The 72,089-nt window shown below is 43.4% G+C and overlaps 3 protein-coding genes across 4 annotated transcripts in view; 1 reads left to right on the top strand and 2 right to left on the bottom strand.

Annotated features, from left to right (window-relative positions):
• Nucleotides 1-7,054, bottom strand: part of cdc42ep3 (CDC42 effector protein (Rho GTPase binding) 3) — a 7,067-nt gene extending 13 nt beyond the window's left edge. Inside the window, exons 1-3 of one of the 2 annotated variants that reach the window (XM_080017210.1) lie at nucleotides 6,872-7,054; nucleotides 6,766-6,835; nucleotides 1-1,885 (exon numbers count right to left, since the gene is read on the bottom strand). The exon at nucleotides 1-1,885 is cut by the window's left edge and continues 13 nt beyond it. In XM_080017210.1, the coding sequence (XP_079873336.1) occupies nucleotides 558-1,646 (1,089 nt within the window). In that variant the 5' untranslated portion in view covers nucleotides 1,647-1,885; nucleotides 6,766-6,835; nucleotides 6,872-7,054 and the 3' untranslated portion in view covers nucleotides 1-557. Of the gene's footprint in view, nucleotides 1,886-6,185; nucleotides 6,304-6,765; nucleotides 6,836-6,871 lie in introns of those variants that run through there. The other variant, XM_080017211.1, reaches the window with a different exon arrangement.
• Nucleotides 7,055-27,165: 20,111 nt separating this feature from the next.
• Nucleotides 27,166-57,630, top strand: rmdn2 (regulator of microtubule dynamics 2; the record flags this gene model as incomplete). Its single annotated transcript, XM_080016618.1, has 10 exons — nucleotides 27,166-27,626; nucleotides 36,070-36,247; nucleotides 36,342-36,444; nucleotides 38,533-38,593; nucleotides 50,281-50,356; nucleotides 51,147-51,224; nucleotides 53,280-53,378; nucleotides 54,551-54,604; nucleotides 54,936-55,022; nucleotides 55,707-57,630. 10 exons carry the CDS (start codon nucleotides 27,166-27,168, stop codon nucleotides 55,758-55,760), a joined length of 1,251 nt encoding a protein of 416 aa, XP_079872744.1. The 3' UTR covers nucleotides 55,761-57,630.
• A 2,572-nt stretch (nucleotides 57,631-60,202) lies between these two features.
• cyp1b1 (cytochrome P450, family 1, subfamily B, polypeptide 1) lies at nucleotides 60,203-64,865 on the bottom strand. The gene is made up of 3 exons (XM_080017157.1): nucleotides 64,619-64,865; nucleotides 63,413-64,416; nucleotides 60,203-61,842 (listed from the first exon to the last, which is right to left on the bottom strand). The coding sequence occupies exons 2-3, from the start codon at nucleotides 64,405-64,407 to the stop codon at nucleotides 61,236-61,238; spliced, it is 1,602 nt and encodes a 533-aa protein (XP_079873283.1). The 5' UTR covers nucleotides 64,408-64,416; nucleotides 64,619-64,865; the 3' UTR covers nucleotides 60,203-61,235.
• Nucleotides 64,866-72,089: the final 7,224 nt, after the last annotated feature.

The following is a 72,089-nucleotide window of genomic DNA, read 5'->3' as shown; positions in this document are numbered from 1 at the left end:
ATTTATTTGTGCTGTAATATTAAAAACACAAATATGCATAGTGTTCTCTGAAGTAGTCACAAGGAAAACAATCATGTGACAAACTAAACAGTGCTTTGTTTAACAGAATTAAATGTCACACAGAATGCATATTTTTATGGCGAAATAAGAGTTTGTGGGAAAAAAAAAAAAGCTAAGGCTACCCGAACACTTTAAATGAATCATGTATACAGTATATGCTGCAGAAGTCATTATAAGAACACAAACCTATATTATTTGTTATTTGAGTAATTCAATTGCTAAATCAAAGGCACAGTGGCTGTGTTTAAGTTATAATTCAATAGCGCATGCACCTTAAACATGCTGCTTGCATGACTGATAAAAACAAGAAAAAGAATCAACATCCTGCAGAAGCTGGAACAGCTCTCCGTTTGGACAATAAACAATATAAGCAGCTCGGCCTAGTTATGCTCATTCCATCACAATGATATTTCCAGACACCATTCTGATTGCTTTGTGAGTCCTCATAATCATAGTCCATAAATTCCCTTTCGTCTCTCAGGATGCCTCGGCGCTGCTCATGGCCTGCTCTTGGCTGTGGGCTTGTCCATAATGTTGAGCACCTCATCCAGGATGGATGGGCCCAGATCGAGTTCAAGGGAGAGGAGAGACCCGGTGATCTGGGTGAGGGAATCCTGTGACGCGCTCTTGTTCTTGCTGAACTCAAAGTCAAAATCACAGGTGCGTCCGTCCTCCATCCCGCTATCCCTGTCCGCCCAATCTCCATTGCAATGGGACAGCTCCTTCTCGTAACCCAGAGTTATATCGTTGCTGAAGCATCCAAAACTGTTGTAGTTTCCGTTGCCAGTGAGGCTGCCATTGCCCGTGCAGATTTCGTCTCCATGCCTGTTACTCCCGCAGCTTCCTTTTCCGTCAAAGCTATCGCTGCTTGTGTCACTGCTTGTGTCACTGTTTAGGCTTCCGTTCGTTTTGTAGCTGCTTTTGCTTTTGCTGTGGCTGTTCATGTGAAAGGCCTTCTCAGACCTGTTCTCACTGTTGTTTATTTTGTTTGCGCTGGAGACCCTCTTTGATCTGGATTTCTCCAGCAAATCCAGAAGGACATCAGGTTTTGACTGGATATCTGCAGAGGGTTGTGTGGTGTCATCGCCAAAGACTTCCATGGTGCGTAACAGAGCATCCATCTGCAGGATCTGTAGCTGTTCAGCCGTGTCTTGGTTCATGGGAGTTGGTCCAACGATGTCCCCCAAAGGTTCCGGGGGCAGTGGAAAAGCGGTCGAGGAGATCATGGGCAGGGTGAGGGCCTGGCATCCGCCAATCGTTGGGAGGGAGATGGCGTTCTTGAGAACCGGAGACGGGGTCTCAACAAAGGCGGCATCAGAGGTGCTGTTTGTTCTCTGGAAGTCACCTTGCAAGCCGAACTGAGGGTGGGCCAGATTTCCCTTCCCCGGCAGGAGCTCAAAGTTCCCTTGGAGGAAGGACATGTCTCCAAAGGCATCTCTCTCGCCACCTCTCCCGATGTGGATGGTGTGACGAAAGTCCCCCAGTGGCGGACTAATCATGTCAGGGGACAAAATATCTCTCAAGCGACATTTCTTCCCCTTCTTACTGTTGGTTGGCTTTAGGTAGATGGGTGCTTTGGCTGGCATGGTTGTAGTTGCTGCGCGGGTTTTAGTGGAGTACAACAGTAGAGAGCACTCTTTACGTATTGAATGCTAGACAGTATACAGCGTGCCCTTGGGAAGACACTCGAGTTACATTCTCGGTGATACTCTGGTCATGTGCAATTCCAGAAATAACTTTAGTCGCTGTGTCATTGATCTGGAAACGAGATTCCAAGAGCCGCTGCTGAGGCTTGGGGTTGTAGAAAGGTCGACTGGCGGCTCTTCTGAAACACAGAAAAGGACAAAATATTTTTTACAATCAGAAACGCTACTTAAAAACGACTTGGCTGAGCTTGTGAAATAACTGCTTTATTGCCTGAGCATGGTGTAGACATTGGACTACACTGCATTCAAATCCCATTCAATGACAGATTTATTGAGGCGTCATTCCCTCCTGACCTTCCCCTGGAACGCTGCGCTACTGATCCACTCTACAACTGTTCTTGTGACTGCCGTCCAGATAAAGAAAATCTGGTCACCAACGCAACATAAATAAGATCCACAGCTTGCACGAAACATCATCATCATAATCCCCTTGCGTCTGGAGGGGAAGTCAGAGCCAGAGCAGCGGCGGGGTTCACGTCCCGTCCAAGCCCCAAGCCCACGGCCGCTGCCCCACTTGCATTCATATCTCTGCTCATGAGCCTTTTGGACGTGCTAATGTGGAACAGCTGGACGGCAGATTGGAAGAATAGAAGGCGAAAGGGGTCTTTCGTAGGATCAGAGTAGGGCAGCCAGGTCCTGCCTCTGAGACATGCAAGAAGATAGAGAGAGATGAAGCACAGAGGAAAAGATGCAGCGAGGATAGGAAAGAGCTTTGAGGGGGTTTAGGGGGCTTGTGTGGGGAAAGAGCGCATGAGATTACAAATGGCGGATTTTACGAGGGAAGGTGATGCAGATGGCGCCTTGGTTTGGCTTTGATATGTTGAGGACCTGCTTCCAATTTTTATCAGGGCCGGCATAGCAGCTAAATGAGAAAAAAATACACATCAGGATGTTCTGAACATTGTTAAATGTGTACGAACTTGATACACGCGGCTTCCATGCACAATAGAATATAATGACTCTTTTAGAATTATTCCTTGTCATCATGCTGACAGCCAGGCTAGCGTGGGATGAGCCCAGCGAGACAAAGGGGAGTTTGGCTGTTTGAAATCACGTAGCAACAACAGAGGAGGAAGGGAGTAGGAGACGGCTTGCCCATTTATAGACATATTTACTTATGAGAGGTCTGTTAGTAGTGACCATCTAACAGAGTGCACCGCGCTACACACGCAGAAAAGTGCCTGGGCGGTCAAGTCGACCAACGCGAAAAAAGAGAAGGTTTGTCTCAGGAAACATAGACATTCCTGCCCCATAGAGCCGTAGAGACTCAGAGCCGCAGGCTTATCAGAGCCTCTTCGTTTATACAGCAGAGAGCAGTGAGAGATACACTAGCTCTGTGCTGAGGTACAAATAGCGCATTGAAAGTCGGTTTGTCAGAAGGGCTTTTGGCCGACTCCTTCCATCCCCCAATTCTTGTGTTACAAAACCTATGATCAAGTGTAATTTGTAGGTGTCGAGACCAGACCTGGTGTCGAGACCAAAGCAACTTTGCAGAGAAAGATTTCTCTATTAGGGTAATGCTTTATTCCGAATTAACCCGTCAGTCAGCGAGCCCTATGGAGCTAAAAATAACCACGGCAAACCCGCTGAAAGGATGCAGAACATGTGTCATTTGAATGGCAAGGCAACTCTATAAGGGTCCTCGAAATGAGTGTCGTGTGAGTGTCGGTGTTTGTGCGCAGTGCTTGACTGGGCTCGTGATTGATAGCAGTTTTGAACGCACGCCATGTGTGCGGAAAGATTGCCGTGTTTGTTTGCGAACGGTGAGTGAGAGGGAGGAAGAGACAGCCGGGGAAATGGGGAGGGTGGGGAGCAGTGCTGCAGTGTGTGTGTGTGTGTGTGTGTGTGTGTGTGTGTGTGTGTGTGTGTGTGTGTGTGTGTGGTATGTGTGTTGGGGGGAGGGGGGTCACTTGTTTAGCTCTTTCCTCTCACTCGCCTTCCCTCACTCTCGCTAACTTCATTTTTCTTTTCAGTTCTTTTTCTCGCTCTCCGCCGCTCAAATCGTTGGGGAGGACTGTGAGGCTGGAAGTCAAACCAATGCGCCACTGAACAAATCCAAAAGCCTGCCTCTCTCCCGCCGTGGCTTGTGCAGTGCGGGCGGTATCTGCGCCTGCATTGCCCATCGCAGTGCTAATCCTCGAAAAAGAAGGTCGATGCACTTCCTATCTCACATACAGTAGCTATTGATTACTGGTGTGAAATGCATATACAATTTGATCCCCTGCCTCAGCACTGAGCATTGTCTGGACCCTGCATTCTTAAGTGGCATGAAGGAAAAAAATAAATATTGCGCATGTGACGCATTGTTATGGATGATAATGTTATTTTATATCAATAGCATGATTGGAATGTACAGGAAATCCTCCACCGACAGAGCAACCCAACACTCACGGGGGAGACATCTGCTGCGCATCTTACCCAAGGTCAACAGTTGTTGCCTGTGAGCAGTCAGCTGGTTCGGTGAAAGCCTGACCTTCACATCAGCCATCCTGCTGGGGCTTCAGTTTGCCTTAGACGGCAAACATGACTGGAATACCGGAGGCCGCCAGCAAAGTATGAGCAAAACAATACAAATATAAAGCAATACTAGTCCTTTGCTCTTGGACACCAAGGTCGCGTTGCTGAAGAGCAAATGCGTTCATCATACGGACACATGTGTTCGTACGGAATCGAACAGTGGTAATGATAATCCCTGCTTCAGAGATGGAGCATCTCAATGAATGAATTACCGTGGCCCAAGATAGCCCACCAGAATAAAGCCTCGTGACCCGCTGACCGAATGAATCCATTTTTGTCTCTGCAATGGTGTTAGCAGGCCGAGCAGGTGCGCTCTGGTTTGGTTCACCACCGGGGCCAGATTTGCACTCCACTATCTGGAGCTCGCCCAGAAGAAGCGCCGCCGGCACGTGTTGGCAGCCCCGTGCAGCGGGCGACGCCACTGCAGAATGCGCTCACAGTTTTAATTTTCACGTCTGCAGAAGGGGGGGGGGCTGTGGCGGCGCCGTCGGGATAAAGCCTGCGTGTCATCGGGGTCGGCTGCAGCTATCTGCGAGCAGGCGCGATGAGATGCGGGGTCATCGAGGCTCTGGACGCCCGCTCCACGAGAGAGCTTTGCCTCATCACACCGAGGGGAAGGAAGGGGTTTCACGGTGCCCACGCTATTAGAGGAGGAGCAACAGAGGGGTTCGGCATGCAGCAACCAAGAGTGTGAGGACGGACAGATATGGGGTAATGGGGCAGCGCGGCAATTATTAAAGTTAGCGCCGTCATCTTGTCTGGTGTTCTCAGACACCCCCTTCACTTATCAAGTCACGTGTGAAACTGGGTCAGTATATTCTTAGACCTGCCCAGTTTAATGATGCCATATGGCATTACTCTACACATGCTGTTGAGTAGTGGTGCTCAACTGGTGGGCCTGGGTCCAAAACAGGGTCAAGGGTCCATTTTGAGTGGACCACAGGCGTATACGTCAGTGTTACCCAATTGCAAAGCAATTCCATGGTTCACCTGTGATTTTCCTGATGTTATCATTATAGTATACTTCTTTGTATTTTATTACTGTGTGGAGCATTTTTTGGATGCTCAGAAAAGTATCATATACAGTCAATTTTATTTTATTTATTTATTTATTTTTGCATTCTTAGCTTTTTTTTGTTTGTTCTATGTTTGTAACGTACATAAAACATTGTGGGATTCTGCGCTATCCATTGTGTGAAATACATTAGAAGGGTTAAAATCTTAAACTTTGTTTGTGCCATGACTTAATGACTATGGACAAATCTGGATCCCGAAGCCAAACCAAAGTCAAACCAGTTGAGAGCTACTGCTGTGGAGAGATTAAGGATGAGGGACATATAAATGGTAGAGGGTGCAACCGCACAGCAGCAAACATTTTGACCTCCATTCTTTTTGATGTTTCAGAAACTACCACTCGATATCTGATGTGAGTATGGTAGCGACAGAGCTTTGGTTAAAACGGTGTGTTAAACGTTGTTGTCATGCATGCTGCCGGCAGCACGCTGTAGTGTTTAAGCGTCCTGGTAAGCTTCTCTGTGTTTCCCCCCCACTGCCTGAAATAGACTTAAAAATGCAAATGAAGGGGAGCTATGAGGTTCCTCAGATCCTGTCCTAACACGTAGCCCTGGCCTTGACTTCTATGGTGCCTATGAATAGCAGAACGACCCTCACTTTGGGTTGTGGCAAAGAATAGGCACATACCACAGAGGCTAATGGTAGCCCTTACAGAATAGGCAGAGCTGTTTGTTACATGAAGAAACCTCAATTATAGGCAAAGGCCTTCCTACGGGGCCCTGGTGGCTGTGCTGGGTTTCCAGGGAATAGCAGGGTGGAGTTTTTGTTCTGTCTCTCTGTCCTCTCTCTTCCCCCCCGTGCCACCCGCAAGCACCAGGCGCTGCTTACCAGAGTTATCCTTGGCCGAGACGGTAGCAGGAAACCATATCAAAGCCCGCGAGACATAAAGGCAATGTCAACACGAACGCACAGCAAAGTGGAGTGACGAGCGCCATCTCCTCTCCCAGTTTAACCTCAGCCCCGACCGACCCCACCCCCCCTCCCCATCCGAATCTTTGCTCTCGAGAGATTAAGGCACAGCCAGCTCGGCGTTTCGGAGGAACATGCCTTAAGCGTGTAGACCCACTCACAATGCCCCCGCCAGTGGAGCGGCGTGAGTATCATGTTGCTCTTAAGGGTTCAGCCCGTGTGATGCATGTATGAGAGCATTTGCTGAACAAACATTCTTGCGCCGGGGTTTAATTTACCATGCACGCTTTCAAGCGCTCCCTGTCACTACGGCAATAGGGGATTACACCGCAGACCAACCGAACCGCCGTTGAATGTCTTGTCTGAGTATAAAAAACGTAGATCACAGGAGGGAAATACAAGCAAATACTCTTACTACATTAATGCAGCGGTGGCTAATCACCCAACGCACATCCCATGACAACACAGGCAAATAAAGCACAGCCGTCCTCTCACTCACCTCAGATATATTCCACTGGTGAGACGGGGATGCTTCCCAGGCTGCTGTGGGGTTCTGCTTGTTGCTGCACCTCCAGGCTGCTGTGGGGTTCTGCTTGTTGCTGCACCTCCAGGCTGATGTGCGAGCGTGCGGTGGCTGGTGTGCGTCTGTGAGTGTGTGTGTGTGTGTGTGTGTGTGTGTGTGTGTGTGTGTGTGTGTGCGTGTGTGTGACGGCTCCCGTGCTTTCAAGTCTCTGCCTCGAGACGCACTCCCTATCTGCTGGGACGTCTGCCGGACAGCTGTTTTGGAATTCCTCTCAGGCTCCTTTTTCCCTCAGAAGCTCAGTCTCCTCCTTCTCCTCTTCACCACCCCCCCCCCTCTCTCTTGCGCTCTCTCTCTCTCTCTCTCTCTCTCTCTCTCTCCAAGCCTGACAGTAGCAGCACCTGTGCTTGTCTGTTTTCACTTCCACCTTCTCAGAATCGAGTTTTTCTGGCCAGGGATCTCACCGGCCCGCCTGTCTCCCTCTCTCGCTCTGGCGTAGCTGCTGTGTGTGTGTGTGTGTCCGTGGATGGAGGACAGCGTGGGCTGTCTCTCCCCTCTCTCTCTCGCTCTTGTCTGTCTGTGCGTGCCTTTGCGCTCTTTTCCTCACTTCCAGCCTCTTCTCCTCGCTCCGCCTCGCTACCAGACTGCCTGCAGCTGATAAGGGCTCCGGCAGACGGCAGACACTTGACTGTATTCTGCTTATGTTCAGAGGGCTGTCTCTGCATTCGCTACCCCTCCCTCGCCCCCCCAACACCCCCCGTCTCTGTAAGAAACATGTGCATCCATACTGTATATATAAGTGCACACACACACACACGCACACGCAGATCGCACACACACACACACACACACACACACACACACACACACACACACACACACACACATTGCGGTAAAACATTGTTTCAGGCTGTGAGACTCTAATTTCTGCACTGCCGCAGTGCTTGGGTCAAAACACTGTAGGATCTATTTTTTGCACGTGCTTGTGTTTTTGGCCAGCAAAAGCAGGGCTCCGAGGCTAGCTCGGCTGAAACGGACTAATTACTGCAGAGCACTGGGCCACTGCGGTGTATCAAAGGACAGTTCCAAATTTTCTAACCAACAGCACATGAGCTGCTGCTGCTGCTGCCGCTGCTACTGCGGCAATAAATAGACTTCCTTCCTGGGAACCATTGTTTTTGATTGAAAATTACGTTCCTGCCGAAAGTGCAAGCCAGGCTTAGATCTGATGCCTTTGCGTCAAGGACACAAAGAACAGCATCTCTGCACCTTTTGCAGCGATACATGGAGCCGCTCTGCTCTGGGCCAAAATCTAAAAAAAGAAAAAACAGCATCACCTTGGAAACCGTTGCCCCTCAGAGGTGATGTCAGGATTAATTCTCAGAGGTTGGGGGATCTAAGGAGAGGTACATCACATATTGATGGAGAAAGAGAGAGAGCGCGAGAGAGGGAGAGAGAGAGAGAGAGAGAGAGAGAAAGAGAGAGAGAGAGAGAGAGAGAGAGGGAGCAGATTTAGGTGGGGGAAGTGGGTTGGTGTCTTAATCACTGCACGTACGTGAGCATGTGTGCATGCTCGTGTGGGTGTGTATGTGTGTGCGTGCATTTGTGCATGCGCTTCTATTAGTGATGGCAATGAATGAATACACGTTTTCACAAGTCTGAATAGTGCTCGAACAGCAATTCCATCTTGGTCGATGTATGCTCCACCTTGGACAAACAGTACGTCCTTTTCAATCCTCCTATGGCAATTCTCTCTTCAAGGGATACTCCTGTGTCCTGTGTCAGGTTTTTGTCGAAATAGCTCTGAAATATTTATTTAAACCAACAAAGATCTCAGTTCTATGTTTTATCGCGCTCAATATAATTCGGAGACGCTGGAGGTGTAGCTCCCTACTTTCACAGGTGCTAGGATGGGTGACCCTCCCCCCTGCTGCCTGGCTGCACCGTTACCATGCAGCCCCGCCAAAATCTCCGTTCAGGAGACAGGGATGAAATTGCCATCGGCCTCGTCTGAGTCTGGGTAAGGTAGACAAAAAGCAAATTCTCAAAGGGAAAAAAACTTGAATCCGTTTTCATTCCTCACAAGGAAGTCTTGCACGTGCCAGAGGATGTAGTAACCAGCCGTGCTGTGTATTAAACCCTGCAAAGCCTCGAATTGAATCCAAAGTCGTTATGTGTCGTCTGTGTGCGGACAGCATACGTACGCTGAGGCAGCCTCTATTTAAGTAGCCCAGCCGTCGTTCGGCACCAGTTGAACAGCGGTTGTGAATGCAGGCCTTTGAGAGACGTCTTGTCGTGTCGCGGAGGGTGATGTCATCGGCGCATCCATGTGGCCAGCACATGATCCGCGAAACACACAGCCACTGTCTACTTTAACACAACGACCAGTTAACCTCGGAAACTCCGGCGCAAGAAAAAGAATATTACAAATCACTGTCTCCCGCTTGATTAACTATCGAGGGAAATAGCCTACGAGCTACGCCGAGTGAGAGAAGTTTCTCATCTTTATACACGGAGGGATTCTTTTTTCTTTGTACACACGGCTTATTTTCTGTGCTTTACCGGTCAATTACATTTTGTCAACTGTAGACCAGAGGCAACGAAAACAAGAAAATGCGATGGCAATAGCTCAGACCAGCTCTGATGATTGAAACAAAAATGGCCAGGAACATGTTCGTCATCTTATTTTTGCTTTTTTTTCCCACCAAAAGTCATGTTTTGGTTGATGCTATGGGAGAAAAACAGCCATTTTTATCCCATTGCACCCAGTACCGTTGAGTAGTCGTTTGCTTTGGCCTGTGTATTCACGCTGTTGAACAAGGGGGCTCTGTGTGTGTGTGTGTGTGTGTGTGTGTGTGTGTGTGTGTGTGTGTGTGTGTGTGTGTGTGTGTGTGTGTGTGTGTGTGTGTGTGTGTGTGTGTGTGTGTGTGTGTGTGCTTTCTCTTAGGTGTCCTTTCTCAAATGCTCCACTGAGGTCATCCCCCCACCCCCAAACCTCAATATAAAACTCCCAGGTCACGCGCTGGAGGAACAAACAGGCCCCTTCTCTGTTTATTAAACCATAAAGTCAAAATCCTATTCAAAATCCTGAAATAACACTGCTACTGCTGCTTCTGGCGTGACTTTTCTGACTTCAGCTTTAAGGCGCAGTTTGTTTGGTTTTTTTTTTTTTCTTTTGGGGGTTTTTTCCCAAGGGCGGTTGATTACTCTCACTCTCAGAGATTTCGGGTTCTAATTCCAGCTCCTTCACAGCTCATCCAATCGACACATCATGATGGATCCCCACCCTTCCTGCTCAGGCAGCAGCGACAGACGCGTTCACACCCATTATGGTGCAAGCTACATCATTATCACTTGGCATCGGAGCGAGCCGAAGAGAGTGGGAGTGAAGGAAATGAGACGGTAAAACAAAGGTTTGGAACGGAACCTTTGGAACCTTTGTCTTTGGTGCGGGATTATGCCAGGGTGCACTATGCGTTGGATCTGGGAGAACACTATAAAAAAAAACAACGCGATTTTCACACGGAATCTTCACAACAATTGAAAGCATTCTTTTTCCTATATATACTTTTTTTTTTACTCAAAAATGTTTATTGTCTTGAGAAGGTGATTCAGAGGAAGGGCGGCGTTTGATTTGAAACACGGCCATGTGAGATAGACCATGGCGCTGCTTTCGGACCAAATAAGGAGTAAAAGCAAACGTAATCTCTTCAATATAAACATATCATAAAGGAAGGAAATAACAGTTTGTCATGGCATTTTATTACCATTTCCAAAAAGGTAAACTCGTAAACCACACGGATAGCTTTTCGTTTTAATAATGAAATCCTAACAAAGATCCTCCAGTGCTCTCCCTGCACACGCTGCCCTGGTGGTGGTGGTGGTGGTGGTGGTGGGGGGCGGCATATACAAGCTCATTTATTTCGTGAAATTTGTCAACATTTTGGGAAAATAATGTTTCTCTTGTGCTCAACATAGGCTACATAGTGTACACTTGTAGCCGTGAGGCGAGATGAGGGTGGGCCGGCCCATAATGGCTCCATTTACAGTCTTGTCAACAGTTTCTCCCAGGATGCTTTTTTTTTTTTTTAGCTGCAGGTTGTCATGTGTAAATTTATGTTCCGGCCGGGTGGTAAACATTTCACAACTTTCCCAACCGTTCAGGCTGTGCACTGAGAGGGGAGCAACTTGGAGGGTATTGGCTAGTGTTCTGAAAAAGACGCCCACGGGGGCACATGCTTTATTTGGTGGTAGCACGTCGGCGTATACTATTTGAGGAAAATGAAAACACTTCACAACAAAATAAAAAAAATGCCAGGGTGCATACTGTGTGATATATTTGTGGCAAATATATCGACTGTCCTGAAGTCACAAACACAAGTCAGATCATGGGGTCTCTCAGGCAAATTGCCAACACCAATTTTGTAGGAAACTCTCGGAGGCGGCTTTGCAGACACATATTAAGCCTAAATTTAGACTAAATCACACTTTTAATGTGGACTAACTGAATTAGCCTGTCTCAGTCATGTTGTAAAATAGACTCGTAATCTCCCTCGTCCTGGTCTCAAAAAAATCTCCCGGAAGGAAGAATAGAGCTGATCTCGGTCTAAGTGAAGGCTTAAATTAAATCACTGGTCCCTTTAGTGCATCATCCTTCGTCTTAGCGATTCCTAGTCTCTAACTTATTCATCTTAAATTAAGCAACTTCTCAGAAAGGCCTTTTTTAGATCCTGGGTTAAATTAAGGTGGATGAGCTTCGTCCTAATTTTGATTTAACCCCGTCTGCGAAACTGCCGAGTGTTCGGTGAACGCGCTCATTTGAACCACCTCCGCTCAGCTGAGTGCTGTCCCTCCAAACTATGCTCCTAACTACGTGTTTATAAGATACAGTAGATACAGAGATTCCTGTGGGATTCAAACCTTCAACCCTGGTGCAACAATCAGACCACATCCACGCTACGGTCGGTCACACATCCGGGGGGTGGGGAAGGGAACAAGTGGTGTGTCAGCCGGTCCTGATGAGTGAGCCTCCTATTTGTACTTTGGCAGCTCCGCCACAGGCCAAGCCTTCCGAAACCTGCTTGTGGTCGTCCATTTTCCACCAGCCGTACATCCAGCCGCTAGACTGCTACGGCCTTGGCACTGGCAGGCTGCCCGTGACCATATAATGGGGTGGTAAGAGGTGAGGTGCACCGGCTCGAGTCAAATTAAGGCCGTTCTGAGGTCTGAAGCGCGGCTCCGTCACCTCCTTGTCACAACGGTTGGAGATGCCCCACCTCGTGCGCCTGAAGTGGTTTCGGTAGCTCCGGGGCCACAGGGTATCCATGGTGGAGCTTTGATTTATGCCCCAAAACACAAGACGTTGAGCCTAGCGCGGTCTGTTTCTCATTAGAAAAGCGCAAAAGGCTCCGGGAACATGTTTCACAGTGTAGGAATTTGGGGAATGCAGGCAGAGGTGGTTGTATAATGTTTCGCTATTTGAGATGATCCTGTGAGTCCCTACTCAAACATGTCAATGTCAGTTTGGGTCCTATCTGATCAAGTGATGCCTTCCTGTTTTTCTCCGTATCTGCTGGGAACGTCCACAGGGAACCATTGCTTTGCCCTGTCTTGCTGGTTTCGGGGAAGCCTTATCTGACATCATCAGTAAATAACATTCCTTGAGAAAAAAGTTGAAAATCACCACAACAAGGTTGATTTCTGTTGATTACAGCTTCTGTCTTTAACGCCCAAATTATCCCAAATTGTATTTATAGCATCGATTATCGACATTTTCACACAGTTTACTGCCCATTGTCAGTTTTACGGTGTTCTGCGGCTTTTGATAGGGACATATGCAGTTTCGTCCTCAGCGATAGAGGATGAAATGCGAGAAAACATCTGGTAAGATTATCTCCAGTGGCTTTGACTCGGCGGCTCATTAGCACCCGTTCGTCCCTCCATCTGCCCACTCCAAAACAACTTGATTTCATCGCCTTCACACCCGCTGAAGAACGAACTGATCCGTGTCATCTGAAGCGCACGTTCCGAATGAATTTTCAGCCGCAACCTCTCGCTACCGCCGCGGCTCCCCGCACGGGGTTCGACGGGTTGCGCGCCGAGCAATCGAGTACCGACTCAGAGCGCAGAGCGGTGGCGCGGGGTGATGGAAGTCAGTGCGTTTTTAAACGTACCAATACGCCATCTGCCGCCCTCTACATCAGCATGTTTCAATTTGAGCGCCGCACTCTTTTCGACGGGAATGTGACTCAGCCTGCAGTTTTAATCTGCGGTGAATGGGTCCAGAATCCTCTCTCATCTTCTTTGCTCAGTATACGACTTGGCTCCATCCCAACCACGTTCCAAAATGATAAAGAAATGAAGATTTGGACGGTGCACCGCAATTAGATTTATGAAATTCAACGAAATACAAATTGAATCGACTTTTAGCGAACATTGATGTCATTTCAATCATTAAAAATATTGAAAAATAATGACTTTGAAATAACGACTTTGAATTTCTGTTGCTCCACCCAAAGTATAGGCTATGAACAGCGTAGTGAGATCATAAAATACCAGAATGGCTCTTCGACCTGGAGGAGCGGTGAAGGGGTGGGCTACCGGTCCTGACTTGTTTTGAAAAAGGGAAAATACTCAAGGGACCGAGACTCGAGACAGAGTTACCCCTCCGACTAAATTAACTCCCCTGACCCTTTGCATTCCTCCCGGTCTCTGCCTCATTTAACAGTCCGACTGCACACTCATATATAACACACACGCACACGAGACACACAAAATATAACACCCTGCGTTCCTGATTCCCCCCGACATAGAAATGAGTTCAGAGACGATCTCGCAAAGGCCTATATTAAGGCCCCGTTTCCCCGGGATCTCCAGAGACACAGGGAGTCGCTGCAGGGGTCGGCGTGCATGCCGCGGATACCCCCCCCGGCCTGGACGCATTCAGGGGCCGCCGTGCGTGCGCGGACGAACAGAGGCGCCAGGCATGTGTCGATTAAACCCGGCGTGTGCGAAGGGCTCGGATGCCAGGAGGCCTTCAAAAGACCCGATCAGAGGAGAGGAAGAGCATTATCGCTCAGACACGTGTGTGCGAGGCACGAACCGCGTCAACGACCCAAGCTGACTTAATGATTATATAGTTGTTTAGATCAATTTTTTGGGGTATTTTATTTTCTACTTCTATTTTTATTGTTTATTTTCCATTTTTGTTTATTTCATTTTATTTCGTTTTTTCTTTTTATATATATATTTTCTATTTTTATTTTAGGTTGCCTCCACTGCATTTGTATACATTCTTTTTGACTGCAACATTTACAAATTTTCTTTTTTAAATTTGACGTTTTTTCTTTGTTTTTTTTGTTTTCCATTTGCTTTGGCAATCTGAACGTGCATTTCCCGAGCCAATAATCCTCTTGAAAAGGAATCAAAGTTGAATTGGGATTTTTCAACACGTGTATGAACCAATGGAGAAGCCAAACACAAGCTGCCAGATGAAATCGCACACTCCTCCTGCATGTCATTGTCGGTATCGTGATTATTATTTACACGGCTGAACTTTTCTACGCAGTTATTCTCTCCAACCACACAAGCTCACAGTATTATTCAGAAGGGTCATCAAAAACAAAACACTTACTGTAACTTAATGTGATGCATGACTATTCTTGGCTCATCACCCACTTTCCGCAGCATGATTAACAGTCATTTCTCAATCGTCTGCGCTTTACTACAAGCTGATGTATTACCGTAAAATGTCCTGAACTAAGAGAGACAGAGAGAGGGAGAGAAAGAAAGAGAGGGAGAGGGACAGAGATGCTTGACGCAACTTCTTCAGATATACTTCCAATTTTCGAGACTAAACTGCCTTCTGCGAATTCATATTTCTGTGGCAGTACAACAGAGTAAAAAATCGCGACCCCCCCCCTGGATCGCAGCAGGGCGGAGAAGGAAATACAACGACCCGCCGTCCCTCACACACACACAAACACACACACACACGCACATGCACACGCACACACACACACACACACACACACACACACACACACACACACACACACACACACACACACACACACACACACACACACAAACCCATGTCTGAATATCCAAATTCTCCCATGGGGCAGATGAAGGTGAGCTAGACCTTTCATGTGGTTTACATTTGACATGGGTAGGGTGAGGGTCTTGTGTGTGTGTGTGTGTGGAGGGGGGGGGGGGGTCTCCACTGTCTCAGGTCCAAAGCTAAATCATCTCGCCAGACACTTCAGGCCTGACCCATCTGGGTCCGCTTACCTGCCCTCCACTGGTGCCTTGGCTCTCTGGCTGTCGCTCGCGACTCAGACCAGACTGTGGAGGAGATGGAGGGGACGAGAGAGAGAGAGAGAGAGGGGTGTGGGTTTTTTTCAAGCCATACGAGATGGAGGCCGTGCATTTTGGTGGGGCAGAAAGAATACCCGAGCTTATGTATCTGTATCTGTATGCGTACCTGCATCTGTATCTGTGTCTTTATCTCTGTCGAAAGTCGAATAAAGAGTCTGTAACTGGACCACAGGGGTTAGAAAAGCGCGGGCCAGCAGATCGCGCATGGAGAGCCGTCCGGCTTTACTCAGAGTATACAACGTGAAGGCTGTAATGGATTGTCTTGCACTGCGGAGGAAATGCAGTGGTTGGCGGCGCTCCAGTGTACGTACAGCGGGTCCGTGTGTGCTCGTCTGTGTGTATGTGCCGGGGAGAGGTGAGGGGAGGGAGGGGGGGATGGAGGGAGTGGATTCATGTGCGGGGGAGAGAATTGGTGGTATTTGTCGATTTTACACAATGAGCTTCCTTCTGCTTGTGCTTGGGTGCGTCACCAGGTGCCTGGAATGTTTCTGGAGGAGCAGACGCCGTCTCGCCCCATGTGACTCTCTCTCTCTCTCTCTCTCTCTCTCTCTCTCTCGCTCTCTCGCTCTCTCGCTGCGTTTCAAATAATCAAAGACAGCTAGAGAATAACAAAACTTAAATCACGCCTCCCTTAAAACAATTCCAGAGTCCGCAAGAGCCCAGGAATTCACCGCTAGCCTTTCATTACATTGTTCTGAATATATATTTCCCAGCGGACTGTCAGCTGAGAACACATTCCAATACGTAAAAAAAAAAAATAAAACAAATGTTTAACATTTTTTTTCTGATGATTCCTGCTCAACCTAGAGATGGTTAAATCTTCATCAGTCACCGCATTAGACCGAATGAGCGGCAGATATTTGTGTAATCAACAACGATAATGCCGTTGGAATGTTGGTGTTAATCCACACACGCATTTCTAATTGATGACTGAAGCTGTGCTTAACGACACAGTAGGGCGTGTTTATACATTTCCTCTGCCTTGATTTACATTTTCACATCTCACAATTGCACTGCTTATTCACCCCACTGGACACATTTTTCTCCCCCGGATGGATCGGGACCTTTACACAAAGGCAATAAACGGAGATTCGTCGTCCACTCGGAGCATTTGAGAATGTTAACATCAAGGTTAATGCTCCGTTATAACAATCAGCCAATAATGATTGGACAGGGCACGTCGAAAAATAAGCCCAAAACGACGCGTCTTTAATCAAACGGAGGGAATTCAGCATTTTAAGTTTTTATCTTTGAGACCAATGATTCTCAAGCTTTCCTAATAAAGGACCTTCAATTTGATACGCGTGAGGCGATGGACCAGATATAATAAAATGTATTCTCTGGGACCCAAGTCTATGAAGATTCTTATTGTTAGAAATGATTTAGTCCAAAATTCCATACCTGTCTGTTAGACGGATAACAATGAAGCTATGAATAAAACAAACTGTCATTATTATACATTTTCTAATCTTGACAACATATTGTTTCCAAAAAAAAAAAATGGTGAGGTTTAACTATTTGTCATCCCTCACATATTTTGTTTTATTTGATATTCCCTCAGACTTAATGCCACCCTATCTCCTTTTAATTTCTTGTCTTGGCAAGAAAAGATGGGGGTTTTGGTTTTTGTGACTGGGTTTTGTATGTGCATGCGTGCTAATGCATGTGAGTCTGCGTGGGTGAGTGCAAATGAGAGCGAGATGGAAGGACAGAGGGAGAGAAAAAGAGAAAAGAGGAGGGAATGAAGAGGAACGTGTGACAAAAAAAGAAGGAGAGGGGGGAGAAGGGGGGCAAACGAGAGAGGAGGGGGTAGAGAGAGGGGCAGAGAAGGAGAGAGAGAGGGAGAAAAAGAGAGAGGGAGAGAGAGAGAGGGTGAGAGAGGGTGATGGAAATAGCCGCGGAGCTGAGGGTGTGTACGGCGGCCTGTGACCACCGGCATGCGCCAGGAAGCGGCCTCCATTCCACTGCAGCCTCCGGGCGAGCAGCATTATAGAGCACAGGGCTCGGCCGCCCACAGCAGGTCCTCTGGCCTTCCCCGCCCTCCGCTATTTCTGTTGCTCCATCGCTTCTACTCGACAACCAAGGCATTAAAAGCACCGACGAGAAAAACACAGAAAATAAAAACAGAAGCTGGCGGCGACTACTCTTTTGTTGTTGCGTTTTTTGTTTTTTTTGTTTTGTTTTTTTAAATTGTCAGTGTTGTTTGCCATCGTCTGTTTATCAATCTGGTTCAAGGAAGCTGCGGGTCGTACATCCTGTTGCTGTTCACAGAGCAGAGGAGAGTCCAGCGCGGCCACGGGGAGTGGATTAGCACCGCTCAATCAAGATTTGTCAACATTGCCTACTCTCAAGAAGCCAGCCAGCCAGATAATAATAATAAAAATACTACTACTACTACTAATTATAATAATACAAATAATAATAATACTACTAATAATAATAATAGTAAAAATAAAATAAATAAATACATACAGTAACTACAATAATAATAATACTAATAATATAATAATAATACTAATAATAATAATAATAATAATAATAATAATAATAATTATAATAATAATAATAATAATAATAATAGTAATAATAATGATATATCTGGGATAATACAGTATTCTGAATGTTTGGAGCGGACGGAGGGACTCTCTCCTATCACGTCGGACCCGACGTCACTGAAAATCACGTATTCTTTCTTTAAACCCCCTTCCTTTTGCGATAACGGGGGCTGTGCCGGCCTTGGGTTTCGGAGGAGGGCGAGTTAGAGTTCGAATTGGCGTTTGAGGAGGACCTGCCGCATCAGCTCCGTGGGGCCTCATCCCCGGTGCTCGCTGCCCAGCCGGGGGGCGCCACGGCCGGGGAGAGAGCAGAGGAAGCACCGGTGCTCATGCTGTGCGATTGGCTGTTTGTGTCACATGGTTGTTTGCCTGCTCTGTCCTCTGAGTTCTGAGTACCTGAAAGGCATCATGGGGTCGCACAGTTTGTATGTAACTACTGTTTGCGTGTTACGACTGTTATGTCGTTATCTAACACGGGGGTTAGATGCAAACAGAATGCCTTTATTTACAAAAAGAGCGAAAGTGAAAATGTCAATCGAACAGCCCTGCCCACGTCAAGCAGGTAAGACGATACATAGAGACTATACACACTCGCAGTTTGAAACCACTCCGATCGGAATTTTTAGAACCTTGGCGTGTCGGCGATGCACAAAAGTTTGACTACTTCCGGTCAAATGTTTTTTAATGACTCCTGCTACTATTGTGGATCACTATGGATGAAACTTTAACCACTAGATGTCGGTGCCGTCCAGGTTCTAACGATACCTCAACCGTGTCTGTGGGTCCAGCGGTTGTCGTGTCCTAGACACTTTTATCCCAAAAAATGCCAAGGCCAATGCCGAGATAAATAATAAAAATCCAAATAATAACAACAGGGGTCTCACCCTAATGATGAAAAAATAATAATTAAAATAATGTTAATAAAATAAAATAAAATAAAATAAAATAAAATAAAATAAAATAAAATAATAACAACAACAACAACAACAACAACAACAATAATAATAATAATAATAATAATAATAATAATAATAATAATAATAATAATAATAATAATAAATATAGCCACAGGCAGCAATACAGTCCAGATTACAGTTTTACGGATTCTGTGCAATGTAACACGAGTTAAATTTTTTCGATTTTTACAACCACTAAGAGACGAAGTGTGGATTTATATAGCATTGGTTCATGACGTCACAAACTGACTGTGTTCTCAATGTTCTTCAATTTTCTGTGAGTTTGGAAAGTTTCATCAATATTTCTTGATTCAGATGTAGATCGGTGTGAAACACGTATGAAACGTTCTCATTGTTATTTGGGGAAAGAAGTAGGAAACATTTTGCTTGATTGGTTTCATCTCCAATAATGGTGCAGGGTTGTTGCCTTCTGCTGGTGCTACAGACAACATGTCATCTAAGTGCTGCTCTAACACTTCCTCTACAATATCAACTGGTTGGAAACATGTGTTAATTAACATTCCATGTTGTTGTTTATCACTTCATGTTTCATCAATATTCAATAATCTTCTGAACTTAAATCTGCATTTTCAATATTATCAACGCACATCGATTCATTATTGTTGTTTGTGGGTTTGGATCTTCTTCAATTTTGGGAAGAGGATTATTCCATTCATTATTCAAGTCTACATCCTTATACCACTTATGTATTCTCAAATACGCCAATGCTGTTTTTATTTTATCTGTATGAACATGTTGATATTTATAATGGCCTTTGTAGTTAACTTCCTCTTCAATTTGACACTAATATTAAGGTCAATATCATCAGATCTTGGAAGTACATTTGTTACATTGGTCATATTTGAAGGTACACATGTGACTGGTCCATGTACGCCATTTTGTCCACCTTTTGGTAAAGCTAGTATTTCCATGGATGGAATATTCCTTGCAATTTAATGCTGTTACACTGAGTTTAAGCCTTTTATTTCTGGTTGAATAGGATCTAAAGTCAAATCTTTTATAGTACTTTCCTCTGGAACTTTACCGGAAATCATTTTCCTGTGACATGTGAAACAAATCCATAGTCAACCAGAAGGTCCAGTTTGGAAAATGCAATTGTTATTAGAATTTTTTGTGCATTTGTGTAAATACGTTTATGTTAGACAATTAATAGAGATTGAAGCAATTGTTTTTACTTTTTTAAGTCTATAGCCACTAAAAACACTTTACAGTTAATGCCTGTCACCCACTTATATACCCGGGTAGCCTGTTATAAATCACATTTTAGCCGGTTATCTTTTTGATTGTATTGTGTCTTTTTTTTTTTTTTTTCAATCAGTTTTTAGCTTTTTATTTCTATGCTGTTATTCTTTTTTGCTTTTATATCATGTATTTCATGCCTCATGTAAAACACTTTGAAGTGCCCATGTGAATGAAATGTGCCATACAAATAAACTCGACCTATGATGAAACCAGACGAGAGCCAACTTATCGAGAGCAATTTAGGGTGTGCTTTTCAAGAGCACCTCAACACTTTTTGGCCGGTCAAACCACCGACCCCTCTGGTTGCCAGACAGCCTGCGTATGCTGAGCTCACATAACACAACACAGCACAATACGACACCCCAAAGCGCAACATGACGCAGCATGACAATACACAACAAGGGAAATGCGAGCGCCAAACCTGAAACCTGCAAAGTCGTCAGGAACCGTACCGCGGAGCTTTAATAGCGGCAGAAACTTCAATCTATGGCAGCGTCATCGGTTTTGAACTGAATGGAACACGCAGTTTTGTTTGCATGAAATGTGCAAACATGCAGTTACTTCAGGACTGTCGTAAAAATACATTTTTTTGTGGTTGTGACACTGCAACACATCAGCAGATTTGACAGCCGGGTGGAGCAGACTTCACCACAGGTTAGTTTAATGACATGGGCTTAAGGCTGATTTCACACTTAAATGTCCATCTGGGTTGTCTGCATTACCCATTACACTCGTGAGGATGTACATTTCACAGTATATATTCAGCGGTTCTTCAACTCAAAAACGAAATACTACTACGGAATGGAGAATACCCATTTAGTCGTCTTGTTTCTTTACCATGAACCATACATTAAGATTATTGTACTACTCTTATTGTTTTTATTCAACAGTATTGCCATCCATTGCTTCCCATTTATCATATCTCTTTTATAACAACATAGTTTTATCCTATGTTTGTTCCGAATTGAATGCAATGTTTCCAAGTTCCTTCTTTCGTGGAAGAGCAAGGCAGTCAAAAACAGTAGCAGAGTTAGTTGAAAAATTACAAGACAACTTTCAGTCCCTGTATATGAAATATCTATTGCAGGGGCAAGTTCTGTCTCTGAACTGAAAGCTTCTTTTTCCGCCCCGAGTCCCATACATGAGGGCCGAAAAGCATGGATGAACATCCATCTGAAAATGATTGCGAGAGAAATAGAATATACCAGTTAAGACAATTGTGTCATAATAAATGACTTATTCACTGTGACATTATGTTTATATTACTTCTTTGTGTTTCTGACCATCCTACCTATAGGCGGAGAGCTGTTTTTTAGTTGGGCAATACTATACCCCAGGAGAGCAGAAATACCGTAACTTCCCAGAGGGACACATGATTCAGGTATTTATGACCAATAAGGCAAGAGTGTTGCACATTGTATCTGCCTGTAATACAATGTCATATGGTTTAATACCTAACCTAAAATTTGCTGACAGAATTTATTTTTCTTAACATCATCGTAATTTTGAAATAAATGATATAATATAAAATAAATATAAATCATATAGTATAAGATTCAAGATTCTAGAGTTTATTTGTCACATACATATACATGCGGTCATACGTATCAAGTTCAAGTTCAAGTTCAAACGCAGTGAAATGTCATGACACCCTTTGTTCTATAATGATATAATAGAATGAATTGTCTGTGTTGTATTAAATATACATTTAAATCCTCCTAAATTAAACTTGGCAATTTGCATAACATTAGAGGGCCGCAAACCCCCATTTGTTTTAGAGCACAGACAGCCTTCTAATGTCTACAGCTGCTTTTGCAACTGGCAACAATTGCACGGCGTAAAAACCACGCACCATCATGATGCTGTTTGTTATTCCTCTTACCTGAGGCATGCAGAGATGTTTTGGCTGCGTCCAGTGATTCGACTGGTACACAGGTGTATATCAAAATAAAAGCCTTGCTGAGGACAGTAATGAGGTGATGATGTTGCCACACAGGGTTCATCCTGACAGCAGTCTCAATTCTAGTGCTTTAAGTGCCACCTGCTGGACATATGTGGTGGCCGCTTGAAATACTGAATGTCCACAAGAATTTCATTTATACTGTATGTTGTATATTAAGAATTAGTGTATGAAATGAATTATATAAGCATATACAATTCACTTTTACAAATAAATCTTGCAGGCAAACTTATGTTTTATTGAAATCTTTCTTTAAAAAAATAGTTTATGAAATTTACCGCTGAATTACATTGAAGATAGGCCTACTCATTCTTGTTATAACCTTATTCCAAACGTATTACGACGCTCACTCTGGTGGTGAAACTACGTACGTGATTGATCACCATTTGAAATGATCCTTTGAATAATTTTGCACGCCTGTGTGAAATAAATTCCAACTTTCACAAGTTATAAAGAATGAAAAAAATAAAAAACAAACAGACAAACAAAGAAATAAACAAAGAAACAAAGAGGAACAAAGAAAGACAGAAGCAAACAAAGACAGAAGCCCACAAAGGAAGAAAAACAAAAGAAAGAAACAAAGTAAAACATTAAGACAATGCATTTAGAATCAAACAGGGTGCCTTCAAACGATATGGCCCACGTGGTGTGTAATCACTGATTATCGACTGACTGAGGAATGTAAGACCGCTGCCACCAGCCACATAATGCTGCTCCTTACATGCTGCCCCGAAAGTCACTGAGCGGGAGGAAGACGCGCCAGAGAAGCTGACCGTGCCGCTGTGCGTCGTCATCCACTGCAGGTCACAAAGCCAAAAGTCACAGCCGGGTCTCTGATGTAATGCGGTTTTGCCTCGGATTAATCCAGCGTTCATTGATTGTTTGCGAAGCGTTACGACTTTTGGTAATTACGTCATGTCATGACTCATAGATCTGGTTATTTCCACTTCCACTTTATCTGACACACTTGATTTCCAAAGGCCCTCCGTGATTCACGAGCAAAGAATAAATAAATGAATCAAACCAGCTTCCCTCCCTCCTTCCCTCCCTCCCACGCACGCACCATTTGTAACCAATACTCAATGGTTTATATTTCAACACAAATATTTAAGAAAGCAAATCGACCAATCGCAACACGTCTTCAATGACTACGACTTGGACCACGAGCGTCGGTGAGCTCTGCCCGCGCTGCTGTGATGCCGGGGCTTCGCCTTGAGGGGCTGGCGGGGCCTGAGCTGACACCCTTTCTATCCGAGTGCGCATGAGTACGTGTGGTCAGGGGAAGACGAGGGACCTTTCATCCCAGTGTCTCAAAAGAAAGAACGGAGGAAAGGAAAGGATACAATATGAACAAGCAAAAAACAGCAAGACACAGAAGGCAAAATCAGCATGTTTGCATTGGCACCAGCTATCCAACAACTGACTGTTACTGTCGAGGGGGTCCACGTCTTTTTCTGGTGACATTTGCTGTGGTGTTTTTGCTTTGGCTATTGCTTCCGTAATTACTGGTGGAGTCTACGCTCTGGGAATTGGCCTTGGTACTAAAACAGTGGGAAGGTTGCAGCTAAGATGTACATCAGTAGGGCAAGTGTAGACCCATTAATTGGACTTCCCAAAATCCTCAAAGACACAACAGCTCAATGACGGAATGCCTTCCGCGACACAACTCTTGCCTCATCTTTATGGTTGAATGAGTCTTCTAAAGTATCAGTAAACATTGCATGCAAATGAAACATGTCAGTTTTCGCTCCACTGTGGTGGCACCTCATCTTGAAGGCACCAAACAGATCTCAAAGGGAACCCACGGCATTACACCCGCTGTGGCCTGTCAGCGGGGATCTGATAGTAATGCCTTATTTCATCTCGATTCTTCTCCAGCGTTTTGCTTGTTATGGACTCCTTTCTGTGCACAAGGCTTATCCAACCCACCCCTTCCCAGGCATAAAACCTTGGGCAGATATGTGCTGGGCGGTTGGATTGATGAAAGCCCCTTATCTGCTGGCTTTGACCCCAATTTGAACAAGGTCACGGCTGGATGCGTCTCTTATCGGCACATCTGCGTCGGCGGGGTGAAGCCAGGGACAGCGGCCAAGTTTTTTTCTTTGCCTCACTGTGCATCAGTGTTTTAGGTGGGCCTTATTTTGTTCCATGCATGCTGGCATGGAGGCAGGCTGTGGGCAGGGGAACAATGAGTTGTACACTGTGTTCAGCGAGAAGGTAAGAAACTGCACGTAGCAATCATCAATTCACTTTCGGCGAGGAAACTCCCCTGCAGATCTGTCCCACGACAAGCTCCTTGCAAATAACTGGAGGGCCGGGCTTAGGTTTTTACTGCCTCTGCCAGGTAAAATAAATGTCATGGCAACACTACCCAAAGACACCATTTATTGTAATAACAAAACTCCTACCGTTGTCGTGAATCTAGTTCGCTCTTGAGAAGGAAAATGCCTGGATGCATTTTACCTTATCGCAAACAAAGTCATGAATACAAAGTGAGAAACTATGTTCACTACATTATGAGCACGACCACAGACACAATCAAGTAGACATTAGTTCTTTAATGGGGGCGCAGGCAGAAGACAGTGAAAAAGACAGCCGAGCAGGCAAAGGGTAAACCCAGAATCCAGAAGGCCGGAACACGGTCACAAGCGGGCCAGACACAACAATGCGGGCGGATGGCACTTGACAATCTGGCACCGCCTGAGCGAGCAGGACTGGTATATATAGGCGAGCGTAGGCAGACGCGTCACAATGCTATGATGTCACATGCCATGATGTCACATGGCACATGCTGAGTGGGGGGAGGCCGATTGGGAGGGGCAGAACTATAGGAGAGACCGAAATCTTAAGTGACGACACACAATTAATAGATCATCCACTGCTTTGTCAGCCCTTAATCGAGAAGACATATAAATATAATGTACACAGGGTAAAAGGAATGGAATGATGTCGCCACAGAATGAGGGTTGGCGCCTTCCACTTAAGTGATCTTGGCCCACTGTTTTAACATTTCCATTGACTGGGGATGACATGAGGAATAAAAACGGCAACGTCTATTTTTTTCTCACCATCGTACTGTAGCCAATTACAGCACGGGAGCAAAGTGGGGAGTGTGGAGGACTTCTGTTCCGAGGTTTATTTGGATGTAGATGCATTTCGCAAACTATCTCAGGGCTGAAACGCTTTCAGTCTTTCAAGTTTACCAAAGGCAAAAACGCGTCCAAAACAACCAAATTAAACGTTGATTTCCCGAGGTAAGTCATAACAGCATACAGAATATGTATACAGTGTACTGTACATATAATGACCTATCTAATGTGCATTATATAGGCGACAAAATGATCAAAACGACTATCAGAATGTTCCGTAAAGAAGGTTAAGGGGAAAAGACCAAGATTTCAACACAGTGGGAGATGATCATCTAATCCTATCACAAACAAAGAAATTACTAATCCATATGGTTAACTGGTTAATTAACAGCACCTCTCTTCTGCTTGAGGTGTTCCTTGCGTGTTTGGTCAGTTCAGAATCTGGTGTCTGGATGCACTACTGACCTATTTATGTTGAACTATTAGCCTCAAAAGCCAGAGAAGCATCAGCAGACCCATTGAAAGTATTTCGTTTGTAAATATCGACAGCATAATAGTTTATATTATAATATAATATAATTTTACGCTAAAGCTGAGTTGTGCCTTGAGAACCGCCTCCCATGTTTTTTTTAATACCTCAGCCTGCAATTAAGGTTCGGGCCAAGGTTTAACTTTCGCAAGCTCACCGGTTAATGATTTGAACGAGATAACATCACGGTTGTTTGCTGGAGATTTAACACACTGCATGCCATTATGCATCCAATTCAAACCTCAAAGTTTCAGGGGTAATTTTTGTTGTAAATTGATATAGTCTAAGGATTAATGACCCGCAAAATGTTAAATATGTCTATCAAATTAAAAGCAGTGTAGGGTTCTTCTTTGATAAAAAAAAAAAATGAAGCAGTGAACAATGAAAATATTGAGTGATTACAAATATATTAACAACCTTAGACATCATTTTTAAATGAATATAGCTTTCAGTATATTTTTAATTTAGAAGCAGTTAATGTGCTACTGCTACTTCTAGTGGTAATAATAATAACAATAATGAATATAACAATAATAACAACAATAACAACGTTATAATACATAATTATATTATTATTAGTTGTATTATTATTATTATTATTATTATTATTATTATTATTGTGGGTTTTACTTCAACATTACTTTCTGTTTTACATAAATACAGGCAAAAAAGTTAAGTAAAAAATAAATAGTGCCTTTCCAAAGATGAACATAAACATTTTAGTTGACGCCTTAAACCCGGAACCTTTCTGCGCTTCGCGCCGACTTCACGTCGGACTGTTTTCATAGTTGCACGACTCGGTGTCAGACAGCTCCGAGCCAGGCGCGAGCGAGTCCTCCCGGCTTAACCACAGTAAGACCCCGCTCTCTTAAGTGAACTATTGTCACATCTTTTACGGAACAATGTTTGTTTGTTTTCACCCACTGTCATAAGGCTGTTGGCGTGATAGTATTGCGTTGTGGCTGGAGGAATGTGTTATAACCGGGCTTGCGTGTTAGCTTAGCGAGCTCATTGAGCCCCCTCTGACACTGCTGGGTTACTATCTCGCTGACTGATTGGTACGATTGTCCAACTGGCGAGACGGTCCGAGCTGCTGTGCAGGTGAACGGTGGTTGTAAATGTGGTTGCAGTAAAGCGCATCAAAGCTCAATTGCGCCTAGAATGTATGACATCTCGAATGTCAGTTGTCGTGTCACTTGTCGGTCAGTAAAAAATTATCTAAATTCCGAAAAGTGACTTGGTTCCCAAATATTTTAATTCCAATGAATGAGTTACATTCCACGCCTGAGTAACTACCGTTAGAAGAATCGTTTTTTTTGCGAGTTGTGCTTTCTGTTTTGCATTTTAGGTATTCTCCATTTCTCTATTAGGGTGTGGTGGTGAGAAATCCATCACTCAGGCATTATTGTGCTATTTATCAAAGCTTTATCAATCAATATCACCACTAAACAAATGAATACATTGTCTTTTATCTCTTAAAGAGTTTAAAATGCTAGCCATATCACCACCACCACCACTGTTAAGAGACTCATCGGAGTGGAATTTAGATTCAAAATGTACCACTTACATAAACTCAGCAATATAATAACAATGTATGATAAACACTGTGTAACTTTCAGTTCCTACACTTTCTCTGTATGTCCACAGCATGGCCCAAGCAAACAGTAAGGTGATGGTTCTGGGAGCGCTGGCCGGGGTGGCTGGCATCAGCATGGCTGTGGTCTGGTACCAAGGCCTCAGGTCCAAGCGACGCGACTCCTGGCCTGCGATGTACTTAAACAGCACAGGCGATATGGCTGCCAGCCTCATGATGGTAGATCGCCCGCCACGCAGCCAGGCTGAGGTGCTGGATCGCCTTGAAGCCCTGATAAAGTGCGTATCGGAGCTGAAGGATGAGATGAAGGCTTTGAAAAACGCGCTGCCCAGACTGCAAGACCAAGTGAGGGAGGAACTGACGGGGCAGCGCAGCGGGGCAGACGGAGGCAGCGGGGCACGCAGGGCCAGCCCTCTTCACAGGACCACACCGACCCGTAGGAAGAGGGCCGCAGGTAGCAGCATTGGGATAAGAGCAGTGGGTCAAAGCTCAGAGGAAGCAGAAAGTGAGGGAGGGTAAGTGAAATCCTCACTGCAGGCTTCCTTGGTAAAGTAATCATCTCCCTGAACTAAGCATTTGGAGATCATTTAATTGATTGCTGAATGAACTATGTTCTTATAGTTGAACTAAGCATTTATGACTTGGCTCCTACCTTACGTTCAACTCTTAAAAAAAAACACCCCTTTCAAAGTTTACATAGGGGCACAACATTGTTGCAATTTATAAAATGGAGGCCTTCACACTATAAAATAACATACAACATACTTTCATATTATGAAAGTGGCCATGTTGCCTTTGACAGGGTTCATTAACAGCCTGTTTGAATAGTTGGAACTAGCTTGTAAATATGGTAAGTTCTGCAAATAGGAAACCAGATCTGCAAAGCCAAGTCACTATTTGCAAACAGATGCTATTTGTTTTGCAAACTAAATTTGTATCAATAAATATTACTGGACATGTTGGTTATGGTAATCATGTAAATTGCTTAGTTCAGCGAAACCTGGTCGACTAAGCAATTTATAATAGTAATGTATGATCATTTTCATATAAAATAGGGCTATAAATGTTTACAGATGACAATTACCGTTGGAAGAACTTCAAACAATCCACCATCTATTTTTCTTTCTGTTTTGCATTTTAGGTGTTGTCCATTCTTCTCCATTAGGGTGTGGTGAGAAATCACTCAGGCCTATACAATAGACTAGGTGCCAAAGGCATTTATGTAAAGGTGGCCAGGGAATGTTGGTAAATGTTGGTACTAAACAGAGTGTGGAGATTTAACAAAACAACAACATTTCTTAATTGTGGAATATTACTATTTTAATATCCCTCCAAGTTAATTTTCCTTATGTTATCATGAGTTGATCCTGTTGATGTTAATGTTAGGCATCAGGAGTTGTTGAGCATTTTTTTAATCAGCGTGAGAAATGTCCAGTATATTACAATACAGAACAGTACAAGGTTTTCACAAATTGTGAATTGGTGATGATGGGTGTTGGGGTTCATTTTCTAAAGAAACATTAACATGTGCTTAGCTAACTTGAAGACAAAGTCTTGTACTTATTAATATTATCAGCTAAATTATAGATATCAGATTTACTGTGATCCTGAGAAACTACACAGCATCTCCATCTTAAGTCTAATATCTTGATCTCACCCAAACCTATAATCACTAATAATAACCTATAATTACTGGAGGTGTATTTCTTAAGTCAGGACTGCCGGTTAAGTATCACCCTTTAAAACACACATCAAAAGCAGTGTGTTTGGTTCGTTATAATTGGAGTTGTTAATCTGGATTGACTCTTCTTGAACGTGTTCGATGTCGGACTGAGCATAATGTACTATGCCAAGGAGAAATTAAAAGACTGAGCCCTACCAGTCTAAGCAGTTTACAGGTGTGTAATGGGCCTTTGATCACAGTAATGAGCCTCCTCACAGTCACTGCTGTACATTTATTTTACTTAAATTGGGAGCAGTTTTGTACAACAACAAAATGGCAAATCAGGCCAACTGTTTTAGTTTTACATCTTTCAAATTGACTATGGTGTGTCCTCATATACTTGGACCACAGTTTGCAGTTTAAAAATCTTCCCCAGACTGTATCAGGTATATCCAAAACTTGCAGCCATCAGCCCAAACTACTGCTACTCGACTAGCAATGGTAATACAAACCACATACCAATCATTGACAGTATTGGAACAATTGTCCTGGTCTCTCTTAGGCGTAAATATAGTATGGAGGTAGCTAGAGTCCAGGGTAAACTGGAGATGGATGACAGTGGTAAATCTTTTGCTAAAAATAATAGGAAGACTCACTGGGGAATAATCTGATAGAATGCAGAAAAGCCCTGGAGGACACTGGGATTCACAAGTTAACTAAAGGTGATGCATGGCGAGCCCATGATGGAAACTGAAACACTGTCTGATCCTACACTAAATCTCCACTTGCATGAGGGAAACTAGTGGGGAAGACAAATGTAATTTCATGACTATGGTCTGTCTTAATTATGATTGATTATTCGGGCCATATGAGGACGTTATCCCACATCCTTTATAAACATCACCCCCCACTGTTGTTTGTGAGGGCGCACAGCGGTATCAAAAGACTGCCCTATGGCATATACACTACTCACAAAAAGTTAGGGATATTTGGCTTTCGGTGAAATTTACGGAAAATGTAAAAATTTCACGCTACAGTGATATTATATCATGAAAGTAGGGCATTTAAGTAGAATCATCCAATTTATTGAAACAAAAGCCAACAATAGTGGTGGGTAAACCACAACAAAAATTGCCAATGTCTCAATAACTTGTCATGTGCCCTTGTGCATCAATTACAGCTTGACAACGACGTCTCATGCTGTTCACAAGTCGACTTATTGTCTGCTGAGGCCTGGCCCCCCACTCTTCTTGAAGGGCAGCCCTCAGGTCATTGAAGTTCTGGGGTACAGAGTTACGAGCCTCTACCTGGCGACTCAGCTGATCCCATAGGTTTTCTATGGGATTCAGGTCTGAAGAAAGTGCAGGCAACTCCATTTGAGGTACCCCATCTTCCAGCAGCCGTTCCCTAATGATGCGACCTCGATGAGCTGGAGCGTTGTCGTCCATGAAGATGAACTTAGGCCTGTGTTGTTCATGCAAGGGCACAATGACTGGATTAAAGATGTTATTCAGGTAGTATGGGCTTGTCACTGTACCATTCACAAAGTGTAGGGCAGTTCTGTATTGACTAGACACACCTGCCCACACTGTAACACCACCACCACCAAAGACTCAGTGGCTGATGCTTAGCGCGCTCCTTGACGTCTCCAACATCGTTGGCGGCCATCATTTCTGCTCAACGTGAATCAACTTTCATCAGAGAACAGCACTGAGGCCACTGGTCCCACGTCCAGCGTAAATGCTCCCTGGCCCGTGCAAGACGATGATGGCTGTGCCTGGTGGTGTGGTCAGGTACCCTTGCAGGTCCTCTAGCACGCAGACCACGCTGATGTAAATGATTTCGAATGGTCTGACGTGACACTTGGTGCCTCTCACCTCCCTTAAATGTGCCTGGAGTTGAGTGGCATCATCATCTGATTCCGCATGGCACTGTTCACAATGAAGCGCTCATCAGTGTGGGATGTGGCCAAAGGACGTCCTCTTCTATGCCTTTCTGTGACGCTTCCAGTCTCTCTGTATCTCTTTTGCAACCTGCTGATGACACTCTAAGCTCAGTAGCAACTTCCCTCTGAGAACATCCTGTTTGAAGCCTCACAATGGCGAGGTCCTGTTGATCAGTTGTTAGGTGTCGTCTTGGTCTCATGATGTCAACATGTGAACAGCATGATGAAGAGGACTGTTTAGATACCAATTCTAATTGAACCAGGAAATGTATTGGTCGATTCATGGATCAAACATCTGTTGTGAATTTTGCTGTTCAGCTCCTTGTTAGAGAACAGCAAGTTGTGAAAAAAGTACTGAAACATTGAACAGTTGGACATGTGCATTCAAAAGTTTAGAGAAGGTCAAATTAAGTTCACCTGTAAAGGTTATAGTGCATTTTACGTTCATCCTGAAATTTCACCCGAAAGCCGAATATCCCTAACTTTTTGTGAGAAGTGTATGTAGACCCTGGCACTTGAGTGGCAGCAGATCAGACTAATCAGATGCTCCTTATTACAGCCCAGGTTATAATTCTTAAAAATAAAAAAAACACACCTCCAGTGATTGAAGAGCCGTAGCCTCACACTGTGTTACTTGTACCGGTGCAGGGTGTGAGGTTAGTGGAAATAGTGCAGGGAAGAAATTCCAGCCCCTTAGGGAATGCCTGGCATTTACCCAGAAGAACCAGTTACACTGTCGAGTTGTCTTGGAACAGAGGGAAATGTGAGCGCTTTTTCGGAACAAATGAATTGATCATTAATCCAATACAACCTCTATGTAGACTTTTATTCACATAGGTTGTATTGGTTTAATGATGGCAGCAATCAAAGTTTAACCAGTGCCATCATATCAATGTGGTCTTATTAGCTTCCGAAACACATCTTGCTCTGGCACAAGACACACCCATCATTTAACCAAAACTGGTTTAATGGCCATTACTCTGTTTTGCTTTTTTTGCCCATAGCTTTTGGGCTAAGTAGCAAATATTTCAAACTCTATATTATTTTAGCTTCTGTTTTGCGACTGACTTTCTAGTTTTAGTAGGGATAATTGCAAGTGATTTTCTAAAAAGCATCCTAGTCGTCACTTTTTGGTGTGTTTTGTTAAGATATTCTGACTGTTGGCATATCCACTGATGAGACAGGTCCTGCTCTAACACGTGTCTGGGCTACACAGTGCATGACTTTTCCCATGTAATTTGCACCAGTGACATTAAGAGCGAGCTCCGAGGACACACTGCCAGAGTTATGGAGTGTGGAAGAGTCCGTCTGCGAATGAAGACGTACAGCTTGCCCCCTAAAGGTTGAGACGCCCCCCTGTAATACTCCATTTTGTCGTCATTTGTCATAACAGCTTCCTCAGAGCTGCCTCCCTACAAGCAGGGAGAGCCAATCAATCACACCAACTGCGTGCCAAGCTGTCAGAGACCTTATTCAAACGTGTCTTGTAGGAACTTGTAATTCCTCAAACAGTTCCCACTTCTGTTTATCCATGTCACGTTGCTGTAGCTCAAGGACATTATAACTTCTCTCTTTTTTTCACTCTCAAAACAACAAGAAAAATAGCTTTCCTGACATTGGATAGTTGTTGATTTAAGCAAGCAGATAGGTTTTGTTTAGTTGAGGTAGGGGGTGCATGCCAAATCAGCGCACGCAGACATGTTTATGAAACGAGAAAATGAAATCATTGTCTTCTCTGCAATTAAATGCTTAAGCCAAAATGACCAAAAAACGATGTCACGGTAGGTATCTTGGAGTCAAAATGGACTTTGTGCTTATTCCAGGAAAGGTATTTTGGCTAAAGCAAATATTTACTTATTTATTTAACTCATGCTTACTTTCGTTTTATAATGTATGTGACACAAACAAACCGTTCTGCCTAAAAGGCATTTGTGAAATATATCTGTATCTGCATAGTCACATAGTCCGTGAATTTCCCCCAGGGGATTAATAAGTGTTATTAATTAGTTATTAATAGTCGGTGGTGTTATGGTGGTGGTCTTATCCTATTAGGGCTGGAACTCTTGATTTGATATCGATACCAATTGTACCATTGTTCATTGGAACAAGTGGGGCACAATTTGATTCAATATCAATCAATTTGATATTGATGGGTCGGCTCACGATACAATTCTTTATCTATATATTGAGATTTTATGCATTAGGAGAATTGCTACCAATTTTACAGTGTACCATCTGATGTGCATTACAAGACTATGGTGGTATTAAATTTAAAATGGTTGCATAATTTCTAAACACACTTTACAGAAGGTATTGGAGGCAGATGATCTGCTGTGGTGACCCCTAACGGGAGCAGCCGAAAGGAGAAGAAGCATAACTTCCAAACAAAGTATCAATGTTGCAATTTTCAAATTGATTCAGAAACGTAAACAAAATTATAAACAAAATAATCTAATCAAGACACCCATCATAGCCCAGGCTTTATTAGTGTGCTCTTTTTAAACATGGAGGTGGGAGGTGGAGAGGTGTTATGCATTGCTTTTCCACAAAAACGTTTGCACTGTCGTGCATGTCGATCAAATATGTCTCCTCTTAACAAGTTGTAGACGATGCCACCGGTGAACCACTACCCAGAGTGCACCTGCATTGCATTTGATATTTCACAATTGAGATTTTTTACACTGTTTATCCATTCCAAGTAGGAATAATTTGTACAACTGAGTATCCTTGTTACTTTGGCAGCGCTGTTCTTCCCAACATCTTTATCTAACTGAATGGTTGTTCCCGCCACTATACCTTTTGGCAGTTTTCATTGGAAGCCAATTCAACATTTTGTATAGCGGTTTCCTTGTGCATAATTCACTATCCCAATTGGAACAAACAAACGACAAAACAAACTAAGTTAGATACTATCTTTCGGTGGAAATGCTTCTTAAGCGCAGGGTGCACAGTTGGCACCTGTTTATTCATGACCGGTATTGACCATACAAACTCAGGAAGTCATGCTATTGATGATTCAGCAGCTGCTCTTTAAGAAACACGGGCCTCTGAGGGCCTCCTTAAGAATGTTTGCCCTAGTTTACCCTCCTGGTGCCCAGAAAACCACTCTGCAGTCTGGACGTTTTTGAAGTGTAGACTATAAATGGCCCTGCTACCGGTGGTACATGGACTGAAACGCCTCTAGCTGTATGCTCTGAAGCCTAGGGATGCTAGGATCAGTTTTTGTTTGGAGAGCTCTCACCATGACAACTCCTACTGCTAAGCTCCCTTGAAAGAATCCAGCCTTTTCCCTCTTGGCATAGACATCCATCCCTATCGCGCAGAACATAACTACATTTAAAGAAGGAACTGGCATGTTCAATTCCATAGACTTTGAATTTGTAATGGTTGCTGGAAGATGTGCAAGAGGTGGAATATGTAAATTGTTGCTTTCAATATGACATTAAAAAAAATGGCTATTCAATGCAATGTACAAGCTATAAAATAATGATAAATGGGTATAAATATGAAATCTATTTGCACGAAAAACATTTACAGATAATCACATACAGCACAGTGTACAGTTGCAAAGCTGCATGAGATAATTATTAAATGTATATATTATTTAGGATATTGTATTTTCATTTTGAGCAATTCATAAGACGTGGGATGGCATAACAGGAATACACTGATAACTCAGTACTCTGCTGCCTCTCTCAACACCACCACCTAGTAAATAACCACAGGAAGGGAGGGAGAATAAAGGTGTGTTGACCAATAAATGGTTTTTGCCCCTCATGCAGGTTTTGGGGTTTAACCTGGGGTCAGGGTACAAATACAGGATTATTTAACTGCAGTTGTAAACAAGGCCTAGGATTGTCTTTCTCCAAAGGGCCAATAGAGTTCATAGACAAATGGACAGCAAAACTGATGATAATCTGAGCCTTATTCCTTTAAATGGTTCAGTTTCTAATTATCCCCTTTTCTTACCAAACCAATGAACATTGATGAGGTAGAAATTGTTAATCCAAATAGGTTTTGATTTGTGGATTTTTATATTTTCTTGAATAGTCTTTGTGAATAAACGAGCTGCTTTCAAACTTTCTCTCTTCCAAGCAAAGTGACCTTTAATGTACGGATGATTCTTTGAGTGAACAGACTGGGCCTGCTGGCCACACACATTTGCTTTGAGAAGCTGACAGCTGTAATCCCTAAAATAATCACTCTTATTGTTTTGTTTTTTTAAATTCAGTGAGAATAGGTAGCCACTGCTTTATTCCTACTTTCTGATGGAATCCTTCAAATTAAATGCGATTATTAAACATTAGCAATTAATTAAGACAACATTAGCAATTATTAAAGACAACCTTTTATTGATTAATACATTTATCTTTTCTAAACAAATAGTTCAGTATTCATAACAAAGAAATCATTAGTTTGGTGGTATTCGTAAAGGTTGAAGTTAGGGGAAAGTAGAATTCCTACTTCAGTTTGCCATGCTGTGGCGCTGTCATTTGTTGTTCTCACTTGCATCTGCAGTATTTTTTTTTTCAGACCCAAACCCCTCTGTGGCTCATATATCCTGGCTCTTGTAATAACAAGAGGGCTCAAGGTGTGTCTGGAAGGGAGGTGCCTGCATGATGCCTGCGGCAAGTGGCACCTGTTAGGTCCTCTGTGCTTCTATGAGAGACCAGCTCTGACACATCCCTCCAGAACCATGGCTCGCAGACCTAAACATTCCCTTAACCACCAATGACGCACGTGCGGCATCTGCCAAGACTTAATAGAGGCTTTTCATATTTTCAACCCCCTGTGTGTCTTTGATTTAACCTGGCTGGGTGGTTAATAAAGATTTCTTTTTTGCTTTTAATGTATTTATTCCCAAGTGTTATCTTAGGGTGTTGGAGCTCATTTTCTACAGTTGAAAGATGAACTATAAAACGTCTTAATGGAAGTGTTGCACGCCTCTCCTGGGAAAAAAAAAAACAAGCCTCCCGGTGTTGGGTAGAACAGCCTTCAGGTATACATGTTAAGAAGTTAATTCTTTCTTCAGAGCCGAGATTTAAGAATAATTGAGTGACCTGCTTGTATATAATAATACGTCTGACATCAAGGGGGCCCATGAAATCTACTCATTAAAAACTTGATTTTGTTTTCTAGGAAAAATGGCATGACCTTAGTCACTCAAAGCTATTAAGTGATGCCCACCAAGACGTTCATGTTTTGCTGAGGGCCCAAATGGAGACAATTCCGGTCGCCATTTAAAACACATACAAACCAGCGTTTATCTTCCTTGCACTCCAGGAGGTTTTAATTTCACATGCAGGGCAATTCTGAAAAGCTGCTTGTTTGTATTTTGTTTTTTTTCCAGGTACATGACAGCGCTGACAGACTCTGAAGAAGAGGAATTGAGTGACCTCGGTCGGGGTCAAGCAGAGGAACCCGTGGACGAGCTATCCATCCTCCTGGAGAGGATTGACAGTTTGCATCAAGGCAACGACCCCGACAAACAACTGTCTCTTGATCTGCTCCTGGACAAGAAGGAGGAGGTGTGTCCGAGACCTTTTTATTTCTAGCAAATCCAACAGTATATCTCAGAATGCTGTTGACGCCGTTTTTTTTTTTTGTTTTTTGTCTTCACAGTTTGGACAGAACGCCTCATTTCTATGGCGACTTATACGGGCCTACTGCGATCTTCACGACGTCAGCCAAAGCCTCGAAGAGAAGAAGGCCCACGCTGAGAATGGTAATCTCTCAGAAATAAAATAAAGGTTGATACAGGATACTCTCAACTTCCAGGCTTCCCACGAGGGGTCCGAGGTGATCTCAGGACATAACCACAGCGGCAATTCTGGGTAATCCTTGTTTTACAAGCGGTCCATCAATCCCTCCACCTGTGCACAAAAAATATGCTCATATCCCGATTTGGCAAAACTCCTCATATTGTCAACCTCGAATGCATGTTAATTATAATTTTACTGTCAAGAAAACGACAAAAATATATTTATTTGCATATTTGTCTATATTTCATTCCGTGGAATAAGTACTGCAAGCAAAACACCCTGCTTGAAACAGTGTTCGCTGTATACCGTGTACGGCAAAGTGAATGCGGTTCTCCCAACCACTGCAACGTAAGAGGAAAATTCCAAAGAAGAATTCCTCTATTGGGTTGAAGAACGGTGATTAGTGTGCCACGAAGACCACTGAAAACCGTCAGAGCAGGGACGTCAGGCCTCACCAAGTCCATGTCAGTCATAGGAATTAGATTATGGTAAAGAAGGAAAGCTAGTAGACCAAAGAAAGCTAGTTAAGGTAGCTAGTATTAGCTGGTAGTGCATTGTAGAGCCCAGTAGTTTGGACATGGTAAACTACTCTATTCTGTGCTAGTGCAGCACACGTTAGGCATTCACGTGGCAAGCAGCGGTGTCTCCACGACCTTTCTGCCACATCTCCTCATTGTGTTCAGGTTGGCCCTGCCTCGTCCACACACACAGAAGTGTGATTTTTCATGCTCCATCACCGTAAACAACACAAACACAAAGTGGTTCAGAAAACACAATAGTTTCAAAAATACGTTCTACGTCACACGTCACACAATACAGTCAGGGCACATGACAAACGGTAGCTCAGAAGGTAGAGCAGGTCGCCTGGCAACTGAAGAGTTTGCCGGTTTGATCCCTCAGATCAAAAGAATGTGTTCATTGCGTTCAAGTGCTATTTAAGTCTAACCTAGTTATATTCTGTAAGTATTTATTCACATGATTGTATTAAAAAATTGATAGGGCCTCACCTGTACTGGTAAATCTGCTCCTACACCCACTCCACTACAACCATTCTCCTCAAAACAGCACTATGAATCTCACAAAGACAAATGGAAATATTTGTGCTGACCCTGTTGAATATTTATATTTTCTGTCCATGTGTCAGTACTGCTCTTCTGCCACCAGCGGGTGTAGTGGTTCAATTCTGTACACGCAAAAATTACCAGTTGATTAGCAAAGTAAATGGATTAGAAATTCGGAAATGTTGCAAAATGCTTTAAATTGGGTGCTGAGTTTTTGCCTAACATTTCATTTTCACATCCTTTCCGACTTTTATCAAGATATCCCAGACTCTGCCCCCGGCAGCAAATAATTTATTTCTCTTTTTAATTGATCTCTTTCTTGACTGCACTGTTTTTGGCTGCTGTAACACCAGCATTTCCCTCCCAAGGATTAAGGAGTGTTATTTTATCTTATCTTATATTGTAGATATCATCACAATGTTCCTCTTGTGATCATACAAAAGTTCAAACTGGATTGACCACCTTTATCCGTAATCCTCTGCCATTAATGTTTCTCTTATCTGCGGTGGCCAGTTGCATTTCACACAGATCAACGGGTTTGGCAGAGTTGTGGCTATTTAAAGCGACTGGGTATCGTGTGAAAGCATCACACAGGTAATAGATCAACTGGAATGAGAAAGTCACCACTGGGTGATCGAAGGATTTAGATCCCAGCCCCCTTCCTGGAAAGCATTTCATGGGCTTGTATTTATATTTCTACAATCCTGTGTGTGTGTGTGTGTGTGTGTGTGTGTGTGTGTGTGTGTGTGTGTGTGTGTGTGTGTGTGTGTGTGTGTGTCTGTGTGTGTCTGTGTGTGTGTGTGTGTGTGTGTGTGTGTGTGTTACAGCTCTTGTTACATCCTCACTCACTTCATCCTGAACACACCACCTTCAATCTAATGCTAATCTGTTCTCTAATCCACTGTAACGTGCATAAGAATGTCAGGGCTGGACGCTGTGCGTTTCTAATTTGCCATTTTATCGCATCATTTCCTTTCCTTCCCCCCTCAGGTATCAAAATCGGTGAGGAGGCAGTGAGGGTAAACCCTTCCTGTGCGGAAAGTCATCAGTGGTAGGTGGAGTTATTTTTCTGTCTCTGTTAGAAACTAAAATCCTTCACAAGAACCCAAACCCCCCCCCCTAAAACAACATATGTGTTCTACATCGGCATTAAAAGTCGTGTTTCATCTTAGAAAAATATTAATTGAAATGTAGAAACGCATAGAAATGTGCAAATCTAAACATATGGATATGGCCGCCGCTTTTGTAGTTGCATAACACAATTACTACCAATGAAGAATGAGAAATGTTGATTCACTTTCTTTCTCAAAGAAAGAACTGGAAATATTTATATTCCTCTTTTTTTTTTATAAAGAAACATGGGCTCAAAGTTTCAACAAGTCAATAATGTCATTTTGCTTGGCTTCCAGTAATAAGTCTACATAATAAACTTTCAGTTCAACATACAGTAAGCACTAAAATAAAATGAGCACTGAATGACGATACACTGATGTTCTCAGGGAGGGACTTAAAGTGTAAGCAGTCCGTTGATCTGGCAATTGAATGCGGAGAAAGCGTGACAATTTTGCAGAGATAGGTTGAATTATTGAGATTGCAAAATCACAATTTCCCGGAGGTGCTTATTAGCCCACTGTGCCCAGTCACATCAGCATTTGTCACAGCAATTTCACACCAAATTAAATTCAGTTCAATGCAATTGTCACGATTGATGCTGTATCTTCAGGTCCTGTCAATGTTTTGACCGATAGCAATGTGGCATTACTCTGTTGAAGAGTTTGGTATTATTTTAGGGGTCTCAATAATCCAGTTTTACACAGTTCTGTGCTGCCAGGAAATTGTTACACAAAATAAACACGGTATGTTTTGCATTGATTCTTGAGGCATAAATAAATGTGTCATTATGTTCCCTTATACTTGCTTCACTGTCTTTAGTTGGTGAGAAACCTCGCATGCTGAGCAACCGTACAGCGTTAACACTGTGTCGCCTCCTTCGCACAGACAAGCAGAGCTGCCTTGCACGGTCTATTCCTGGTGCGACCGCGGCTTAAGGCGGCGGCAACCACTATTTAAAATGCGACCCTGCACTCCATCACACACAAGTTCATGTGTGGTTGAAAGGTTCTTTTTTGAGCGACTCTGTCTTGAGGCCACCTACAGAAGGACAGTTGATTAGGGTTGAACTAACAAAAAAGAAAAAAGTTTAAACTGCGAAACAGTTTCCCTGGGTAAAGAGGCCTTTAGCTTTCTCACAGCAGTGCTTAAGTCTTTACTCGTTCCTGAGATGCTGCATTGTGTGTGTTCTGCCAGGCAAAACAAGAAGAACTTAGACCATCTTTTAAGGAGGAATCGGAGTGCAATTTGTGTGTTGTGGGGTTACCATGGTGACTGAAGTCGAGTTGTTTGTCAGGTGCTCAGTCGACGTTAAGTTGAAATAATAAATGAAAGAAGAATACGTTTACGCGGATTCGCTCAATGGACCAGGTTGATCTTCTGACTTGCACTTCTGACTGGACACGAGGCCTTTTCTCCGCGACAGCGCCATGCTGTGGCATGCCACGGAAAATCATGGTTGTTTTACTCATTTCCATTACACCTGTGACCTGCCTGCAGGGTTTCAGGAACCAAACATGTAAGTTTCCGGCCTTCTTTGGTAACTGGTGCTGACCCCTTTCGTCACTCAATGTTGATGCGAGTACAACGGAAAGCATTTTACTTTTCATCACATTTCTTTTCAGTTTCCGTCAGCGATGAATCAGTCAATGGATAACATTGTTATCAGGTTAAAGAAAAGTGAATACGCAATGGACAAAAAAAGGAAATACAGGGTTTGCTGGCAGTGTGGACAGATAAGACAAAACAGCTTGTTATACCCTTGTTATCCCACTCTGCACAATAATGCACAGAACAGAATGTGAAAATACAGAAAAAAGTCAACGAAATCCAAGTCCTCCGTCTTGATGTTTTGGAAAAAATTGTGATTACCATTAGCTAGCTAGCATAACAGACCGACATGTGATAGTAGCATTTTGTTTCCATAACAACGCCAGGCAACGAAGGCAGCCCTGCCGGCTCAGTATACCATGGAAACATAGCAGGAACCAACAGGGTGTTATTGGGCTCAGCCCTGCACGGCCCTTCACAGCACAGTTCTGGGCAGTGGAGATGAAGTAACTGACGTCTCTGATATTCAGATATATGAATACAAACAGGAGAAAGCTACATATGATGCATGTGCTACTAATACATGTCGTCTGTGAGTACAGAATCACACTTTACATTGTTTCACACGAGTGGTGGAGCCCCCACACACCTGAAAACCAAAACTCCTAACCATATTAGAAAGCTGGAAGCCCTGAATGTGTGCGTTTTCGGAGATGATAGCAGCTGACCTACCAGCCACCCTCTCTTCCTGCAGACTACCCCACCCAGCCCCAACCCCAACCCAGGCTTTTCCAGCTGATACCATCGCATCCCCTGCAGTTCAGGGAATGTAAACATGGTTTGGTCTCTCTCTGATAGCCTAATGGCAACACCGGCATATCACACAAATGTGATTTATGGTCCTCTATTGCAGCAGTTGCTGTCGTTGTGAGTTAGAGCACCTATGGGGGTCAGGTCGGGTCTCCCAGTGTTTGGTGTTTTGGGATAAAACGATACACCTTACACGTCCCCTCTCTTCATATTACTCACCTTAACCTTTCATCTGCATATCCACAGTCACTCCTTACTTTCAGCCTGTCAAGCTAAGCGTCAAAATGATAATATTTTTGGTAATCGCTTCATTGAAGGCTCATTGTCCATTTAAGCTCTGCAGTAAGTAGCAAAACCATCTAAGTGAATATTGCAGCTGGTTGGGATTCTAAAGGCAAAACATCAAAGAAAAGGAAATAGAGATCCTGTGGCGATGGAAAAGTATACTACCTCTGGTTGCCTGGTGATTCTGAAAAAAAAAAAAAAAAAAATCCCCTTGCTTTTAATTAGTCGTGCAGAGTGGGCCCGATGGCATGGATCCTGTTTGTATTTGTGCAGGCCCCAACGCTGCATTCCATGTCTGAGTGCAGCACTCATGTTGTGACTTGAACGCTGATCGTACACTGAACTCATGGACAGAATACACAGATGAAGATTGCTCCAGATTACCTTCAGAGATTGGCCTCCTCCACCTTACAGTTACACGAGCGCCTGCATTTTCAGCTTGCAAGACCCCACTGAGAATGACACATCCTACTCTAGCAACAGCTTTCCAGTCCTCAATTTGTTCATTTATATAGAGGCTCTTTAGAGGACTTTGTAGACTGAATTTTGACCATTGCTGACTGTATTAAGCTCTGTGGGGCGAATTCACGAAAGGATTACGAGGCTTTTACGACCATTAAACCTGCGCAAATAACACAAAGAGCAACCGTCTAATTCACAAAGCACCTGCAAAGAGTGAAATGCACCCCTAACTGCGCTGCAGCGCAAATAGCCTCTCGGTGCGCCGGTGTAATTTGCGCATATTTCAATTAGGTAGTATGGATGGATTTTGCACGAAATTGAGCACATTCTATGCAAATGAGCCTCGTTGCAAAAAACATCAAATTCACAAACACCGGTACTAAAAGCCACGCGCAGTTAGCTTGAAATTATTAGCATCCGCAGAGAGCTGGTGGTAACTGCACGGACAAAGAAAAAAAAGGCAGCACATTCAGTGCCACCGTTCCGTGCGCCATCAAACCCCGTTGGATACCCCGTGCATAATCGGTGCCAAGGGGGAGAGGTTTGCTAGTTCTATAGCCCTGTCTGCATTTTGCATAGCATCGGCGCAGCACCCCCAATGATTTCCTTACAATTTTCCATTTTTATTAATGGAATCAAAAAAACGACTTAGCAACAATTATTTTAAATATTTTTTCGAGACTGATAATTCGTCGGCGTAGAGTAGCGGAGTAATAAATGCATAATGGAGACTCTCCATTCCGCATTTACGCTACGCTGCGTAGCCCGTTTCCATTTCTCTAAATCAAACACACAAAAGCATTGTTTTTATTATTTTAGATGTATATTTATTTACTCCTTTTCCTAGTAGAAAAAGCATTAAAAGAGTGTCCCGTGTCAGGCTCCGGGGAGCCATTGATACCCCCACCCCCCTGCGGACATGCAGATGCACGGATTATTTACTTTTCCACATGTATGTAGCCCGGTGTAAATTAAAGGGATTTAAACAAGGTAGTTCCTAAAGGTTAAAAGGCAATCATACAGAAATTGATTTAGTTTAATAAAGATAAAGATGAGAGAAAGATGGTTAAATGAAAGAGTAAGAGAATTTAATCATAAATAGGGTAGAATTTAAATGGGTGATTAAGTAGTTAAAATAAACAGTTCTAAGCGATGTTGTTTCATTGGTTACTGGAGGTATCCGTCAGTGCCACCTGTGGTAATTGGCCAGTGGGTTAAGAGCGAAGGGGAAACGATCGATCGACGTTAGCGGGGTTCAGCGCCTCGGCTTAGCTTGCGGAAGTCACCCGCTGTGACTCGCTCGGCTCAGTGTACGGAAGTGACGTGACCCCCTCTCACTCGCTTGGAGGAGAGAAGTGCGGACGGACGAGGAAGGAATGAGGGAGAGCGGGAGACAGACGAGAGGATGGAGAAGTAGCGCGGTGTATGGTTGAAGAAACCGGAGAAAGTTTAGCATAAGACCACGTACATTTCTTGCTTAATCGTAGTGTATTAAGGTGAATGTGTAGTGCGAGTGTCGGCTAAACTAACGTCGGTGAATCGCTAGAGCTGCGGATGCCTCTGCCGTCGGACGACTGATTCCTAACGAGGATTTCACCTCCGCCACTGCTTTATTTTTTCAGACCACAACCTGTTTTACAGGGTTTACTTTGGACTTGTGAGTTGGACTTGTTTTTTCCCCCACTCTACGCCTGTTTTTTCGGCAGCACCGCACCCGAGCGATGCATAGGCCTGCAACGGTATCCAGCTGTGTGTGTGTGTGTGTGTGTGTGTGTGTGTGTGTGTGTGTGTGTGTGTGTGTGTGTGTGTGTGTGTGTGTGTGTGTGTGTGTGTGTGTGTGTGTGTGTGTGTGTGTGTGTGTGTGTGTGTGTGTGTGTGTGCCCACAATTGTTGTTAATATCGGGCTAAATAGTTAAATTGACCTGTTTGATATTGGAAATAGGGGATTTAACTTTCGTGTGAACTGTTTGTTTTTCTAACTAAAAGCGGTCCTATTGATGTTTTTTTTTTTCCACTTAAAAGGGTAGTTATTATTTGTACATATGAAAGGCAATCAGTAAACTGTTACTTATTTTCATTCAAAAGAATTTGTCTGTGTCAGTTATTTAAACAAACGTCCAGCCAATGTGAATAGAGACTGTGAAGTTTTGCATTCACTTTGTTTATTAGTAGGGTATTTTAAGTTTCACCAAACATAGGTAAACCTTCTAAACCTGCGCCAAGCAGATAGGGGGCGCAATTGATGCTATTGATGGCTCCCCCCCCCCCCCCCCCCCCCCCCCCCCCCCCCCCCCCGTGTGTTTATGTGCGTCTGTGTGTGCTTGTTTTTTTTTTTTTTAAACAGGCAATTTATGTTTGTGAAGGCTTTACTTCCCTTTGCACATCTATATGTAACCATATATTAAGTTCCTTTAGTGAGTGGCACATGCAATAGGTTTCCAGCGAGCGGTCTCCCTTAGAAGAGCTGTCACAGTATACCTCGTTCAGTCAGCAGTCCTGCCCTGCTCATTAGGAAATAATTAGCTTTAGCTCATGCACATTCCACAGCATACTAGATGTCAAACGAAAGAAAGGGCGGTGTTTGTTTAGTTAATTAAGGGCAACAGCTTAAAAAAAAAAAGCTCAATGCTTAATCCTATATCCACAAATGGAATTTGTAAGAATCTTAAACTGTTCAGAAATGCTGTCTAAGTCAAACGGACAGCGCAAAGTAGATAAAGCTGCTGTTAAGTTAGGAGGTGGAGACTGGGGACTGCGCCAAGCAGAGTTGCAAGGCAGTTTATGTCTGAGGTAACTGTTTACTTACTGCTGCAATGCCGTGAGAAATCTTGTCACCCGTTCCCTTCACAATGCTGCCAAGCTGGTCATAAATTTGGCAGGTGTTAAGATGTGCTGCCAGCTCTGCCACACAAACTGCTCACAGAGCGTTCTCACCGTCGCCAGGCTGAATACCTGACAAACCTTTGTGTTGCCGTTTGTCTTTGTTGTCCCGTCATTGGACTTCCGGGCGGCCGTTCTTCAGATTTTGCCTACTTTCCTACTCCACGTGACTTCTAGAACGGGCAGCTCTCTTCCATTCTAAGGAGAGGACTCTTGAGGACTCTTGCCTTTAGAAGACGCAATGACTATTGAGCCAAATGGGTCTCTCCATTGAACTCTTGAGTGTCACTCACAAACTTTTGGACTACTTCTCCAAGCTATGTCAGATAAGACTTCTCCAGTTCCAGGCTCCATTCTGACTGAATTTACTTTGCAGATTTCTAGCTAACTGCTTTGGACAAAGCAGTTGGAAAGCGTTGTATTATATCCTTGGAAAGTATTATATTACATGTGTCATGGCATATATATTGTAATTGTGTGTGTGTGTGTGTGTGTGTGTGTGTGTGTGTGTGTGTGCGTGTGCGTGTGCGTCTTTGAGTTGGAAATGGGGTTACAAGTGGTGGATTCACCACTGTGACCATGAACCCGGGAAGCGTGATTGTGCTCCTGCTTTGTTGACTTTGTTTATAGGTGCATATCCATTGATCCCGCCATGAGAATTTAGCTCATGTAAATCCTTGACTATAGGGCCCCTCTGATGGTACAAAGGCCCCGGGGATTTACCAGAGAGCCTGTGCCTGCACCAATCTGAAGGAGGGGAGGGAAGCAGGGGGTTAGTTTTACTTTAATACCGAACACATGCCTTTGTCGCTGTGGTCATCACCAAGGTGACCCTGACCAGAGTGCGTTCTGTTTCTTTGTGCTTTATCAGTAGCTATGGGAGACCCCCGTTCAGGCTCAGAATTTAACCCCCGCCGTAGTTGTAGGGAGCCACCAATGAGGTTGACTGCTGTAGGAGCCCTTGACACATTGACAGGAATTTTTTCTCTTTTCCAGAAATCTCACATCCCGCACTTTTTACCGACTTCCCACAGCCTCACAGAGGTTTTCCTTGAATCCCTCAAGTTCTTGTTTCTCTTGTGTCGATGCTGGCCTCCGCCTGGAGCACTGCCTAGTCCTCTCTGTCTTTGAATGAGTCCTCTATGTTTGGATTTGAAGGCTGAAATCAATCGGCTGTTTCCGCCAAGCAGCTGACACTTAGACCCTTTTGTTTTTGCCCAGCAGACCGGGGGGGGATTTCAGCAAGCCACGTCGAAAAACCTGGACTAAACTTGCACGGTTAATATTCTCATTTTCTCTCTACTCTTCCCCCCGACATAAATGTTTTGTTTCCTCCTCCTCCGGCGTCCCCGCACCTCTGTATTTCCCCATTCTTGCCCTAAAAAGTTATTAGAGATATCATTTCAACACAGAGGAGAAAGGATCCGCTAAACAAAAGCCAGTAGGCTCCCGAGGCCAGACATACCTCTGTACATGTCCACCTCCCATCTCTCCCGCTCTCGCTCGTCCCCTCCTTCTCCCGCCTTCTCTCTGCCCTCCCCTTGCCTATCTACCCTCTGGAGGCAAAGCACTCTTTCACATTAAAAAAATAAATACTTTACCCGAGAGTCAAGTCACTTTTTTTTGTGTCAATTGTGCCAGCCAATTCCCAGGGCTTTGACTCAGTGACGACCAAAAAAAACTCAATTTTTATTGACAGTGTTTTCAGCTGTCTTTCTTTCTTTCTTTCTTTCTTTCTTGTTTTTACTGGCTCTAAACTCCCTGTTTGAGCCAGCACCATTGTGAGCTTGGCCAATCACAAAATACTCTCCCGCTGGTGAAGAGCACTTCTGAGCCCACCCAACATTTTATTGAGCGCGATCAGAATTTCTACCGGCTGAATAATGGTGGCGACAAACATGCCCTGCGGCGGCCTACAATAGATGTTGAGCAATCCTACCCACTTCTCCCACCTGTGCAAGGGTTGAATTCTAGTGTGATTAGTATTCCCATCTGGTATGTCTCTCTTGTCTCTCTCCTCTTTGGACCTCAGATCAGATGTGTGGCACTAAATCAATCAATACATTTGATGATGCATAAATTTAGATGAACATCTGATTGTTGCCTGACTAGTTATCAGACAACCAGTTGTCCAATTATTACTCAATTTGCTTTTGGAGATCTGCTACTGTCTATGTCATGATAAACGCTGCTTCCTATTTTGTACATTGTAGCTGAAGTAAAGCATACCCCGTCGGATCCGTTAAATTGGGCTCTCCGGAATTGTCACACGATTCCACGGTTGCAGAATCTATTCAGGAAAACGCTCCACAGAAAACGAGTTGTGCCAGAAAGTTCCAGAATCACATATACATTACCGTAGCTTTATGCCTTCAATCACTGCCTGAGTTGAAATTGCTGCTGCTATGAAAACACCAGGTGCCAGAGAGTGACATTGGATAGATTCTGGCGTCCTAAAGAAGGCAGCATCACAGCGCCACAGAGCATAAAGAATGACACAGAGATGGGGATAAGCTGTTCTGCTGTGTCATACATTTTTTAATTGGTTGTATAAATAAATGCTCTTTCATCGGGCTCTATACACAATTACACAAAATGGGTAAGTTAAATAATCATTAACAAGACGTATTAAATGCTTGCAGAATGTTGCAGGAAATGATGATTCCCAATTGCGGATATTAGAAATCCATCCCAGAATTAAACATTTTTAACACTTTTTTTTTTTACGTGTTGAGTATTGAATATTTATAAACAATGCCTTGTTGCTTTAGGGGCCCTCAAGGCACTTATCATAATGAGTCCCGGCAGTCAAGGATTATAATCCTATTTGATTGATTGCTGTGTGTGTGTGTGTGTGTGTGTGTGTGTGTGTGTGTGTGTGTGTGTGTGTGTGTGTGTGTGTGTGTGTGTGTGTGTGTGTGTGTGTGTGTGTGTGTGTGTGTGTGTGTGTGTGAGTGATCTAAGCTGTAGTCGTGCACACGCGCAGTCACCAGATGCGCCCGATCTGACTCAACCTCCCGGCTCTGTTTGCGCACAAAAGGTAGCCAGCAAGTTGGTGCGGGCTTAGCTCAAATCCATTGCATCCAGCAGTGTGTTTTCATTGGAAGCCAGTGGGCACGACTGCAGACAGATAGCATCTCTGCTCCTGTGATGTCTTAGAGCTCCCCACTCATCGAGCACCAATCAGTGGCTTTGTGGCCCCGCCCAGCGCTGCCTTAAGAAAATAAACAGGAACCTTTTTGGTTACAGTTCCACACAATTCACCCAGTCTGCCAGAAAATCTATAGACCCCTCGCAAGAGTTTGATGTGGTTGTGCACTTGTTTTATTGTCGTTAATTTCCCACATCACCCACATTAAACAGATAGTGTGATGTAAAGCATGAAGGCTTACAGATTGATGTACTTACAGTTGCATACAGGAACCGCCTGACGTGGTGGTATGACTTTTTTTTTTTTTTTTTTTTTTTTAAGGGAACTTCATCTCAACTAGGTCAATACTTATAATCAAAAGTCACACTTCACTGCATCCTAATTGTATAATTACTTTATAATTATGTAAATTGCACCTTTCTACAACCCAAGAAAATAACACCCATTTTGTATGACCTTCTTTTGTGGCTTCAATCTGTTTAGACATGCATGCCGCTTTATTTTTACCTCATTGGGAGAGCGAGAGGCGGAGAGATATGAATTGCAGGAGAAAGAGTGAAGCTGAGTAAGTAGGGGAGGCATCCTTCAACTCGGACTCTCCTAAATAGCCTGCAAAATAAAAATCCAGACAACCCAATTCTCTCCCACTCAAATTTTCCGATGACACCTATTATTACCACCACGTCAGATGACACCATCCGATGACCCATGTACGTCCCGATCCTTCATTAAAAAAAAAAAAGGTGTTGGTATCGCTCTGCGGTGTTGGACACAGATTACCGGCAGGATTAAAGCAGCCGCGCAGTGAAAAGACTTTGATCACCCCTCTCGTCTCCTCTCCAAAACCTGAGTGCCGAATCAGGCTTATGCTACGTCAAGTAGAACAACCCACCGCACCCCCCTGTGCACTCAGGGTTCCCAGTGTTAATTGTGAAGCAGGGAAAGACGAGAAGAGATAGAGGGGCTTATCATTGTCTAATGAGTGGTCTTGTTAAAGAGGAGGTTGAGTGTTGCTGGATTCCACTAGCTAGTGACCCAGAGAATGGGTGGTGTGACTGAAGGGTGCTACCCGGGCTCAACAATCAAAAATATAGTATAGTGGAAAATACAGTATCTGGACTTTTTTTTTTTTTGCCTTACTCGATGAGGTTGCTAAAGGTTGCCTAATGCCGTTTTCACAACAAAATGAGTGGGTTGACCCGGGCCGCTAAAAATAGCTGATTGACACCTTTTCCATTCCCAGGACAAATGCCGTTCCTTTTTCCGGTGCGTCATGTTCGATGTCGCAAACACGGCGGAAAATGGACGTGTCATGGTTCCAGTTTGATTGGGAACAAAACAGTAGAGGAGAGAGCAACTTAAGCAAACAAGGACATAAAACTGTAAAACTTGGAAGAAAAAAAATGTATTTTGAGCCGGTTACAGGAGTCAGATCGTTCATGAATGACCCAACACTACAGTAGAAGCAGCATGGAGCACCGGAAGCCAGTGCCCCCACCTTTCGGCGGCGGGGAGCGGGGACCAGCGGGGAGAGTGGGGGTTCTCCGCTGTGCTCCCCACCGTGCGATCCCCGCATTCACAACATTTCATGGTCCCCCATGCGGAAAAAAAGACAATCACTTCTAACTTTGGATTCTAAATGGGATATGAAATGACTGAATGATACACAGATATTTATGCGCCGGCGTCCGAAATTTCAATTCACGTCGCTTCGCGCAGGTAAAGGGGCCAAAATTAGCGATCGACCCGGGTGTACTGTTTACATCAGAGCCGATGGGAGGTGGAGCCGATTAAAACCTGGGTCTATTGCTGGGTCATTTGAAACCCGGGTTTTTCCTTTCCCAGTGGTGACAAATGCAGATTGTTAGCGGCTTTTACCGGGTTTTTGGTGCAGTGGGAAAAGGGGTATAAATATACCACCACCTGTCAATTACTATACCAGTTGAAATGTGCTGCCAGATTTTATTTCTTTTTTTTTCCAAAGTAAATCCATGGAGGAAAGCTACATAGGCTTCAGAGCATGTGCCATGGCGATGCTCGTTGGATATATACATGATGTCCGTACTTTTCCATGATGTCATATTTAGCATAGTCTACTGTATGTATCTTTACACAAGCAGGTTAAATGAGCTGGAAGCTACTCATCAATCATGCTGAGCAAAGCCAGTTGGGGTATCAACTGGTTCCTTTTTACACATTATGGTAAAAAAGTCAAGCGTCGTAAAGGCCTTTAAATCATCTATGGAGGAGGGTGCCTTCAACTTCTGACCACACTTGACCACACCGCTTGGTCCGCCACAGTTACCTTTATACGTTAAACAGTTTTGTTTTTTTCTCTCTTAAGAACAATACAATGTGCTATTGGTGAACAATGAAGTGGAGCTACTCTAAATGTGTTAAAGCTGGTGATTATTGTGGTGAATTTCAACGTCAACTAATAAATACAGCCATGAAGTTGAGGTTAAACCAAACATTCTCTCTCCCCGCAGGTATGCCATTATGTGCGGCATGATGGCCGAATATGAAACTGTTCAGAACAAGATCAAGAACGGCTACATCTTCAAGGTGAGCCCACTTCCAACAGGTCTGTCATCCGTCAGCTGAAGTGTGTATGTGACTCTTTAAAATGTCATGCACAGCGGACCAACCCATCCAATACGTTGTTTGATAGAATAGTAATGTACATACAGGTCTCCTCCTATACCCTTCGTGTGTGTGTGTGTGTGTGTGTGTGTGTGTGTGTGTGTGTGTGTGTGTGTGTGTGTGTGTGTGTGTGTGTGTGTGTGTGTGTGTGTGTGTGTGTGTGTGTGTGTGTGTGTGTGTGTGTGTGTGTGTGTGTGTGTGTGTGTGTGCGTGCGTGTGCGCGCGCACATCCCCTTGGCCTCAGTCTCAGGTCAACCGACAGAATGGAAAAGCTGGTGTGTCATAAATCAACCCTGAAATAAATCCTGCCCCCGTCTGACTCTGAATCTCTGATGGCCTGATCGAGGCCTTTTATCCGCCCCTCACTCAATTCTAATCTTGAATCAAAAGGTGCCGTGCTTTTAGTGTTTCAGCCACATCCCTCTGGAGCAGTCTACCTCAACACGTTAGATCAGCCCAATCCATTAGCAGCTCCTTAAAAACACTTGCTTAGAAGTTAGCCTTTCATTAAGCCTCCCCTCTGTGGTTCTGTCGTCTTCATTTCAATGTGTATTTATGTGTAAAGGTGTAAACAAATGTGTTTGTTTTTTTAAACTCTTATGTCATTGTGTTGTTACTTTATATTCTTTACTCGTCATTTATTTAAAAAAGTGCTATATAAAATAATATGTCCTTCCTTACTTACTTGCACTCTGTCTCGCTCCCTCTCCAGGATCACCTGGATAAAGCCATCGAGCTCAAGCCTTCGGATCCCATGTGCTACTACCTGCTGGGCCGCTGGTCCTACGCTGTACGTGACTCCCTCCCTTCCGGCTACATTCATCCTTACCTCTCCATTGTTCCCGTCTGTCCTCATGTAGACACGCATGGTCTTGCGGAGGCTCACATCGTCTACCTTTGCTGACCCACACACCCACGGTTTCCCCTCATTCATCTGCATTGTGCGTCTCGGTTTGTTTTCCCTCCAGCGATGGATGTGGAGCGTGCACTGTCGGGGGTGAACACGAGCCATTGTTAGCATCAAAAAGTCTGATTGCTCCAGGGAGGTATTTTTAAACTGTTCCCCCCGTGGAAGGAAATTTCAATTGAGCTGTTTCCGATAGAGCTTGTGATTGTTTCTATGAACAATGTGACGCCACCCTTATAAGATATTCTTTTATGTACCGATCATGTACATTCATGCCCAAGTAGAATTTAGCGAACAATTTTGCCTCAGTCTTTCTGCTTTCCTTCCTAACCTCCCAAATTATTGCCTATTGCTCAATGCCGGTTTGAGTTACATTATATGATTTAGAGGAGAGTGCGTTTCTATAACACAATGTTCCTGTTGATTCCTGCGCCGCTCACTCAGTTATTATCGCCCAGTAACGGCTGTTATTAAAAGTAATTGGTTTAAAGCAAATACTCTGAGATTACGCTGATGAACTATGTATTTGGGTACACTACTAGTACTACTACTACAGTATTTGGGTTTGGCTGGTTATGGATGGACAGAAATACAAAACGAATAGGCTCCAAAGTCTAAATGTTTTTAAAGTGTTAATCCAGTGCTATCTATTTTAACTGTGATATTTTCTCACAAAAACCTCTCTCTTTTTCCCTTTAATTCTAATTTGGTTTATTGGTATGACATGACATTTCACTGCATATATGTTTCACCGTATGTGACAAATAATCTCTTTAACTTGAACTTGAATAAGAATTCTTACATTGCCAAAGCATACTAGGACATGTATATGACAATAAAGATATTATACATAACATATATTTAGGTAAATCCATTAAGACTATAATGAAATTGATAATAAATTTATAAATAATAACAATAATAGTAATACCTACAACATGAATGATGATGCTAATTATTATTTATTTGTAATAATTATTTATTATTAATGAATACTAAACATACTTATAATTAGTATTATTATCGGAATTAAAATACATGGTAAAATACACAATTATTTAAAGAAAAAATATGTGAGGGGAGTTCAGTGCAAGAGTAAACGCCAAATGTTGCTGGGAGTCATTTTATGGTCTTCAGATGTACAGTCATGTTCAACAGTGATCCACTGTTTACATTCAGTCGGTGAGCTTCTGAGGCCTGAGATGACGCTGAGGCAGCGCTACACCTGCAATTAGAACCTCTCCAAGATGAATGGGCAGAGGGAGGAACCGTGCCCCTATTATCTCCTCGCCGTGTCTTTTGAAATGGACCCGTGACCAGCGAAGGCGTGATCATGGAAAAACCTGAACCATGAAAATGTCAAGCGTCAATCCTGGAATGGAGATGGAAAAATGATACCTTTTTTTTTTTGTTGTTGACAAATGGCATGTTGGTTTTTTTTTTCGTTTTTTTTTTCTAAATGCGCTTTTTTTTTTTTTTTTACCATGCAAGAATTTTATGTCATTCTTGGCTGGTCTCATTCGCTGTCCTGCAAAGAATCCAAAGGTTATCATTTGAACTTCATATGGTGTATTTCCCAACTGTACAAACATTCGATAGGATTGTTGGCTGCTTTTCAGACACAATATCTTTCAAAGAATGAAAATGGTACAAATATGTTTTGGGTTTTTTTCTACATTATGTAAGACCTGGGAGTAACTGCAGCTGTGGTTTTTCAAAGGGTGGCTTGGAACATGGCACTACATGTAGCAGGAAAGTCACTGGAAAACAAATGACCGCATCTTTACACCAAGACACGTTGTGACTTCTGTATGCGTTTGTCGAGGGTTGGGTGAAAGGATGAAAGCCAAACTGATACCTACATATTACATGCACTACATATTTCAGTGGAATTGCTAGCTTTTAAATCAGGAAATGTTCTTTTCTCATGTGTCGCAGGTGGCTCAGTTGTCCTGGTTCGAGAGGAAAGTCGCAACCACGTTGTTTGGAGAACCTCCGAGTGCCACCATCCACGATGCCCTGAACAACTTCCTCAAGGTGCCGGCGCTCAGCCTTGTGGTCGCCTCGTCACACCGGATGCGTTTTGATGACCAGTGTCCTTCTCACTTGTTTAGTTCTGTCTCTCTGTTTCTGAATCCATCTGATAGGATTTAAATAGTTTTGCCCATAAATATATCGATATTTATTTTTCTCCCTAGATCTCGGAATTCCGAGTGCCCAAAGCTCTTGCAGGCGTTGAAGCATGAATCACACGTTGTTTGTGTTGTGCTAAATCAAAGTTTGCCTCCAGGTAGCTCCTTAAAAGACCAAACCCCATGTACCTGGAGAAGGCTCAGTCTGCCTTCCCACATTTTGCATGTTTACATAGTACAGAGAAATGAAACTATTTTGCTACTGGCCAATATTCCCGCTCGTGCCCCCATGTGTTGTGAATCAAACCCATTGATTTAGCTTAAGTGGTCCCTGTTGTAACATGCGGCTCATGGCCGCCAGGCCTCCAAAAACGCTGTCTCCATCTTCGACAAACAAATTCTTCCACACGTTGGCCAGGTGCTGTGTGTTGCCCCCCCCCCCCCCCCACAGGTGTGTGTGTGTGTGTGTGTGTGTGTGTGTGGGTGTGTGGGTGTTTGTGTGGGTGGGTGGGTGTGTGGGTGGGTGTTATGGAACAGAAAGTTTGTTTAAACAGTTTACACGTCATACGGACCAGTTTTGTGAAGCTTATTTTTAAATGCAACACAAAATAATTGTGTTGTGGTTACAAAGTGACTCACCAAAAGATTAACTGAGATCATTTCAGCATCTCCTGGCAGATGAAGAGGCAAAAAACGTATTATAATTTTTCCGTATTGAAAGGGATAAATCGGAATACTACACACGTACGGGTTTCCCCATGTCCAAAATCCCAATTTAACCCCTTATTTTGTTCTAAGGGGAAAACAGCTGGGATGAACCAGGGGGAAGTCCACTGCCTGGAGGCCCTCGTACTTGTACCTCTGCCATCATCTTTATTTTGCTTTATAACTGCTCCATGGCAATATCTCATTACATGAGTAATTTAATGCCGTTTAAGGGCTAAGAGGATGTTTTCACTGGAATTCTTGTTGTTTCCCTTATCCCAACCACAGTCAAGCCTTTGCAGGAAAAACACTCTGACGGCTCTATTTTTGTTGTGTTTTGTCCATTTGTTTTTTTCTTCCCTCATATCACAGGTAGAGGAGCTCTGCCCAGGATATTCCAAGCTAAACTATGTATTTTTAGCCAAGGTGAGTTGCAGTAAATGTTATGTCATATTTCAAAGTTGTTGCTCTCCATTATCCCCTAAACGTCATCTGTTTCCCCAACTCTTGGGGTATTCCAGTGAACCAGATTAGACAATGTCGACGAACTAACCGCTCTGTGAAAAGGGTTCGTTATCCACTGCTTTATTGATATTTTTAAAAGTTTATTAGTACATAGAAATGTGTGAAGTACTACTAAATACTGGTATGTAAAGAGATGCCATATCTCATTCTCAAACTCAACTATACAATGAATATGAAGATCTTTTAAATTCCTCTCACGATATCGTCTTTTAATTAACGTGATTGTTTTCAGTGCTGCAAAGACCTGGGCAAGAGGAGCGAGGCCAGGAAGTGGTGTGAAGCTGCGACTTCGATGGACACCAGAGAGGTCACCAAAGAGGTATGTTCCTCATTTACAGTCCAAACTGAAATTGAAATGCGCTTTCATCGACGACAGAAACCACATACAGACGGATTGACCCATGTTTCACAAGATTTTGACATGTTTCACGGGTCATTTTTCACAATCAGAAACCTCTTGTTTGGCTTTGTTCTTATCACGGTGTACTTACTGTAACTCCCTACGTGGATATGGCTGATAATATCCTATATTGTCCTTTAAAGTCGTACCAAAACTGAAACACATTTTCTACCATCACTTTGCTCATCATGCCTCGTGTTCTCTCTGACAACAACACCGGTGTATTAAAGGTAAAAAAAATGTTATTTATATTTTTCCATTTCTTTAAAGAGCGCCCCCCCCCGAGTTCATTTTGATTTTTTTTTTGGGCGGGGATTCTCATGATGGCGTTGGCTTCCCTAATTTGCATGCAGCCAATCAGGTCAAAGTATCACATTATGAAACCACGCCGACCCACCGGGCTGAACTTAATAATGAGGGCGGGACCACTCTTAGTTCTGGAGATGATTGAGCGTCACTATAGAAAACACAATGTTAGTCATTTGCAAGTAAAATAATGTCGCTGAACGCTTTAAATGCTCTGTGCAGGGTTTGTGGACATGCAAAGGTAAGCCTGACTCATGATATGGGTCCTCCTTTAATACATGGGCTGTTATTTCGTAGGATAAGGAAGCGGTGAAGGAGCTGGACTCACTGTGTCCATCGCTGGGGTTTTGAAGAGGCGACGGCACAAAACTTTCCCATACAACATTTTTCGACCATGCAGGAAAGGGGATCCGTCCACTGTATCCACCGATGCTGCTTTCACCGGGCCTCTGTAGGTTCTCAAGTGTGGCTTCGGTTTTATGAGGCGTGTTTGAGTGTGTGCGTGTGTGTGAGTGAAGATAAGGTGCAATGAGCGCTCGCATGATTTGAATTCACTCTGTGAGTGGTGGAGAGAGAGAGAGGCTGTTATTCTGGTAGATCTTGACGCGAATAATATAAGATAATATAAGAATATGGACATATGCTTTTTCTCAGACGGAGATTGCGGTATCGTTTTCCTCACTGGAGGTCACTGTACTAATCAATGCCCACCGTCTAACGCCCACAACCTTTGTTTTTTTTTTGGAGGGTTGGATTTCAAGCTAAACAAAATCCAACCCTGGCATGTCTGAACATATTTGAACTGTCAAAACGATTGCAATTACCCCCAGTCTACCTTTCAGTACCAAAAATGAAGTAAATAATAGGTATTATAATTGACCCCACAGGTCCAGTCAAGTCCAAAAAATGATTGTTGCTATTGAACGATTGTAAATATTTGAGAAAATATATGTGAGCAACTCAATATCTTTAGAGAGTATTGACAATGTTTCTCCTCTGCATTCTCCATACATGAGTTAATGTTCAATATTTTACTGTAACTACAGTATGCATTCAATCAGACGTCCCGTTGCACTGACATGCTAGCAGGCCCTCAAGGACACTCTTCATTACCACCGTCGGCCATTTTGCATGAAAAAAAAACAAAACGATCCGCGTGGGCCCTGCCAACCCTCTGTTTTTCTTTAGTCTCCTATCACACAGTCAAGTGGCAACAACAAAAAAGCCTTTCAGCAGCGGCGCACCCAAGCAGAGATGCTGCACGGTGACCAGGCGCGACCTCTCTGGCCCTGCTCGCCGCGCGTCTGCTCAAACCACTATATTTGCTCAGTGACAACCACATTTTTACATGCGAGCAATCATCCAATTACTTCACTGACTTTGACTATCACCGTAACTCAATTAGGCCATTTTTGGCAATGGTGTTGTGCTCCACTCATGCTGTGGTTATTCACAGCAACACTTCTATCATCTACTGCCTGGTATTCTTTTGCTTCCATGTCACTTAGTAATCGTGAGTCGGCAAACTAAGTATAAGTAACACGAGCCAGGACCTGAGGCAGTGAGGAACTGTCCTTCCATCGTCCCAAGGGATGTCCTAATAGAAGAGTTTTTAATGTTGCATGTGGCTCCCTAACTGATAGAATTTAACAAATGGTGTTTGATGCATTCCAGTTTAGATAATGCCATTGTATCATGGGCTAGTCAGATTTGAAGTTGTTATTTGAATCAACAAAAATGATTATTATTTTTATTTTTTTTATTATTACAATTGTGTAGGGACAGTTTCATCACTTTTTTAATAGTGCTAACTGAAACCCTAATTTTAAACTTTTGGTGGGGATATCAAATTATTTAATATTTAATCTAGGGTTTCAGATGTTATGTGTTGTGACTATATTGTGCCACACCTGTTGAATTGAAAGGAGCACATTTTTTCAATGTTTATTTGGTTTGTTTATTTGTCGGGGTTGTGTGAGGCCAAGCGTTTAAAAAGGAAAAAAAAAAAGCTGCTGATTGATGATCCCTTTTTTTAATCCTTTTGGAAATTACATTGAAGATTCGATTTTTTCTAATAATTACGTGTAACAGCAATATGAATGTATTTATCTAGGGTGAAAAGATATTTTTGTTTCTTGCCGACGGGACGCGTAGTGCTTCTTGAGTTTTATGTTTAAAGATATACACTACATGGAGATTATACTGTAAAAAGTCAACAGATCTGCACTCAATGACCAATGGTACATGATTATAATAAAATATGTGCAATCCTGATATGTACATTCAGTTTCTTGTGCTTATTACCAGTATGATGTATGTTTTTTTGTCTTTTTTGTCTTTTTTTAAATTTAATTGAAAGACACAGCAGGGATGGGAAAAACATATGGGTCACACTTATTATACATGACAAAAACAAAAACCAGTCAATCAACACCGTTGCGGTTTCCTCTTCCGTGCCTTTTCCTGTTGTTTCCTTTTCTGCCTATTACATTCCATTACATCACAGAACAGACGCTTACTGTACACGCAAAGCAAGTAACAATAAGTACGTTTGTCAGTGGCAGTCGAACCTGTCAGTCGACTACATCAAAGTGAAGAGAGATTTCAATGAGAACAGAAGTAGCATGGTCATGGAGTCATGGAGTAAGATAATCCTTTTTTTAAATAGCAGCGGAGGGGGCGGGCTTTAGAAAGGGGGTCAGAGGAAGTAGGGAAGGGCCCGGAGTGATGCAGATCTGGAGTTCAGGTCTTGGGATCAGTCTGTTGTGATTTCCAGGGATGGGAAGAGTCGCTTGCATGCGCAATCTTTCGTTTCCATGGCGATTAGAGGATGGGGATTCTGTGTGTGTTCCGAAATGCAGGCAAGGTGTATCAGTGTGTGTATTTGATTGTATTTGTGTATTTGATTCTGTCCATCACGTTTCTGTATTTTTGTATAGTATATATTTGACTATTTCTGTTAAGTATTTTTCGGCTAATTGTGTATGTGTGGTAATCCTTTTTTTCTTTTCACTGTCCAGGGACAGGATGTTCTGCTGAATGAGATAAGATCTGGCACAGGGAAAGGACTCTCCCAAACACTTTCCTTTTGTTTTCACCTGACCTGGCAGCGAGCCCAGAACGCTGCACATTTCACTTCAAATACACATCGACAGTAGCTAATACGGTGTACGTGATATGGAGCGTATGGGCAAACAGGAAAATATAGTCGTTCACCAACAGTTATCTTTTTAAGATGCTTTAGAATGAGCAGTTTTATTTTCAATCAAATGTCAATGCTTTCATTGTTTTTCGAACGTCAGGGTTGACATGACGAACAACTTCAATCAATTAATTTTTACATCACCCCTAACAGCATCAACCCCGAACCCTAACCTGCCAGGCGAGAGGGAAGGAGGAAATATCTTAAACATATCCACTAAAACTGAGTGTATATCCTAACATAAATTTTCAAGGGTTGTATTGTGTTGCAGTTTACTATACAGTTTGCCGAATGTGCCTAAGCCACCATCATGCCCATGTAAAAGGTGTTTGTTGGGTGTTTGGGGTGGGCATGAGGCAGTTATATAATTCTATACACAACCCATATGTGTTCATAAAGGATCTACTTATTTATTCTATCATATAACCAGTCGGTTGCTTTGTTCGCCTTAATGCTTCTCCGTCAGAACATTCCAGCTCAAGGAGGACTCCGGCGTGCATTTTGCAAAAATAATTGATTCAGTTTGTATGTTCAGACACCGAAACGTAGAGAAGCATCTCCTCGCCCCAAGCTGTTCAATTGCAAAAAAGCATCAACTGTAAAGGTCTGAGCGGCTGCTTCACCAGTCAAACCATAGCAGCGGTATGATTATGTCTTTTAATGGCCTGGATGTCAGGAAGAAGGAAGGGATCCCTGCGGTAAAAATCCCATCAAAATGCAACATCATTTTTCAGCCTTGCCGCGACGGCGCCGCATGCTTGCGGTGAGACGTAAATATTTTGACCGCTCCGGAGGGGTGCTTTTTTTCCGAAGCATTTTTAATAAGTTTGCACCTCGTATTCGGGTTCAGGATTTCAGTGAATGGAAGTTTTCATCTTCAATTTTGCAAATAGGTTGAAAGATTTTCAGATTTTGGATATGTGTTGCATTTTTTCCTCTTATTTTGAGTATTCTCTGAAGAGGCACGACTTGGCTTGTGTGTGTGTGTGTGTGTATGTGAGAAAGACTGAGAGGAAGAAGGAAAGTATGCTGTTTTGTCATTGATATATCAGTAAGACATTTCTGTGTCCATGCAGCATGCAAACGAAACAATTTGCCAATCCTCAGTAGTATGCCGAACCCCCGAAACCTTCAACCAAGAGCCCCCCCCCGAAAGCAAAACATTGTAATTCGAACACTGCCAAACACAGACCATCAATGTTATGGATTACCACGTTAAATATGTTGATGGAGTGTACTGATTTTTTCCGAAACTTAAATAGTGATTTTTTTTTTTTTAATCTTTTCCTGTTTGTTCCTTTTTTATAGAATCAAACACGATTTGAGTCGAAATTAGTCACGTTTGAACCAATGAGAACATTGCTTTCACCGGACGTGCAAATGATGATAACATCACAGATCTGAAATGAAGCGGGTTCTCGGCTTTAATCCATCCCAGTGTTAATACTCGATTCAAGCCGACTGTCGTTCCACGGCGTTAAGCAGAGGGCCGAAGCAGCGGTCGAATTAAAGACCTTACAATGTGTACGTTAGTATGCAGCAATACATACATGCATCTTCAACTTTGAGGAAAAACAAAAGACAATTTGATAATGATGATGATGAAGTGTATTTCAAAGAGCAGCATAATATGACATTTGAGCTTATATACACAGTGGAAACATCACTGGTACCAAAACAGTAACAGTAAATAGATGATCAGGCTAAAATAACATTAGAGTAACATTCACGAAACAATACTTGCAGAAAGTCAACATCTGGGGAAGAAGCCTTCCCTCAACGCTTCTAAGCCATTTTCTTAAAAAAAAAAAAAAAAAGTTCAACAACATTCTTATTGTCTTATCTCTGAGTAGCTAATTCTGTGAAATCATTTTAAGAAGCCGACACGTTTTACTGAGCGGAGAAAAAGTTTCATTTAGAAAACAGTGGGTTTAAGGATCAAAGTAGCCCAACTCATTGGCCTGCTGCAGAGTGCGTGTGCGCGTGCGTGCGTGCGTGCATGTGTGCGCGTGTGTGTGTATGTGTGTGTGTGTGTGTGTGTGTGTGTGAGAGATGGCACAGTTGAACTGCGGTCATGGACTCCACCTTCTCTAGAAGGTATATTTATATAGGTAAAAATAACACTGTAAATATTGTCAGCTCCGGGGAGAGTTCTTTTCCTTTTGCAGGCTGTAACCCAAATTTGAGGCAAATCATTATTCCGTGATTCATCACCGAAGGATAGCGAGCCGTGCCTTGGCAGAAGAGAGTGGAATGTCGAAAACTAGACTCTGTACGAGATTGATTGCCTGCTTTAGAGACTTAAAACAACACGCGCAGAAAAGCGGCTTGCAGCGTCCACGCTCCTTTTGTGCGCCCGCTAAAAGGATGCCGTTGTAAGCACAGGCCTTGGAGGGTCGACGAGGCTCTCAAACCGTTCTCCGAGAGATGATCACAAAGAATATAAACAACTGAGCTAAACTTCAAAAATGAAAGACAAAACGTGTGCAAAGACGAAGAAATCACTTGAGTTCAGCCTATAAATATATTCGTCGGGGGAACAAAACAAAGCCAGACGGGGGGGGGGGGGGGTGTGAACGGCTGTCCTTCAATCTCCATCATTCACTGAATAGCTTGCGACGATTTCAGTTTGTCGCCTCGTCCTCCGGGTCGCCGTCGCCGCCGAAGGACAGTCCGCTGACCCCGTCCAGGAGGTGCATGTCGTCCCGTAGGGACACGGCTATGAAGAAGGGGTGCGGCTTCAGCGTCAGCCCGTAGACGAAGTCGATCTTGGGCGGCTGGGCCGGGTCGGACGCCATGTGGCACTGGTGCGCCAGCAGGGAGGTGATCAGGAACAGCTGCATCTTGGACAGGTCCTCGCCGATGCAGCGGCGTTTCCCCAGGGAGAAGATGAGCACGCTGCCGGTCAGGTCCTTGTTTAGGCCCCCGTCCCCGTCCAGGAAGCGCTGCGGGTCAAACTGGTCCGGCCGCGTCCACCGGGCCGCGTCGTGGTTGATCGACCACTGGTTGACGAAGATGACCGTGTCTTTGGGTATGGAGTAGCCGAAGAGGGAGGTGTCCGCCATGGTGCTGTGGGGGATGGTGAGGGGCATGAAGCTGGTGAAGCGCATCACCTCGTAGATGAAGGCCATGACGTAGGGCAGCTTGGGCTGGTCCTCGATGGACGGGAGGCGGCCGCGGTCCACCACCTTGTCCACCTCCTGCTGGAGACGCAGCTGCATGTCGGGAAACCTGGACATTTAAAGGGCGAATCCACATTCTCAGACTTCAACTCCTGCCGTTGGCTACGCATGGTGTAAAGCTGCAGGTACCGAAGGGGCAGATAAGCTGTCTGGACGGCCGAGCATCTTATTTGATCAGAGGATCTAGAATATTATGGGACAGTTTGCTCAGAAGCTCAACATTCACAGAAAAATTACAATTAGTCATAAAAACGCAATGGGCTTTTCGATGCATAATAAATAAATATAAATAATAAAAATAAATAAAGATTAAAAAAACGATTATATAAGATAATATATGTATTATCATATTTGTCATTTATTTTTTTATTTTTTTTGATTCTACAATTTTCAAAATCTAAAGAAATATTAAAACGACATTTATGTTATATTTTTTACTTTTAGGTGATATTATGGTGATATAATGTCATATAATATCCTATGAAATATAATCTCAAAGTCAAAATTCGAAGGAGGACAAATGAATAAAAGCAACACGTTCAAGCGAAAAATAAACGTCGACCGACAATAAAGTATTTCCACGCGCGTTCTCTGTCCCCGCGCGGTCGCGTGGGGGTTAACGCGGGCGCGCTTTTCCCTCGCGTGCAAACTCCCGAGGTCCCGCGTGCTGCTGCAGCGGTTACCTGTGCAGGTAGAGAGATTACATAACACGACCCTGGAGCTCAGCACCAACAACAACAGCTCCTTCAGTACTGGCGATCCTCCGATTTGCGAAAGACTCTAATGAAAAAAAAAAAAGTAAAAAAAAAAAACCGACAAAAGATGTTAAGAGTTGTTCTTCACAGTTTTTAAAGGTGAAAACTTTAAAACGCACTATAACTACAACTAACAATCTGATAAAACGATAGAGAGTAACAAAGTCCTATTATATCTGTATAATATCTGGATTCAATCTGGGAACTGGAATACCATTGCTGAGTTAGGATTTCTCATTAATTATGAATTAGGTCCATATACTTATAAAAAGATACCGTATTATCATCATTATTATTATTATTATTATTATTATTATTATTATTATTATTATAGTTATTATTATTATTATAGTTATTATTATTATTATTGTAATTATTATTTTATTTATTTTTGTATTTTTTTTATTTTGTAAATTGTAGTCAAGATTTGCACGACGATCATCTGCAGAAATAAAGGCTGAGTCGAACTTTATGTCGTATGTCGTCTGTTGGATCGGGGCACTGGATATGACAAGTGCTTTTACTTTTAATAATGAGGGATATTTAAGAGCAAATACCTGTACACTTATACTGAAGTACACGTGTCAACGTGGTTCTCATTTTTAATGGAATTATCGTGTGCCAGGGTATTAGTACTCTCATTTCAGTAAAACAGCAAAATAATATTTCTTCGCCCACTGGTAGACTGGTAAACAACAACAACAACAATAATAATAATAATAATAATAATAATAATAATAATAATAATGATAATAACAATACCTTTGATTTATAACCGCCTTTCTAGGAACCCATGGACACACACACACACACACACACACACACACACACACACACACTCAAAAACAATAATAAAAAACGAACCTCACTAGTATGATGATGATCCACTGCAGTGCCGTGGACAGTGTGTCCTGGCTGGCCCCGAAGATGTCCCCCATGGTGGGCAGCACGTAGTCCTTCCCACCCGGAGCCCTCGCCGTGGGTCCTCGGATCTTGTCCAGAGCCAGGATGAACGCATCCGTCATGTCCCTGATGGTGCCGGACCTGATGGTCCGCCGGTGTTCGGTGACCTTATCCCCGATGAACGCGCTGAACTCCGAATTGAGCGCTTTGAAATTGTCGAACACCGTCTTGATCGGGTTGGGGAAGTACTGGAGCCAGGGCATCACGTCCACGATGCTCCCGGCGCCCACGGTCCGCGTGAACTGGTGGTTGCGCCCCACCACCTGCTGGAACTCCGCGTCGCCGTGGGGGTAGCGCTTCCCGAAGCACACGGCGCTCATGATGTTGGCGGTGGACACCACCAGGTAGGTCATGGGCTGGAAGAAGCGGCGCTCCCGCGTCTCCCGCAGGAAGAGCCGCAGCAGCTCCCGCACCTCGCAGAGGACGTGGTTCTCGAACCTCCTCTTGGTGTCCACGTTACCGGTGGAGAACATCCGGACGGTGGACTGGGCGACCCGGCGGTGCACCTTCCACCACTCGCTGCTGGTGCCGAACGCCAGGCTGTCGCCGTTGGACACGAAGCGGAAGGAGGCGAAGTCGGGTCGGCCGGCGAAGTCCGGCCCCTGCTTCACCAGCGCCTGTCTGATGGAGTCCCCGTTCAGCACCACCACGGCGCGGCATCCCAGCTTGATCTGGAACACGTCGCCGTACTTCTCGGCCATGCGCATAAAGTAGACGTGCGGTTTGGTCCCGAGCTGCGCCGCGTTCCCGATGACGGGCCAGGCGAACGGTCCGGGCGGGCACCGGGCGTCGTGCCGCAGCCACCGCCAGAGGTGCAGGGAAAACAAAAAAGTCACGGATGCCAGCAACACGCCACGGGTCCACGCGTGGCTCAGCTCCTCCGTTATTACGTTCATTGTGGATTCCTACAACGGAGTTGGAATTGAAATGCACAGGTGAAATGGCAGGTGATCGGGCAGGCCCAATTGATCATTGATTTAAGTGACATTAAAAAAAAGAAAAAGATTTGTGCTGCTCGTCATTATTAAAAAGAAATATATATATTATATATATGTTAAAAAGGAAAAACAGAAAACAGGCTCCAGAATGAGGATTTATATCGAATACCTTGATATTAGTCCTTCACCGATGATACACGGTCTTATTGATTTTTCCAGGCTGTTGTAATAGTATTTGAAATACTTCAACTATTTTTTTTTTTTTTTTTTCTTAGAGCCCATTCCTCATTTCTGTCCATGTCACATTTTGGTCTGGAGGCCGTGCGTGAAAGTCAAATCTCCACTCATAAGGTCCATTGTGCTCTACCTGGAAGCATAATGTGTCTTCTCTATGGTCTCTGCTCTCACTCCAGTGCACCCAGTTAAATGTCCCACACGCCACGGCGCAGCATCACGGCTCATCGGCGTCTGCGTGGTGGGGTGTTTCAGTGGGTGGGTTTGTTGCGCAAAGGGTGTCACCCCATCCGCTCCCTCTCCCTCTCCCCCACCCTCCCTCCCTTCTCAGTCTCCCTCTCTCTCTCCCTCTCTCCCTCCCCCCCCCCCCTCTCCCCCCCCCCCTCTCCCCCCCCCCCTCTCTCTCTCTCTCTCTCTCTCTCTCTCTCTCTCTCTCCCTCTCTCTGTCTCCCTCTCGCTCTCTCCTATGAGGAAAGAGATGTCTCCTCTCCTCTTCTCTCCTCCCCCTTCCTCTCCTCTCCCCTCTCATTATACAATTTATTGTATAATTTATTGTACTGGTGTGTGCAGCAATCAAGAATTATTAACCAGGCTTACTACTACTATACCATTTTACTAAGAACAATGCAGTAATAATGATACCATGAATAATAATAATAATAATAATAATATTATTATTATTATTATTATTATTATTATTATTATTATTATTATTGTTGTTTTTTGTTGTTGTTCGATCATCATTAATGAGATATTGATGGACTTCAATTTTCACTTTAAATGTGAAATGAATAGTACTTTCATTTTTATTTTAATTTCCAGCACTGATTTAACAGAAACTCTTTTGGAAGGTTTTATTGTTGTTGGGTTGTTTTTGTTGTTTTTTTTTTTTTCGTTTTTTTTTATTAGTTTTACATCTTTCAGTAAAACAAAGAGTGGACATCGACGAAAAATAATGAATAACGGATGAATATGTGGGTAGCTTTAACCTGATTATTGACCTCACGCAGGCCAATAATAGATCTGAAACGCATTTTCAGTGTAGTTTGTAAAAACAGCGCTATCTCTTTCAAGAAATTGAAATTGTGCCTCTTTATACCGATTCTGGAGCTTCAGCTCAAGTCCTGTTCTAGAGATAAATGCCGTTGAGCTTTTATAGAGTGTCTATTACAGACTTTAAGCTTGGGTTGTATTTTCGATTTTTTTTCTCTTCTTTTTGTTTTATTATTATTATTTATATATTAATATTATTAATAATATTAATGTATTTATTTATTTATTATTATTATTATTAGTAGTAGTAGTAGTAGTAGTAGTTGTAGTTGTAGTAGTAGTATAAGTAGTAGTAGTTGTAGTATAAATGATTATAATCGTGTTAGTATTGTTATTGTTATTGTTATTGTTATTGTTATTACGCTATTATTAGCTGTGGAAATGATCGTTGCGAAAGCTTTTGAATCTCACGGCGGTGCATAATTATCGCGCTCACCAACGTGTCGTGAGAAAATATTTGCCTTGGCTGTGAGACAAAGTGGTGAAAGCACCACGTCGTTTAACGTGCAGGACCTATTGTTGGATCGCACCCCAATGCTGCATTCGTAAAAAAATAAAATAAAATAGCAGCCCACACATAGCTGATGATTGATAATGTGATGATTTTTCTATTTTTTTTTTTTTTTTGATGATGCATATTTTTATAAAGTGGCAAAAAGGGGTTTTTCGCTCCACGTGTGGATGCTGCAGTCTCCCAACTCCCAGCTGCGCTTTTTAGCGGCGCCACCAGGAGGAGACGCGTCCTGCTTTCCCTTTATTAATATCCTCAATTAATCCGCATAACTCACCCCCGGCACCAGGGCGTCCCGCTATTAGCCGCCATCACGTTGTATCCTGAGAACGGGTTTTTTTTTTTTTAAAGCCGACCCACCAGTAATCGGGGCTGATCGATGGTTATAAATAATAATATATTATATATATTATTATTCAACAATATTGCGAGGATAAAAGCGCGGAGCGGACTGATAGTGAATGCGCGTAATGTGTCCGAGGCCGCATCGATATTGTGGTTTTTCTTTTGATTGATTTTTTTTCCTTTGCCAGCGCAGGTTACGTGGTGGGTTGAGGAGACCTCTCTCAGGCGCGGCCGCCGGGGGCCGCAGGTTCGGGGATCGTGTTTCAGCACCACGGACAGCGCGCTTTGCCCTCTGACCTCCAGCCTCCTGCGCGTCGCGGCACTTGCTCGCCGCAGCCACGTTTTGTGGCGTTTTATTGCGCTTGTTTTTTTGGCTTGTTTGTTTCTTTTTTTTTTTTTTTTGCTCAAGATCCGGCAGGTGTACGATTTATTTGGCGTGGAATTGTCGATGCCCCACATTTCTCACTTCTCTCACGTCATTCAGCCGTCTTAAAGAGATGCATATACTTGATCTACAATCAATAATAAACTGCAGTGTTTGTCTCTTGAATAAATTCAGCGTGATGGTCAAAAGTATGGTTAATGAAGTTGGAGATTGTTAAAATAATACTAATACTACTACTACTACTACTACTATTACTACTACTAATAATAATAATATTTATTATCATCATTATTATTATTACACTGTATATAATAATAATAATAATAATAATAATAATAATAATAAATATGTTCCATTATTAGGAGTATCCTCTTTTCTCTCCCGTGTAAAATAGGACGCAGGCTATAATGGTATTTTGGATCATTTCTGACCATTCCAGGTCTTGTAAAACATGTCCTGCCATTAAATATGAGAATTTGTTGAAATGCATCTCTGTACAGGAGAAACAGAATATACGTTTATTGGTATTTATACCCATCCAACACTGGTGCTATGTGAAGAAAACGTTCTGATGAGGTGTTGTGACTCCCCGGGAAAGGGGGGGGCTTTCTTCGTCGAAAGTGGACATTTTAACAAATCGTGTGTTTATATCAAATATTCATTGTAAAACTCATCTTATTGTGGATATTGTCAGTCTCATACAATGCAAGGCAATTGCTTGGATTAACTAAATTGCCTCCCCTGCCGCTCTGTCGCATTTGTGTGGCTTGCCAGTAAAAAGCACTCAACGGTTAAACTAGCAATGCTTAACATCCCAAACATTCTGGTCATGGGACACACTTTGGGTGCTTTGTTAGCCTGTGGTGTTTGGGGTGATTCTGGGTTGATTAAGAGGCCACGTATTCAGTGCTTGAATAAGGAGGAGGAATTTGGCTCCACACGGTTCAGCCCATAGTGGTATATATACATGTATATATATATATATATATATATATATATATATATATATATATATATATATATATATATATATATATATATATATATATATATATATATATCGATGTGTGTGTGTGTGTGTGTGTGTGTGTATTATGTATGTATGTATGTATGTATGTATGTATGTATGTATGTATGTATGAGAGAGAGAGAGAGTATGGATATAGGCTATACATCCAAAAGTACAATTATTTATTTATTTATTATTATTATTTATGTATATATAAAGCTGGCACCCCTGTGTTGTCATAAGACCCCTGAGACCAAATAGAATAACAAGTGATTCATTGACACAGAGATTAAATAGTTGAAGCAGTAACATTTACTTTTACCAAAACTGTTACAAGTCTGCTGCAAATGCCATTTATAACATGATTACTGTACCATGACTCTTCCAAATCTTACAAGGCCCTGTAAGTAACTTTGTTATCAAAGTTATTTATATAGAGCTAAAATAAGGATCATTCTTTATTAACATATGTAAAATAGAAAAAATAAAAATGTCAATGCTACTTATTGCAGCTTGAGGTCCGTTAATCTCTTCAAAGCCCAATTTAATTATAATGGTAAATTACCTGTGGAGCAACAGAGTGGGTAAATAGGACTAGACTACAGTGACCACCCCAACACACAGACAACGAACACTACATGAGCATTTCCAATAGTGGTGTGTGGTTTCAACACTTGTTCTTCCCCCTTTTTGACTGACAGCTCAATTGCAGATCGCGTGTGAGTGAGCATGGAGGCCACAGGGCGGAGCTCAGCAAGGTGTGTTTGCAGGGGATGACTTCGACTTCCGACCATCGAGAAGCAGTTCACACTCTGCCTTTTTAAATTCCCAATGCCATCGTCGTTCGCTCTTTTCGAACACACAGGGCTCGTCTTGTTGCCACACTGAGACAGACAGCATGAGGTCCCTGGGGAAGCGACGTCATTTGTAAATAAGAATGAGAAATGCAGCGGGCCCATTACTTTGATTTATGCCTGTAATTAGTGGGAGCGTGCACCGAGCCTCGGAAGAGGTGTGTGCTTTTTACTGCGCTTTACGGAGCTTATCTTACCCTGTAAATCTACGCTGTGAACTTCTAGGCGGAGGGGGGTTGAGGGGGTGGAGGGAGTAGGTGGGCAAGAACAGAGAGGCCCGCCTGGGGCGATTCCAAAGGTGCAGAGCAGTCACGCACATGTGCTTCATCACGGCCACGGGGTTGATATCTGAAGGGAAAGCCACTGACAGCCACTCGCTGAACACAGCTCCACCTACGTGCCGTTGTCAGGGGTTGTGAGAATAAAAGGGGGAAAAGTGTCTTTGAAGGATATCATAGTTGTCCTAAACACACACACACACACACACGCACGCACGCACGCACGCACGCACGCACGCACACACACACACACACACACATCCACAGCCACCAGGATTGTCTCTGCGGCCCCATCCTGTTAATTACTTTAAATTAGAGATAAATTAAGCTGCCGGCGTCTGATTGGTCGTTTCTGGGCCTGGCAGAGGATCAGGGCGGGTTGAGCACTGGGGCAGAGTCTTTTTACTGTCATCCACTCGCCGGCAGCTCATTACGGCGGAATGACCCCCGTGACTTCAAATGTCAAACGGTCCCAAAACAAGCCCCAGCCAACCTCCCCCAGCTATCCCCCCAACCACCATAGCCTCTACCGCCACCACACCCGCAGCACTCCCCTGAAAAGAAAAATTCTTTCAAAATTTCCTCCAAAGAAACCCGTCGTGATTTTTTTTGTTTAGTTTGTTTTACCGACACGGAGCAACCCCCAACCCCCCCCCAAAAAAAACCTCTCTCTAAGTTCATGAAAGGAGAACGATGCTAATGAGTGTTTCAAGAATCCTAATGACCTTGCAGAGGAACTGAGTGCTCATTGAGGTACCTCTATCTCTATGGTCGCTATGGCCTTTTTTGTCGGGCCAACTGCTACAGAGGCCCACGGCGGAGCGTAGTCAGCAGCCCGTGAAGGCGTCTCCCTTCATTCTCACGCTGAAAGGGCATTTTTTTCCCCCCGAATTCTGAATCAGTGTGCATGTCGAAATTTTTTTTTCCCATTTTTGTCTTATTGGAGGAAAAAGCTTTGTCGCAGAGTCTATTTGAACTGTACTTGGAGAGGCATGGAAAGCTTGTTATGTGCTCAGTCGCATGACTGCGCTTTCAAAGAACCACGCCAACCCCCCACCCTGTCCTTCTCTACCCTTTTGACTGTTAACTGTCGCTCATTGTTTTTATTGGCCTAGTTGAAGTGCTTGACTGGCGCTTTGTTGTTTTTTTCGCTTTGTGAATGTATAGCTTTTAATGAAGAAGGAAGTGTTTCGCCAGTCATGGTTTATTTGGTTGGCAGATCGGCAAAGGGTGATGTGAATACGGAAAGCGATGACAAATACGAGCGAGATTGACGGTTTCCATTTTCCACCACACATCTGCCCTTTTTTTTTTAGAATTGCATGTAAATGGTGTGAATTCAACACTGGTGTAGATTAAATATCTTGCATCGGGCGTTCAAGCTCAACAACTAGCAAAGAACTGTCCGAGCCCTTATGCCTGTGTATGCTCGTAAACATTGGCTTTCTGCAGGAAACTGAGGTCTGGATGAACCCTGAAGCAGAATACTGCGTGGTGTTATATTTCATTAAGTAACAATCTAATATGTCAGAAATTTAAAAAAAAAGTGAAAGCGCACCAAGATGTGGAGCACGGCTTGACACTATGCCTGACGAGGCCGAACCTCATCGAGTCTCTGCATGATGACAGTGTTGCTATTCTAACCCAAACCAGGACTGTCATTAAAAGTCACTGAAGCTTAGCTGTCGCTCCCCCTCATGTTTATCTCATTCCCCCTGTGAGGGGTCAGAGGTGAGGCAACGCTCAAAGGGAAGCTAAGCCTCTCCTCCGCGGCCCCCTCCCAGGGCCTGTCTTTGGTGTTTTCACAAGCAGGTAATGATGACGGACAGTCATGCATGACGGGCCGCGGCCTGCAGAGGCAGGAGTCACGCAAGGTGCCGCGTCTTCTCCGCGCCAGAGCTCCTATCATCAGCGTCTCCTGACACAGCAACATTCCAGGAAACGCAAAGTGAAACAAGGGATTCGCGGCGAGCGGCGGTTAGTCCGACGCGGAGCTTAAATCGCGGATAAAAAACTGGTCCGTGTGATAACGCCCAAGCACTTAAAACCGGAAGGTTCATGCACGCAAAAGCCATCCTTCGAATCAGACTTTCAAAGTGCTATTCATTTATAAATATTTCTCCATAATAATACTACAAATATAAATATTTCTCCATAATAATACTACAAATAATTACAATACAAGAAGATTTTTTATTTTATAAAAAAATATATTTTAAGATATTTTGTTTTCATAAGTTGTTATTTGCATATTCATAAGGACCTGAAACCTATGGCTGCTCTGTTTCAGCTTCTACTGTGCCATCTGGAATGTGAACGGTCTCTCAAGAGTTTAATGTTCTGCAACAGATCCATAACAACCATGGCCTGTTATACACTTTCTTAGGAAGGTTACATCACCTAAAACTATTTGATATTTTTGGACAATGCCTCTCAAGTTGGGCATTCATGAGGGCTTGGGCCTGAGATAAAAGGTAGACTGATCCTGATTTAGTTCAGAAATGTCACCTCAGTCTGAATCTCAAGCCAAGCTGCCATGGCTGCATACACATAGATTTACATTTAAATATTCCTAGTTTCTGTTTTCATGGCCTGGAACGGTCGGCACCAATCAAGAAGCAGTCCTCTGAAGCATTAAACTGTGACTTATTTTGCCAGTCATGTGAAAACAAAGGGTGTATAAAAGTGCTCGAACCGCTGATCTGGCAAAGCCAGCAAAGTGGATGTCGCTGCGTAAAGGACGCGACCACGCGGGGCGGCTACAATCTTTTTGCTTTGGCGGTTTGGAGAAGAAAAAATAATACTAATCTTCATTTTTTTGGCTCGCCCCGTCCTTCAATGCACCAGCACAACGACCAGGACAACCGTGCAAATTTGGTTATTTGCAGTGTTTTGCCCAAGCAAACTTTGTCAGGAAGCTGCGAGTCCGTTAGAGTCGACCCTTTGGTAATTTTTCTCACATCCGGACCCT

The sequence above is a fragment of the Zeus faber genome (genome assembly GCF_960531495.2).
Source record: "Zeus faber genome assembly, chromosome: 16".
Taxonomy (NCBI): domain Eukaryota; kingdom Metazoa; phylum Chordata; class Actinopteri; order Zeiformes; family Zeidae; genus Zeus; species Zeus faber.
This window is presented reverse-complemented; position numbering and strand designations above follow the sequence as displayed.

Bases quoted from the DNA above. Each gene is read 5' to 3' on its own strand.
- cyp1b1 (XM_080017157.1), bottom strand. From the start codon at position 64,407: ATGAACGTAATAACGGAGGAGCTGAGCCACGCGTGGACCCGTGGCGTG. The intron at 61,843-63,412 runs GTTCGTTTTTTA...TTAAATGTCCAG, and splicing joins ATCATCATCATACTAGTGAG to GTTTCCCGACATGCAGCTGC.